This window comes from Salvelinus alpinus, chromosome 29 (genome assembly GCF_045679555.1).
Source record: "Salvelinus alpinus chromosome 29, SLU_Salpinus.1, whole genome shotgun sequence".
NCBI classification, from domain to species: Eukaryota; Metazoa; Chordata; class Actinopteri; order Salmoniformes; family Salmonidae; genus Salvelinus; species Salvelinus alpinus.
Genome location: NC_092114.1, coordinates 47,249,935 through 47,314,324, shown reverse-complemented (window position 1 = coordinate 47,314,324; position 64,390 = coordinate 47,249,935). Strand labels below are relative to the sequence as shown.

The 64,390-nt window shown below is 43.2% G+C and overlaps 1 protein-coding gene across 1 annotated transcript; it reads right to left on the bottom strand.

Moving 5' to 3' along the window:
* Positions 1-31,257: 31,257 nt before the first annotated feature.
* LOC139558920 (sal-like protein 3) lies at positions 31,258-63,747 on the bottom strand. The gene is given in 5 exon segments (XM_071374422.1): positions 31,258-31,289; positions 31,292-31,646; positions 31,836-32,179; positions 32,390-35,341; positions 63,666-63,747. Coding segments are annotated over 5 exon segments (3,765 nt in total).
* Between the last annotated feature and the right edge of the window lie 643 nt (positions 63,748-64,390).

Here is a 64,390-nt window from a genome sequence, read left to right as displayed (position 1 = left end):
AACGCAGAATGAAGTGAGTTGGGTTCTTAGGTCTGAGTTTAAGGTTCATCATGACATGTAATGTCAAAAATACATCAGTCTATAATGCACCTGCATCTGACAAGTTGTTCTATAGAGGTGCATAAAGAAAAGTAAAACACAAATCCTGTCTCACATCTCAAATACATTGCTAGGCGCTGACATTTTTACAAGGAGTACATAAGCACAATTAAAGTATTTGAGGAAGTGTTTTTTATTTTATTTAAGTCGGCAAGTCAGTTAAGAACAAATTCTTATTTACAATGACGGCCTAGGAACAGTGGGTTAACTGCCTTGTTCAAGGGCAGAATGACAGATTTTTTACCTCGTCAGCTCTGGGATTCGATCAGGCAACCTTTCGGTTACTGGCCCAACATTCTAACCACTAGGCTACCTGCCACCCCTATAATGAAAATAAATTAATAAAAGTTCAGGAATAAAAGGTTTTTGGAGTGTTCCATGCTTAATAACCTCTTGAAGCTAGGGGGCAGAATTTTTATGTTTGGAAAAAATAACGTTCCCAATGTAAGCTGCCTATTTCTCAGGCCCAGATGCTAGAATATGCATTTAATATGCATTTTGACAGATTAGGATAGAAAACACTCTAAAGTTTCCAAAACTGTCACAATATTGTCTGTGAGTATAACAGAACTGATTTTGCAGGCGAAAACCTTAGGAAATTAAACCCGGAAGTGTCTTATTTTGAAAAATCCCTGTTCCATTGCCTGCCTTTCCTCCATTTAAAGGGATATCAACCAGATTCCTTTTCTAATGGCCTCCCCAGGGTGTGAACAGTCTTTAGACATAGTTTCAAGCTTTTATTCTGAAAAATTTGCGAGATTTATCAAAACGCGTCAGTGGATAGACGGATGTCCTTCCATTAGTTCATGCGCGCGAAAGTTGTAGCTCAACATTTTCTTTATCTCTGTTATTGAATAGTTTACCGTCCGGTTGAAATATTATTGATTATTTTTGTTAAAAACTACCTGAGGATTGATTATAAAATCGTTTGACATGTTTCTACGAACTTTACAGATACTATTTGGAATTTTCGTCTGCCCTTCATGACTGCTCGAGCCTGTTGATTTCTGAACATAACGCACAAACCAAATGGATGTTTTTGGATATAAAAATAATATTTATCGAACAAAAGGAACATTTATTGTGTAACTGGGAGTCTCGTGAGTGCAAACATCCGAAGATCATCAAAGGAAAGCGATTAATTTTATTGCTTTTCTGTCTTTCATGACCAATCTACAGTGTTGCTAGCTGTTCGTAATGTTTTGTCTAGTGATTGATAAACTCACAAACGCTTGGATTGCTTTCGCTGTAAAAGCATATTTTCAAAATCTGACACGATAGGTGGATTAACAACAAGCTAAGCTGTGTTTTGGTATATTTCACTTGTGATTTCATGAAAATAAAATATTTTTATTTAATCTAAAAGAAATCAGCCAAGACCTCCCCCAAAAAATTGTAGACCTCCGCAAGTCTGGTTCATCCTTGGGAGCAATTTCCAAATGCCTGATGGTACCACGTTCGTCTGTACAAATAATAATACGCAAGTATAAACACCATGGGACCACGCAGCCGTCATACCGCTCAGGAAGGAGACGCGTTCTGTGTCCTAGAGATGAACATACTTTGGTGCGAAATGTGCAAATCAATCCCAGAACAACAGCAAAGGACCTTGTGAATATGATGGAGGAAACAAGTACAAAAATATCTATATTCACAGTAATACGAGTCCTATATCAACATAAGCTGAAAGGCCGCTCAGCAAGGCAGAAGCCACTGCTCCAAATCCGCCATAAAAAAGCCAGACTACGGTTTGCAACTGCACATGGGGACAAAGATCGTACTTTTTGGAGAAATGTCCTCTGGTCTGATGAAACAAAAATAGAGCTGTTTGGCCATAATGAACATTGTTATGTTTGGAGGAAAAAGGGGGAGGCTTGCTAGCCGAAGAACACCATCCCAACCGTGAAGCACGGGGGTGGCAGCATCATGTTGTGTGGGTGCTTTGCTGCAGGAGGGACTGGTGCACTTCACAAAATAGATTACATCATGAGGGAGGAAAATTATGTGGATATATTGAAGCAAGACATCAGTCAGGAAGTTAAAGCTTGGTCGCAAATGGGTCTTCCAAATGGACAATGACCCCAAGCATACTTCCAAAGTTGTGGCAAAATGGTTAAGGACAACAAAGTCAAGGTATTGGAGTGGCCATCAAAACCCTGACCTCAATCCTATATAAAAAATTGTGTGCAGAACTGAAAAAGCGTGTGCAAGCAAGGAGGCTTACAAACCTGACTCAGTTACACCAGCTCTGTCAGGAGGAATGGGCCAAAATTCACCCAACTTATTGTGGGAAGCCTGTGGGAGGCTACTCGAAACGTTTGACCCAAGTTAAACAATTTAAAGGCAATGCTACCAAATACTAATTGAGTGTATGTAAACTTCTGACCCACTGGGAATGTGATTAAAGAAATAAAAGCGGAAATAAAGCGTTCGCCCTACTATTATTTGGACATTTCACATTCTTAAAATAAATTGGTGATCCTAACTGACCTAAGACAGGGAATTTTTACAAGCATTAAAATGTCAGGAATTGTCAAACGGAGATTAAATGTATTTGGCTAAGGTGTATGTAAACTTCCGACTTCAACTGTACTTTGAATGAAATGTACTTAGGCAAGAAAAGTTAGGCGAGCGAGCCAAAAAAATGTAATACTTTAAGTGGATAAGGAAAAACAGTACTTTACCACATTGTCCTAGGCTATATGGACATGAACAATAGGAGAAATATTCAATTTCAGACTGATTTTCAGATTATAATAGTTATTAATAATACATAAATTAACATTAATGAACATTATTCACTAGGATGTATAATAGAATGCAATATTATATCATATAAAAAAAGGGGGAAAAGTTATGTATTATCAATTCATTAATCTACTTAATTGTATAGCCTAACAAATTCAAGAATGATTGACAATAAATAATTGTATTCAAATTAAAATGTGGATGCATAATAGTGAGTTCATTACCTGAATGCATCTCCATAGTATAAGGGATTTGCGTCAATTCAAATCTGGTATCAGGACAAAATGTGGCTCAGAGTCACCGAATATACGTTAAGTATTTTTATTAAACTCAAGCGATAAATGGTAAATGCAATTTTCGTATATACGGGTTCTCTGTATCACCTCGCAGGGCAGAACAGAGAACTGGCAGGATGTAAGTAAACAGCTGTTCTTATACGGTGACAGACGTAGTTCCAACCCGTCTGTTGGCCTGTCACAGTAGAGGCTGAGCGTGGTTTAAACTTTGCTCAGCCTATCGCCGGCGCTCAGGCTAGACCCAGCCTCTTGGCGCTTTTTGGTGTCCCGGCGCTGTTGCTGTGTAGATTACGCTCCCTCACCCCAGAACTGAGGTCAACATTGTCTGAGCTATTTGCACCTGCATACAAAGCACACTGTTCGCGCTCAAGGCTAACCACAGCTTCCCAGCACACTTATCTGGGGCTAACTGTTACTTCCAGCACACACACACAGACACCCAGGCGCCCAGGCTAACAGTTGCTAATATTATATCACATGTGATATAGCATTGGGTTATAGTGCAATAAACACAAATCCTAACAATTCCCCCTTTTTACACCCCAAAAGGGGTGTAAACCTTTAATGACCATTCAGAACACGTTTTCATCACCCTAGTAACATATTAGATAACATAGGGATTTTTCCTTTTGACACCCCTAAGGTGTCATTCATTATCCTTTACTTCAGCGGTCACAGTATAGTAATATGTTAATAGTATTTCATGAAAATAGTAAAAAGTTTATTATTAATTTAAAAAATATTAAAATCAACAAATGATATACGCTAAGTTGCATTTCGACTCCTCCTTTTGACACCCTTTTACGGTGTCACACTCAAGAATACAAAGATTAAAAGAAACACACCTTTATTGCATAAAAAATAAAAACCCTCTAGTCTACCCTGCTACACCTAACAGGTACTAGGTTGGCTACCTCCCACCCAGGAAACCTTGACATAAGGTAGGACAGCATACAGGGTAAATGATTACAAGGATATATTGTGAAACAAAAAGCAATGGATCATCCTCTGTCAAGACAGTCTCAACATCCCCCCCGTGAGCAAGCAGTGGCATCATAACTGCAGCGTGCGCAACATCTGTAAAAGATTTCCTCAAACAGGGGATAATACATGCAGCACAGCACATTAATATAAGAAATACAATTAGGGTCAGAAATCCAGTAACCATCAATGCAGTGTACTCACCAAACCAGCCACCCAGCCAGGAGAACAGTCCCCCCTCCTCCACACCGGCAAGACCCCTCATATCCTCCCCAACCCGCCCAGAGCTTTTTAAATGCTCCCATCAGGACTGGTATTGTTAGAGATAAATGTACAACATTGTTCTTCAAACATTTTACAAACACCACCCTGGTTGGCCAGAATCATGTCTAGTGCTAGCCTATTTTGTCTAGCGGTTCGAGAGGTGGCATCCAATTGTTCAGCCATCCCCGTAAGTGCGGTGTGGGTGTAGTTAACAAATCGTTGTTGATTATAGTAAATATAATTGATCCAGGCAGTTTGCTTAGCATCAACAATAGCTGGGCCAATAATGGGCAACAAATGCCACAGCCCATTATTCTTGTTTAATTCCTGGAATTCGTGGGGGACCCCTATTGGGACCCCCAACAGGTTGGTGTGGATGTTATCTGCACCCTCGGACCAAGGAGCGTCACGTTTCTGCCGTCTCCTGGGTTGGTCCCGAGCCTCTGTGTAGATCCCAGGAGTTGGTTAGCTGTAACCTCAATAATAGTCAATGGTGTTATCAGACTGGCCAAAGCACATGTGCCCTGCCAGTCTCCTTTCAAAATAGGGGTCAACCGCCTGGCAGGTCCACACATCCACCATACATCAGCAACACCTCTAGTTTGGTTCAGCCCTTCAACGGGCCAGGTGGCATTAATAGTGACATTAGTGATTCAGTCAGCAATAGGGAGCCTCCCATAGTCTATACCCCTACCTGTACCAGTGATACAGCTGTAATTTCCCCCATATACCTTAACCCCCCGCGGTGCCTTCTGGGGAGGGACTTCTGGGAACACAAGACTCAGAGTTTTACACAGGGTTGAATTTGGCTTATTATGGTAGAAACTTTCCAATATGCACATCCAACCTTCCCCATTGCTTAGGGCAAATGGGTGAGTGGCCAAAATAGGCCTGGCATGTCCACATACGACACAGTCCTTTCTGTTAAGTGTTTTGGCAGTGTATCTCATATAGGCCAACCACATATTCTCCCTTCCCTCATAACCAGTTTCGGTCCCCAATGGTCACTATCTGAGATGTCTTTTACATTTATTACCTGTACCGGATTGGAGAGCTTAGGTGATGGTGTGGGACTTGGTCTTGAAGTGGTGAAGGAGTTCGGCTGAACCTGGCCATGGCCTGTTGGAACTGGTGGTGGTTTTGGCAGTACTGTGATGGTAACCATCCCCATCGTATCCCAATCAGACAGCTCAGGACGACCACCAGTCCTGTAAAGCCCCACCCTCTCCCAGAGAACACATCATCAGCCAGAGACCAAGCAACACTTTCACTTCTATAAACGCTCACAGCGGGGAAAGGTCGGGTATAAGAGAATCTTCAGTAGGAGTTGGCCCCCAGTACCCTGTTGGTTCTGGTTCTGCTCCTACCCCTGTGATTGTTCGACAGTGTCAGTGTGTCTTACCCTCCTACAAGTGTGATATGCCCCCAGGTAGCTCTTTCAGCTATTCTCAACGCAAAGGCTGTCACCAGGAATAGTTGGTCTGGCCCCTCCCAACGTGGCTGCATTCCACCTATTCTCCTGTAATTCACCTGTAGTGCATAAAATCTTGGACATACAGGTTTGGTTAACAAACAATTTCTCATTTATTCTATCTGATTATCTAGAATGTCCTCCATTATTATCCTATTCCATCCCCCTTTTGATACATGGCCCCGCCCTTGTATCAATACTGGCGCAAATCTAACAATTCTCTGTTAAGTGTCTTATCTACTTTAAGAGTTATCTGTGCTGCCCCTTAGTTCCTGAAACCAACTAAGTTTTCATTCCCTCTGTCTCCCCTCAGTAACCGTGACCCAGTCTGTGTTACTCCTATCTCTCTGTTCCCAACCTTTAAGGTCTCAGCAGTGTGGGGAGGGCCCCTCTGCCTGCCCTTTCCCTTATCCGTCTGTAGCTTGGTCCCAAACATTAACTAAGTGTCTCACTGTTATCTGAACCCATGGAATTACAAAAAAAAAAAAAAAAAAACATGTCTATGGTGGCAATTTATAAAGTCCTTACATAGGTTAAATAAGGTTAAATAAGGTAATCTCGATCCTGTCAATAATCCTGAATCACCACAGATAGCTCGCCACTTTATACTATTCACACTATGATCAAATGAGGCCAAAACGAATGCTAACCATATCATATGCTTTCTGTACTAATGAAATATCTCCTTCAGGAGTTCACTGTGTTTTATCTAACAATAACATGAACCTCCATAAGTTGACCAATGGCGCCCTCAAGTGACTTTTCATCCTCCACCAATATCCACAATATTAATTTTGTATCACCTCAGAAGCCATCAGCCATACCACCACTTCAAAGTAGTGTTATTTATTATATTATACAAAATAAAGAACCCTTTATCTAAAAAATGTTTTACGTATTTATGAAAACTCAGAAAACAAAACGTTTAATATTCCATATGCGAGTGTGTCCCTTTAAGATATTTAAACATGGAAATCCCCTCTAACCCAAACGTTTACTTGTCACGATTGTCCATGGGAGAGAAAGCAGACCAAGGCGCAGCGTGTGAGAAAAACATCTTCCCTTTTATTTAGGAGATGAATGAACGAAGCAAACCAACAAATAGACAACCGTGAAGCTATAACCAAACAAAATGCCAACATGCAACCTAGACACAGACACAGACCTCGACCTAGACAATGAACAGAACTAGACAATGACCCAACAAAAACCTGATGCCTATGGCTGCCTAAAATATGGCTCCCAATCAGAGACAAATGAACGACATCTGTCTCTGATTGAGAACCACTCAGGCAACCATAGACATACCTAGAGACATTCACTCAACCATAGACATACCTAGAAACATTCACACGACCATAGACATACCTAGAAACATTCACACCACACAAACCCATACACTAAACCCAACACCCCCTTTTCCATAAAACCACCCGAAACGAGACAAAACACAAACATTCCCCATGTCACACCCTGAACTAACTAAAATAATAAAGAAAACAAAGATAACTAAGGCCAGGGCGTGACATAACCCCCCCCTTAAGGTGCGAACTCCGGGCGCACCAGCACAAAGTCTAGGGGAGGGTCTGGGTGGGCTTCCGTCCACGGCGGCGGCTCCGGCGCTGGTCGTGGTCCCCACCCCACCATAGTCACTACCCGCTTTCGTAGCCTCCTCCAAATGGCCACCCTCCAAATTAACCCCACCGGACTAAGGGGCAGCACCGGACTAAGGGGCAGCGCCGGACTAAGGGGCAGCGCCGGACTAAGGGGCAGCGCCGGACTAAGGGGCAGCACCGGACTAAGGGGCAGCACCAGGATAAGGGGCAGCACCAGGATAAGGGGCAGCACCAGGATAAGGGGCAGCTCCGGACTGGCTGGCGGATCCTGGCTGGCTGGCGGATCCTGGCTGGCTGGCGGATCCTGGCTGGCTGGCGGATCCTGGCTGGCTGACGGATCCTGGCTGGATGACGGATCCTGGCTGGATGACGGATCCTGGCTGGATGACGGATCCTGGCTGGATGACGGATCCTGGCTGGATGACGGCCCTGGCTGGTCATGGCTCGCTGACGGCTCTGGCTGGTCATGGCTCGCTGACGGCTCTGGCTGGTCATGGCTCGCTGACGGCTCTGGCTGATCCGGTCTGGCGGAAGGCTCTGGCTGATCCGGTCTGGCGGAAGGCTCTGGCTGATCCGGTCTGGCGGAAGGCTCTGGCTGATCCGGTCTGGCGGAAGGCTCTGGCTGATCCGGTCTGGCGGAAGGCTCTGGCTGATCCGGTCTGGCGGAAGGCTCTGGCTGATCCGGTCTGGCGGACGGCTCTGGCTGATCCGGTCTGGCGGACGGCTCTGGCGGCTCCTGTCTGGCGGACGGCTCTCTAGGCTCATGGCAGACGGGCAGCTCTGACGGTGCTTGGCAGACGGGCAGCTCTGACGGCTCGGGGCAGACTGGCAGCTCTGACGGCTCGGGGCAGACTGGCAGCTCTGACGGCTCGGGGCAGACTGGCAGCTCTGACGGCTCGGGGCAGACTGGCAGCTCTGACGGCTCGGGGCAGACTGGCAGCTCTGACGGCTCGGGGCAGACTGGCAGCTCTGACGGCTCGGGGCAGACTGACAGCTCTGACGGCTCGGGGCAGACTGGCAGCTCTGACGGCTCGGGGCAGACTGGCAGCTCTGACGGCTCGGGGCAGACTGGCAGCTCTGACGGCTCGGGGCAGACTGACAGCTCTGACGGCTCGGGGCAGACTGGCAGCTCTGACGGCTCGGGGCAGACTGGCAGCTCTGACGGCTCGGGGCAGACTGGCAGCTCTGGCCGGCTGAGACGCACTATAGGCCTGGTGCGTGGTGCCGGAACTGGAGGTACCGGGCTGGGAACACGCACCTGAAGGCTAGTGCGGGGAGATGAAACAGGGCATACTGGACCCTGGATAAGCACATTCGGCCTAGTGCGTGGTGCCGGCACTGGTGGTACCGGGCTGGAGACACGCATCTCAAGGCTAGTGCGGGGAGAAGGAACAGGGCATACTGGACCCTGGATAAGCACCTTAGGCCTAGTGCGTGGTGCCGGCACTGGTGGTACCGGGCTGGGGACACGCATCTCAAGGCTAGTGCGGGGAGAAGGAACAGGGCATACTGGACCCTGGAGACGCACCTTAGACCTAGTGCGTGGTGCTGGAACTGGTGGTACCGGGCTGGAGCGGAAAGGTACTACAGGAGGTGCAGGACTAGGGAGGCACACAGGAGACCTGGTTCGTGGAACTGTCATTCCCAGACGGTTAGCACGCAACTCAGGACGAGCATGGAGAACTGACTCAGGTAACATCACCTCCCGCACACGCTCTGTCGGGTGGATGTCGTGCCTCACGCACCAACACAGCAGCTTCCTCCTTTCACTCTCCTCCAAACTCCTCAATAAATCTTTAACAGTCTCTGTATCATTTCCATTGCTCACCTCCAGTATTAGCACACTTGGCTCTGGTTCCCTCCTTTCACGCTGCTTGGTCCTTCTGTGTTGGGTCATTCTGTCACGATTGTCCATGGGAGAGAAAGCAGACCAAGGCGCAGCGTGTGAGAAAAACATCTTCCCTTTTATTTAGGAGATGAATGAACGAAGCAAACCAACAAATAGACAACCGTGAAGCTATAACCAAACAAAATGCCAACATGCAACCTAGACACAGACACAGACCTCGACCTAGACAATGAACAGAACTAGACAATGACCCAACAAAAACCTGATGCCTATGGCTGCCTAAAATATGGCTCCCAATCAGAGACAAATGAACGACATCTGTCTCTGATTGAGAACCACTCAGGCAACCATAGACATACCTAGAGACATTCACTCAACCATAGACATACCTAGAAACATTCACACGACCATAGACATACCTAGAAACATTCACACCACACAAACCCATACACTAAACCCAACACCCCCTTTTCCATAAAACCACCCGAAACGAGACAAAACACAAACATTCCCCATGTCACACCCTGACCTAACTAAAATAATAAAGAAAACAAAGATAACTAAGGCCAGGGCGTGACATTACTACAAACAAAATTTTGTAATTATAATTGTCCCTTTAACATGAAATCAGCTCCACCGGCATGTTAATATACCTTAATTTTCTGTTAAATTTCACTGGTGTTACCTAGATATTTGAACTAAAAATCAATAAAGAGCTATCATAAACTTTTACGATTCAACTATTCTGACTTTCGTCTCTTATAGCCAAATATAGCTCAGTGAGCGCCAACAATCCGTGATGGCCACCTAGCAATTTCTGTTGTTTGTTTTAGCATCTTTTTAGACTACCCAGACGATATTAGTTTTAAATTTCCTTAATGGTTATATCTAAAACCCATTCATGGTGTATTCTACTTTATGAAACAGTTTTACGTTAGAACTCAATGATATCACAACGTTAGTTAGCAACAACCAAACCTTTAAGTCTATCGCAAGCTTTTAAAACACCATGTACCTCGCTAAATTTATATTGCATGTCAGTCAATCCATAACAATAATAACATTAGTCTTTAAATTTAACCTAAACAAGCTATTAAAACGTTCAGTTTATATCCTAAACAGACACTAACTAACCGTATCTTTCCCTCTTGTTTCCACTCGGAACTGGATTTATATTTTTTACTTTTTAGTGAGTCTAGTATTCTTCCGGGCTCCCCGTCAACTGGGAGCCCGCTATGTGAGGCAATGCTGCCCTCCTCAGTCCATTCCCTGTATAGCTTTTCACCCTCTTTACCTCCATTGACTTCTAGCGCTGATTTCAATGTTTTCAACACTTTTTCTACCTCTTGATGCTCCATGGTAGGGTTTTTATTTATCTCCTGGAGTATGACTATATCTTTAAGACTTAAAATTAGTCCCAACTAATTTTCTATTATTTCTATTACGGCCACACCCGGTGGGGAGAGTACAAATTGTATCCCGTTCCCCGTATCTGAATCCCACAATACCCAATGTTAAATTCAACGTTGTGGTTAAATATACGGATTTGGCAATTCTTGTCAAATGTTGAATATACCGGTTTAGTAATTTTATCAAATAGATTAGTACAGTTCAAATCAGGATATGGGTTTACATAGGGATATACATTCACACTGTTGCTCTCTTTAATTAAAAACTCCTCAACTATAGTACTTATCACTAAATAGAATTAACAATCCCTGATATAAGAGATGTTTATCAAATATGTATTCAAATTAATCACAGTCACACACAATAGGGAGTGTATAAATTGTATACATTCAGGGCCAATCTTAACGTACTGTACTGTATAACTCTTCTCGTTTTTCATGCACACCTCCTCAATATTCAATGATATAACTCTGTGAAGAAGTCTCATCTGCAAGTCCGCGACTTTTTCAAAACATTCTCACCGGTACCAGCTCCAACTGAAATACCTAATGTACTGCAATCGCTTGGCAGTTTCAGTTAACTTCTTGTCAATATGGGGGCGCTATTTTCACTTTGGAAAAAATCGTGCCCAAATTAAACGGCCTCGTACTCTATTCTAGCTCGTACAATATGCATATTATTATTACTATTGGATAGAAAACACTCTCAAGTTTCTAAAACTGTTTGAATTATATCTGTGAGTAAAACATAACTCATTTTGCAGCAAACTTCCTGACAGGAAGTGAAAAATCTGAAATCGAGGCTCTGTTCCAGGGCCTTCCTATTAATTTGCTTGAAATCTATGGATATACATGCACTTCATACGCATTCCACTAGATGTCAACAGGCAGTGGGAGGTGGAATGGGGTGTCTAGCTTGATCTGAGGTCGAACAAGAGCTCTTGGAATGACTTGACCCCAATTTCCTTTGTCTAGCAAGGCGCGGGAAGTACATCAGCGTTGTCTTCTGAAAAGCGTTCGGTATAGACGTCTAATAACTCCGGCTTTGATTTTATTTGATACATGTGATAATATCATCGTAAAGTATGTTTTTTCAATATAGTTTTTTCAGATTATTGAACGTTTATCGGGAGTTTTGGCGTTTTCCGTTCTCTGCATTTGGTGAAGATGGACATCTTTGCGCCACTTGGCTAGCTAAGGTTGCTAATTCGACAGGCGAAGAGGACATTCTAAAACCAAACAACGATTTATTCTGGACAAAGGACTCCTTGTACAAGATTCTGATGGAAGCTCAGCAAAAGTAGGAACCATTTATGATGTTATTTCGTATTTCTGTGGAAAATGTTTAGTTCTATTTTCCGCCCTCATTGCAGGCGCTGTCTCGCTATAACGTAAGCTGTATGTCGTACTAAAGTTATTTTAAAAAATCTAACACGGCGATTGCATTAACCTGTTTGGGCTGCAGGGGCAGTATTGAGTAGCTCTGATAAAAGGTGCCCATTTCAAACGGCCTCGTACTCAATTCTTGCTCGTACAATATGCATATTATTATTACTATTGGATAGAAAACACTCTCTAGTTTCTAAAACCGTTTGAATGATATCTGTGAGTAAAACAGAACTCATTTGGCAGCAAACTTCCTGACCAGGAAGTGGAAAGTCTGAAAACGATGCTCTGTTCTAGGGCCTGCCTATAAATGGGCATGATACGTATTAGTATACATGCACATCATACACCTTCCACTAGATGTCAAGAGGCAGTGAGAGAAGAAATGGAGTGTTTATCTTGGTCTGAGGTGGAATAAATCCTCTTGGAATGACGTGTCACCCATTTCCTGTCTTCTGGAAAGCTGTCGTTATAGGCGACTACTATCTCCGGCTTTGATTTTATTTGATACATGTGACAATATCATCGTAAAGTATGTTTTTTCAATATAGTTTTATTAGATTATTGAAATTTTTTCGGGACGTTAGGCGTGTTGCTTTGTCTGCGTATGTTCAGGAAGGAGAGCTTCGCGCCACTTTGCTAGCTTTCTGTGCTAATTGACTGGAGAAGAGGATGTTCTAAATCCAAACAACGATTGTTCTGGACAAAGGACCCCTTGTACAACATTCTGATGGAAGCTCATCAAAAGTAGGACCCATTTTATGATGCTATTTCATATATCTGTCGACCTGTGTACTATTAGTTTTGCGCCCAGGTTTTGGGCACTCTCTCGCCATAACGTAAGCCTTATGTCGTAATGAAGTTATTTTTAGAATTCTAACACTGCGATTGCATTAAGAACTAGTGTATCTATCATTTCCTATACAACATGTATTTTTTAGTCATGTTTATAAATAGTTATTTGGTCAGAATATGTGAGTGTCAGATAAATATCCGGACGTTGTGGGAAAAAGATGCTACGTTAGCACAATGTATAACCACTGATTTCAGCTCTAAATATGCACATTTTCGAACAAAACATAAGTGTATGTATAACCTGATGTTATAGGACTGTCATCTGATGAAGCTTATCAAGGTTAGTCAAAAATTATATATATTTTGCTGGTTTGTTAAGATCGCTAACTTTTGCTGCTGGGAAATGGCTTGTGTTTCTGGCTATTGTGGTAAGCTAATATAATGCTATATTGTGTTTTCACTTTGTAAAACACTTAATAAATCGGAAATATTGGCTGGAATCACAAGATGCCTGTCTTTCATTTGCTGTACATCATGTATTTTTCAGAAATGTTTTATGATGAGTATTTAGGTATTTGACGTTGGTGTCTGTAATTACTCTGGCTGCTTCGGTGCTATTTCTGACGGTAGCTGTGATGGTAGCAGCAATGTAAAACTGATTTATACCTCAAATATGCAAATTTTTCGAACAAAACATAGCTTTATTGTTTAACATGTTATAGGACTGTCATCTGATGAAGTTGTTTCTTGGTTAGTTTGGTTGGATCTTGGTTAGTTATGTTGGTTTTGTGCATGCTACCTGTGCTGTGAAAAATGTCTGTCCTTTTTTGTATTTGGTGGTGAGCTAACATAGATATAAGTGGTGTTTTCGCTGTAAAACATTTAAAAAATCTGACATGTTGGCTGGATTCACAAGATGTTTATCTTTCAAATGCTGTATTGGACTTGTTAATGTGTGAAAGTTAAATATTTCTAAAAAATATATTTTGAATTTCGCACCCTGCACTTGAGCTGGCTGTTGTCATAAGTGTACCGACGTCGGGCTTGCAGCCAGAAGAAGTTTTTAAGAACTAGTGTATCTTTCATTTGCTGTACAACATGTATTTTTTAGTAAAGTTTATGATGAGTTCTTTGATTAGATTAGGTGACTGTCCAAAATATCTCAGGATAATTTTGTGCAGTTTGGCTACGTATTCCCATTGTAAAACCACGATTTGTACCGCTAAATATGCACATTTTCGAACAAAACATATATGTATTGTGTAACATGATGTTATAGGACTGTCATCTGATGAAGTTTGTCAAGGTTAGTGAATAATTTTATATCTTTTGCTGTTTTTTTGCGATCGCTACCTTTGCGGTGAATGAATGCGGTTGTGTGGTTGGCTATTGTGGTAAGCTAATATAATGCTATATTGTGTTTTCGCTGTAAAACACTTAAAAAATCTGAAATATTGGCTGGATTCACAAGATGTTTATCTTTCATTTGCTGTACACCATGTATTTTTCATAAATGTTTTATGATGAGTATTTAGGTATTTCACGTTGCTCTCAGTAATTATTCCGGCTGCTTTGGTGATATTTTTTATGGTAGCTGCAATGTAAAACTATGATTTATACCTTAGATATGCAAATTTTCGAACAAAACATAGATTTATTGTATAACATATTATAAGAATGTCATCTGATGAAGTTGTTTCTTGGTTAGTGACTAATTATATCTCTATTTGGTCGGTTTTGTGATAGCTACCTATGCGGTAAAAAAATTGTGAAAATATGCGGTTGAGTCTTTTGCTATTGTGGTTAGCTAATAGAAATACATAGTGTTTTCGCTGTAAAACATTTTAAAAATCGGAAATGATGGCTGGATTCACAAGATGTGTATCTTTCAATTTGGTGTCTTGGACTTGTGATTTCATGATATTTATATGCTAGTATTTACTTGTGGCGCTATGCTAGGCTATGCTAGTCAGCTTTTTTACTGATGAGGATGCTCCCGGATCCGGGATGGTGACCAAGTAGTTAAGCAAAACAAAGTAGATGGTGATACTTGACCATTCTCCCATCTACTGTACATTGACATGATCAGCAGCTTCAAGTTCCTGGGCACCCCGATATCCTTTTCTGCCCTCAGTTACTTCACTCAAAAAGTCTCACTTATGCTTCTCCACTACCCTCAAACTTGCTGCACCACGACCTATGTACCAGCTACGGTGTCTGTTTTTATTGCCATAACACATGTAAATGAAATGTCCATATTTACTGTAAGATTTATTTATGGTAACATTGCACATATTGTAACATAGTCCCTTGACATACATGACTTAACTACTTTGCGTAATGCTCAGTTTACCCACTAAGTGTAACGGCAGCCTTCCTCCTCTTCGTCTGAAGAGGTCCTGACCAACACTAAAACAAGCACAACACACAAGAACTATGGTCAGAACGTGACAGTACCCCCCTCCTGAGGTGCGGACTCCGAACGCACCCCCTAAAACTCTAGGGGAGGGTCTGGGTGGGCATCTGTCCGCGGTGGCGGCTCCGGCGCTGGACGAGGACATCACTCCACCATTGTCTTTGTCCCCCTCCTTAGCGTCCTTTGAGTGGCGACCCTCTGACCTTGGCCTAGGAACCCTCACAAAGTGCCCCATCAGACTGAGGAGACAGCTTAGGACAGAGAGGTAGCTCAGTACAGAGAGGTAGCTCAGGACAGAGAGGTAGCTCCGGACTGAATGGCAGCTCCGGACTGAATGGCAGCTCCGGATTGAATGGCAGCTCCGGACTGAATGGCAGCTCATGACTGGAGGGCAGCTCATGACTGGAGGGCAGTTCATGACTGGAGGGCAGCTCATGACTGGAGGGCAGCTCATGACTGGCGGGCAGCTCTGGCAGCTCCTGACTGACTGGCGGCTCTGGCAGCTCCTGACTGGCTGGCGGCTCTGGCAGCTCCTGACTGGCTGGCGGCTCTGGCAGCTCCTGACTGGCTGGCGGCTCTGGCAGCTCCTGACTGGCTGGCGGCTCTGGCAGCTCCTGACTGGCTGGCGGCTCTGGCAGCTCCTGACTGGCTGGCGGCTCTGGAGGCTCCTGACTGGCTGGCGGCTCTGGCGGCTCCTGACTGACGGGCGGCTCTAACGGCTCGGGACAGACGGGCGGCTCTGACGGCTCGGGACAGACTGGCGGCTCTGACGGCGCTGGGCAGACGGACGGCTTAGATGGCCCTGGGCAGACGGACGGCTCAGATGGCGCTGGGCAGACGGACGGCTCAGATGGCGCTGGGCAGACGGAAGGCTGAGACGGCGCTGGGCAGGCAGGCAGCTCAGATGGCGCTGGGCAGGCAGGCAGCTCAGACGGCGCTGGGCAGGCAGGCAGCTCAGACCTGCTGAGGCACACAGTAGGCCTGGTTTGTGGTGCCGGAACTGGTGGTACCGGACTGGAGACACGCACCTCAAGGCTAGTGCGGGGAGCAGGAACAGGGCACACTGGACTCTCGAGGCGCACTATAGGCCTGGTGCGTGGTACCGGAACTGGTGGTACCGGACTGGAGACACGCACCTCAGGGCTAGTGCGGGGAGCAGGAACAGTGTGTACAGGGCTCTGGAGACGCACAGGAGGCTTGGTGCGTGGTGCCGGAACTGGAGGTACCGGGCTGGAGACACGCACCACAGGGAGAGTGCGTGGAGGAGGAACAGAGTTCTGGAGACGCACAGGAAGCCTGGTGCGTGGTGTAGGTACTGGTGTTACTGGGCTGGAGCGAGGAGGTGGCGCCGGATATACCGGACCGTAAGGGCGTACAGGAGCTCTTAAGCACCGAGCCTGCCCAACCTTACCTGGTTTAATGCTCCCCGTAGCCAGGCCAGTGCGGCGAGGTGGAATCGCCCGCACTGGGCTGTGCTGGCGAACCGGGGACACCATGCGTAAGGCTGGTGCCATGTACACCGGCCCGAGGAGACATACTGAAGACCAGATATGTTGAGCCGGCTTCATGACACCTGGCTCAATGCTCAATCTAGCCCGGCCGATACGTGGAGCTGGGATGTACCGCACCGGGCTATGCATACATACAGGAGACACCGTGCGCTCTTCCGCACAACACGGTGTCTGCCCGTACTCTCGCTTTCCACGGTAAGCCCGGGAAGTTGGCGCAGGTCTCCTACCTGACTTCGCCACACTCCCCTTTAGCCCCCACCCAATATATTTTGGGGGTTTCTTCTCGGGCTTCCAGCCACGCTTCCGTGCTGCCTCCTCATACCACTGCTCTTCGGCTTTAGCTGACTCCAGCTCTTCACGAGAGCGGCGATATTCTCCAACCTTAGCCCAGGGTCCCTTACCCTCCAGAATTTCCTCCCATGTCCAGGAGTCCTGTGTAATGGGCCGCTGCTGCTGCTGCTGCTGCCCGTTGCTACGCTGCTTGGTCCGAGATTGGTGGGTGGTTCTGTAACGGCAGCCTTCCTCCTCTTTATCTGAAGAGCAGGGATCGGACCAAGACGCAGCGTATTCCGTGTTCAACATGATTTAATCAACAAGACGAAAACTGTGAACACTTACAACGATACAAAATAACAAATGTGGCAAACCGATACAGCCCTATCTGGTGCAGAGCAAACACAGAGACAGGAAACAACCACCCACAAACCCCAACACAAAACAAGCCACCTATATATGATTCCCAATCAGAGACAACACAAAACATCTGCCTCTGATTGAGAACCATATTAGGCCAAACATAGAAACAGACAAACTAGACACACAACATAGAATGACCACCCAGCTCACGTCCTGACCAACACTAAAACAAGCACAACACACAAGAACTATGGTCAGAACGTGACACTAAGAAATCATACATTTATTTAAATATTAAAGCTGCATTATGTATTACTGTGTCCAATTGATTCTGGTTGGTTGTAAAGTTTTTGAAAACTTTCACTGCACAACTTTTTTGGGCTGATGGACAATCCTGTCAGAAACTTTCATAATATAAATTATTTTGGGACACATCACCAATTAACATTGGCTGCAGTATTCCGAACTTACTTATTAGTCGTGCAATAAACATTTTGGATAATTCCCCTTAAATTAATTATCTTTAAATCAAATCGTATTTGTTACATGCGCCGGTGTAGACCTTACAGTGAAATACCCAACCGGTGTAGACCTTACAGTGAAATGCTTACTTACAAGCCCTTTGTCAATAGGGGGGCGCCATTTCGACTTTGTAAAAATGTGTTCCCAAATTAAATTGCCTCGTACTCAATTCTTGCTCGTACAATATGCATATTATTATTACTATTGGATAGAAAACACTCTCTAGTTTCTAAAACCGTTTGAATTATATCTGTGAGTAAAACAGAACTCAAGTTGCAGCTAACTTCCTGTCAGGAAGTGAGAAATCTGAAATCGATGCTCTGTTCCAGGGTCAGTTTATTAAATTGCATGTAATCTATGAGTCGACATGCACTGCATACGATTTCCCCTAGATGTCAGTAAGCAGTGAGAATTGGAATGGTGTTGCTAGGCAGATCTGAGGCCATATAAAGGCTCTTGGAACCGGGGGTGCGCTCTTTCAACGTTCGTCATGGCGCAAGACAGACCTCAGGATGGCATTCTGAAAAGCTCTCGTTATAGGCCTTAGATATATCCGGCTCTGATTTTATTCGATATAGGTGTTAACTTCTTGGAACTATAGGGGGTGCTGTTCCGCATTAGCATATTTGGGTCTCCAAATTAAACTGCCTCGTGCTAAATTCTTGATCGTACAATATGCATATTATTGTTATTATTGGATAGAAAACACTTTCTAGTTTCTATAGCCGTTGGAATTTTGTCTCTGAGTGGTACAGAACTATATCTACAGCACTTTTCATGACAGGGGTCAGATTTCAGAAATTTTTACCCCTGATCTGGAGTCTGTTTTTAAGGCGACAGTGAATGCTATGAAGAAACCGACACTGCCTACGTCTTCCTCTGGGTGTCTGTACGTCATCACGTTTTGAATGGAGTCGATTGCACAATCACAGCCACTATAAAACAAGAAAACGTGGAAGTACCACTCTCTTTTCTTCGCGCGTCACAAGCAGGATGGACATCGGACTTGCCTCATTCCAAATCGTTGTTTAACCAGTAATATTTGTCTGGTCATGTTTTTACTCGTTATAGTTGTTAAAAACATCATAATGTAGTTAATTTGAACCGTTTTATAGCAATTTATATCCGTTTAGTGCGATTCTGAGGAATTTCTTTGTCGTGCACTTTTAAGCTTTGGGAACGTTTCGGGGTCTCGGTCGTTGTTAGTGGACATTTCGAAGGACAGAGGACATCTATCGACCAAAAGAAGTTTATAACATAGAAAGGATACATTGCCCAAGAATCTGATGGAAGAACAGCTCAAAGTAAGCAATATTTAATATGATAAATCGTTGTTCTGTCGAAATATTTTAAACGCATATTTCGCCATTTTGTTTGGTATAGCTTCACTTGGCGAACCCTGTATTGAAAAGTAAGGATAATTTTAAAAATGTAAGTCAGCGGTTGCATTAAGAACTAATTTGTCTTTCGATTCCTGTCAACCCTGTATTTTTTAGTCAAGTATATGATTAGCTTTCGATTAAACTAGATCACTCTGAAAGCTGACGTCCCTCATTTTGATGCTTGAGTTGTGACTATTTCCATTGTATAACCACGGTTTTGTATGGCTAAATATGCACATTTTCGAACAAACTGTATATGTATGTTGTAAAATGATGTTACAGGAGTGTCATCGGAAGAATTCTGAGAAGGTTAGTGAAAAAATTAATATATTTTGGCGGTGATTACGTTATAGCACTCTTTGGCTGGAATCGATGCTCTGGTAACGTTTTCACATGTGGTATGCTAACTTATCGATTTATTGTGTTTTCGCTGTAAAACGCTTAGAAAATCTGAAATATTGTCTGGAATCACAAGATCTGGGTCTTTCCATTGCTATGCTTTGTCTATTCTTATGAAATGTTTTATTAAGAGTAAATTGGTCATACACGTTGCTCTCTATAGTAATTCTAGTCGTCTTGTGATGGTCGGTGCAATTGTAAACTGTGATTTCTACCTGAAATATGCACTTTTTTCTAACAAAACCTATCCTATACCATAAATATGTTATCAGACTGTCATCTGAAGAGGTTTTTTCTTGGTTAGTGGCTATCAATATCTTAGTTTAGCCGAATTGGTGATAGCACCTGAAGTAGTAAGAAACTGATGGAGTTAGAAAAGTGGTGTATTTTGCTAACGTGTTTAGCTAATAGATTTACATATTTTGTCTTCCCTGTAAAACATTTTAAAAATCTGAAATGGTGGCTTTATTCACAAGATCTGTATCTTTCATCTGGTGTCTTGGACTTGTGATTTAATGATATTTAGATGCTACTATCTACTTGTGAAGCTATGCTAGCTATGCTAATCAGGGTGTGGGGGGGTGGGGGGTGATCCCGGACCCGGGGTAGAGGCTCGTTAGAGGTTAAAGACATCATAATGTAGTTATTTTAAACCGAGTTATATCAGTTTATATCAGTATATTGCGATTTTCGGATATTTCTTTGTGCTGCGTTATGAAGAGTTGGGCACGTCTGGGCCACATAGCTAATGTTTGCTGCTAATTCCTAAGTTGAAGACGACAATCTACAACCGAGCAACGATGATTCTGGACAAAGGACCACTTGCACAAGATTCTGATGGAAGCTCATCAAAAAGTAAGAACTATTTATGATGTTAATTCGTTGTTCTGTTGAAAAATGTAAAACTATTATTCCGCCATTAATTTCGGTGCGGTCTCGCTTTAGCGCACGCTGTATGTCGTAGTAACGTTAATTTAAAAAATCTAACACAGCGGTTGCATTAAGAACTAATGTATCTTTCATTTGCTGTCCAACCTGTATTTTTTAGTCAAGTTTATGATTAGTTATTGATTAGATTAGGTGCCTCTCCCAAGATTTCTCCCGACATTTTGTTGGCAGCTTGGCTACTATTCTCATTGTATAACCACGATTTGTGCCGCTAAATATGCACATTTTCGAACAAACAATATATGTATTGTGTAATATGATGTTATAGGACTGTCATCTGATGAAGTTTTGAGAAGGTTAGTGAAATAATTAATATCTTTTGCTGGTTTATTCGCTATCGCTAACGTACATGAATCAATGCTGCTGTGTGGTTGGCTATTGTAGTAAGCTAATATAATGCTAAATTGTGTTTGCTGTAAAACACTTAAAGAATCTGAAATATTGGCTGGATTCACAAGATCTTTGTCTTTCATTTGCTGTACGCTGTGTATTTTTCATAAATGTTTTATGATGAGTATTTAGGTAATTCACGTTGCTCTCTGTAGTTATTCTAGTTGCTTTGGTGAGAGTTGTGATGGTGGCTGCAATGTAAAACTATGATTTATACCTGAAATATGCACATTTTTCGAACAAAATATATGCTATACAATAAATATGTCATCTGATGAAGTTGTTTCTTGGTTAGTGACTATTTATATCTTTATTTGGTCGAATTTGTGATAGCTACCTATGCAGGAAAAAAATGGTGGGAAAAAAAAGTTGTCTTTTGCTATGGTGGTTAGCTAATAGAAATACATATTGTGTCTTCCCTGTAAAACATTTTAAAAATCTGAAATGATGGCTGGATTCACAAGATGTGTATCTTTCATTTGGTGTCTTGGACATGTGATTTCATGAACATTTTATTATATGATATCCCTGTGGCTTTAGGCTAGGCTATGCTAGTCAGCTTTTTTGATGGGGGGGATCCCGGATCCGGGTTTGTGACTCGTTAGAGGTTTTAACCAACAACAAAAAAAAACGACAAAAAAAGTTAATAATTAAAGAGCATCAGTAAAATAACAATAGTGAGGCTATATACAGGGGATACCGGTACAGAGATTGTGCGGGGGCACCAGTTAGTCGAGTTGATATATACATGTACTGTAGGTAGCGATATTAAAGTGACAATGCATAGATAGAGTCGCAGCAAATAGTCTGGGTAGACATTTGATTAGATGTTCAGTAGTCTTATGGCTTGGGGGTGGAATCTGTTTAGAAGCCTCTTGGACCTAGACTTGGTGCTCTGGTACCGCTTGCCGTGCGGTTGCAGAGAGAAGTGTAGCTGTGGCTCCCAACCTAGGAATGCTGAATCCCACGAAGTGAAAATGAAAACCTTCTCCATGGTTAAAGGGTATGTGTTCGCCCCTGAAAAAAGGGAAGGGGGGACATTAAAGTCCATAAGTAACACTAATTGCAGAACACAATACTCTAAGTGAAATTTAATGGGATTGAATTTATCTATTACATTCTTAGGGGGCCCATGGAAGAATAAGGCTATAAAATGCTGTCCCACAGTTGTGAGAGTGATTAGGTGATATTTTACTGATGTGGGCCATGTTACTTCAATGATCATGGTTTTGCATCTAACCTTCCACCTCCTGAAGCCAGTCCCTCCAGAAACAAATGACTCTTTTCTCTATTGCTCTTTGATTGGTACCAGGTGGGTAGCGCTCTGCTTTGAAGAGGGAAGCTATGTCTTTGGCCAAAGAGGATTCTCAGCGTAGATGAAAATCTCTCTGAAGAGGCTTGCGTGTCTATTCATGTAAGGCAGGAGACCTAGACACTCCAGACCCTCTTTGAATCGATAAAGTAAAAAAAGTCAATGATTTTGCCCTGCAGAATTTAACTAAACTTGAGATTCCTTAGATATATGGAAACTCACTGCTCAAGAGCATCCTGTATCCTGCTTTCTAAGTAGAACTTTGTTGCTGACTGGCATCCCTCTCAATGTATGAATGTATTGCACTGGACCCAACATGACCGCTTCCTGTGCCTCGTCAACAGTTTGTGCTAACTGGATCTTAGATTGTTTATTGAACTGTGTTTTGGGACAAATTAGCAAAACAATAAACTGATTATCACTACCCTTAAAAAAGATTGACTGCCAACAAAAGGAAACCAAATCCACGTGGAAAAGTATTCATGAACTAACTTACAACCCAATTTTTTTTCAAACTTAGGGCAAATTAACAGTAACATAACATCAATCACAGTATAAAGTTACTTACCATCTCCAACTTCACTCTGAAGTCATATTCCGCAATTTCTTTCAGTTCTGGCACAGGAGCTTGTAGGCCACACACTTGCCTGTATAGCCTCTCTGAAAAGATGTGGCTCTACACCCCCATGTACCAGACAAACAGCAATCATTCGGCCCACCTGCTTGTACAGTCGTGGTCAAAAGTTATGAGAATGACACAAATATTAATTTCCACAAAGTTTGCTGCTTCAGTGTCTTTAGATATTTTTGTCAGATGTTACTATGGAATACTGAAGTATAATTACAAGCATTTCATAAGTGTCAAAGGCTTTTATTGACAATTACATGAAGTTGATGCAAAGAGTCAATATTTGCTGTGTTGACCCTTCTTTTTCAAGGCCTCTGCAATTTGCGCTGGCATGCTGTCAATTAACTTCTGGGCCACATCCTGACTGATGGCAGCCCATTCTTGCATAATCAATGCTTGGAGTTTATCAGAATGTGTGGGGTTTTGTTTGTCCACCCGCCTCTTGAGGATTGACCACACGTTCTCAATGGGATTAAAGTCTGGGGAGTTTCCTGGCCATGGACCCAAAATATCGATGTTTTGTTCCCCGAGCCATTTAGTTATCATTTTTGCCTTATGGCAAGGTGCTCCATCATGCTGGAAAAGGCATTGTTCGTCACCAAACTGTGCCTGGATGGTTGGGAGAAGTTGCTCTCGGAGGATGTGTTGGTACCATTCTTTATTCATGGCTGTGTTCTTCGGCAAAATTGTGAGTGAGCCCACTCCCTTGGCTGAGAAGCAACCCCACACATGAATGGTCTCAGGATGCTTTACTGTTGGCATGACACAGAACTGATGGTAGCTCTCACCTTGTCTTCTCCAGACAAGCTTTTTGCCGGATGCCCCAAACAATCGGAAAGGGGATTCATCAGAGAAAATGACTTTAACCCAGTCCTCAGCAGTCCAATCCCTGTACCTTTTGCAGAATATCAGTCTGTCCCTGATGTTTTTCCTGGAGAGAAGTGGCTTCTTTGCTGCCCTTCTTGACACCAGGCCATCCTCCCTAAAGTCTTCGCATCACTGTGCATGCAGATGCACTCACACCTGCCTGCTGCCATTCCTGAGCAAGCTCTGTACTGGTGGTGCCCCAATCCCGCAGCTGAATCAACTTTAGGAGACGGTCCTGGCGCTTGCTGGACTTTCTTGTGCGCCCTGAAGCCTTCTTCACAACAATTGAACCGCTCTCCTTAGGTGCAGTCTTACTGGCAGCAATATCCTTGCCTGTGAAGCCCTTTTTGTGCAAAGCAATGATGATGGCACATGTTTCCCTGCAGGCAACCATGGTTGACAGAGGAATACCAATGATTCTAAGCACCACCCTCCTTTTGAAGCTTCCAGTCTGTTATTCGAACTCAATCAGCATGACAGAGTGATCTCCAGCACTGTTCTCGTCAACACTCACACCTGTGTTAACGAAAGAATTACTGACATGATGTCAGCTGGTCCTTTTGTGGCATGGCTGAAATGCAGTGGATATGTTTTTTGGGGATTCAGTTCATTTGCTTTGCAAAGAGGGACTTTGCAATTAATTGCAATTCATCTGATCACGCTTCATAATATTCTGGAGTATATGCAAATTGCCATCATACAAACTGAGGCAGCAGACTTTGTGAAAATTAATATTTGTGTCATTCTCAAAACTTTTGGCCAAGACTGTATACGCCATCATAGAGTGCTGTCACACAGAAGACAAACAGTAAATAAAGGACACATTACATACAAAAATCAAATGTCTTACTCAAGTCATATACTATATTGCCATAAACAAACGTGTCTTTGTTGGTGTAAAAGTGTAACTCACCTTGAGAGTTGCAAGAAAGGCATATTTTTCCAATCAGGTCCCTCAAATATTGCAGAGGAATGGATGGCACTCAACATTCTCTTGAGAGACCACCCTCATCAGCTGCCCCTTTTCCGTCAGCATCCCTAAAAACCATGTCTATTTTTGCCTTTCGGATTAAAGCGGGCTCTCTTAAAGCCTCTCATTGCACAATCATAAACGTTTTCCCTCATCACGTTAATTTGGTTGGCATCTCATTAACTTCAGCAGTGTTTGGAGGTCAAAACTAAAAAAAGAGACATTCAGAATAAAAAAGCTCAGATCCTTCCCACAATTCATCTGTAATAACAATACATTGAATTATTTACAGGAATGACTTACTCATTGTCATCACCAACATCAACAGAAGAGTGTGGTGGACGATAAGCCTCAGGGAATGGTGGAGGGGATGCCACAGGAAGTTGTATAGGTGGAGGGGGGGGCACAAGAAGTGGTGCAGAAGATGGGGGGCCACAGGAATAGGTGCTGCCACAAGTGTAGCCTCGTTTGTAAAAGTAGTCTGTAAAAGGTCATTTAAAGGGTTATACATTTCAAAAACATGGAGAAAGCAATGAAGCTGTCAAACATAATGTGATTGCGTTCTGAAAATGATTTACAGAAAAAAATGTAGCCGCATGCATCACTCACTATAGAATGTAATCAATGTGTAGGTCAAGTTGACATTTTAAGGACGCATGTAGCTCTTTTTTTATAATATTTTCAATATGTATTACATTCAACAAGCAGACAGTGTTGTTTTTTCCTCCATGGTCTGTCCTAACTGGAGGGAACACCATATCTGGAGACAGCATTCATGAAGCAAACCATTACAGTACTGCAGTGATTGTTGCTGGAAGCACGGAGAAACAACAAGACGGCTGTACCCATCAATGCCACCATGTATGACTATCCTCCACCTAAATCAGAATATACAGCACTGGTTGTTACAAAAGCTGAAGACACATTAAATATACAAACATCACCATCCTCCTTTACCACTTAAATGCTGCATCAGGTTCCTCGACTATATAACAAAGCAGTAGACCAAATATTAAATTAACATCCAAAATGTGGAACAATGTTGATGAACAGTCTACCGCGGATCACAACTATAAGTACTTCCGTTAGCCCTCTAAAGGCTACAACAAGGGTTTGTTCTAGACTGTTTCCTGCAGCGGAAGATGTGTGATCACAATATCTACTTCAATTGCAAAAATAACCACGTTTATCTTGATGAGTCAAGAGGACAGACTCTCCTGTTGTTCACACTTAGGCACAAATACTTTGCTCCGACTGTTTTTGCCTCTGTATGTCCTCAATATAAGTCTGTTTGTTAATTTCATGATGTAGATATTCTATCAATCACAGAAGTAGCAGAAACACAATAAAACAATTATTATCCACATGAGTGACATATGGTATCAAGGGCCATTGCTTACTGAACTGTTAGTTGTTGATGAAAAATGAGATGTGCAATGTACAACTTCTCACCAGTGATATAGACAATTGTGTCTATCACAAAGATACATCTACCTTATCAGTCTGTGGTTTCCATCAAGATGCCATAACGAGTTTGGTCCAGCAACATGGTATGACCTTCTATGCAGCCTCTGCGACATGTCTCTGAGGGCAGGCGCCCTCGGGTTAACACGAAGCATACTGTCCCTCACTCTGCGTCTCTGCACCCAGAGCCCTTAATTGTGATTGAACAGCCTCCAGTCCACGTTTGTCGTTCCCAGCCACCAAGTCCTTAATCTTTTCATCCAGAGCCAAGTCTGACATGTCAGAATATAACTGTGCATGTGACAGATTGAAGTGTCTGAGAAAAAAAGTAACAATGGACAGGGATGAGGTAATGCATATCATCATAATCATTTTAAAGTCTTGTCTAAATTGTTTGATTGGTAAGAAACTGGAAACCATGTGTCTAAAGTTTGTAGTTTATAGCATTACTCCCATGCACAACTGACCTTAAACAACATTTGACTGTCGATCGGGACACATGTAGAATATCTGCCAAACACTTTTAAATAATAGTAACTGTCACAAATTACGGCCAGGTAATGTTTTTATAATATTGGATTTTAATGCCAAGACATAAATAGAAATGTTGACCAAGAACGAATAGAATGGGCAGCAGGAGAAAAACAAACAACAGTAAACCCAACCACACCCAACATCTATCAGCCTCCCGCTAGCCCACTCAAGGCTCCTCTGCATGGTCTCCATTCTGCAAGACGACAGTTTTATAAAAATAGAGACCATGAATGGGACTGCGATTCCTGTTCAAACAGTGCCATAGTACTAACGTTAACGTTCCTGGTTTATGTCTGAAGTTGTTAATTTCTACATCATAGGCTTAGATGAAATATTCATAGTTCAAAAGTAGTATCTGTGCTGTTGGAAAGCTGATATGTTGTAGATATTAGCTACGTTTTTACAGAGTTGTCCTAGATCAAATGAGCTTTGTGAGCTTAGTCAATGTTTTCATGCTAATCACGAGCTAGCGCGGCTAAGGCTAGGTAGCACTGAAAAGTAAGTAATAACAGTATTTAAAAAGAATCAACCTTGTTAACTATAAGAGATTAGCGTCAATTCAATCTGGTATCAGGACAAAATGTGATTAAGAGTCACCGAATATACTTTAAGTATTTTTATTAAACTCAAGCGATAAATGGTAAATGTAATTTTCGTATATATGGGTTCACTGTACCACCACGCAGGGTATAACAGGGAACTGGCAGGATGCAAGTAAACAGCTGTTCTTATACTGTGACAGACGTAGTTCCAACCCGTCTGTTGGCCTATCACAGTAGAGGCTGAGCGTGGTTTAAACTTTGCTCAGCCTATCGCCGGCGCTCATACTGGTCCCAGCCTCTTGGCACTCCTTGGTGTCCGGCGCTGTTGCTGTGTAGATTACGCTCCCACACCCCAGAGACTGAGGTCAGATAGCTCTGTAACATTGTCTGAGCTATTTGCACCTGCATACAAAGCATACTGTTCTCGCTCAAGGTTAACCACAGCTTCTCAGCACACTATCTGGGGCACAATGTTACTTTCAGCACACACACACAGACACCCAGGCGCCCAGGCTAACAGTTGCTAATATTATATCACATGTGATATAGCATTGGGTTATAGTGCAATAAACACAAATCCTAACATAACGTGGACTGAAGGGCATCAAGTCCAGGATTATCGGAGAGCAGAAGCTGAGTGCAGCCATTTAGGGTCTGTTTGGAGCGGATATGGAAGTTCCTTCTCGCCATTTTCAATTGTGGTGTTGTTGCATCAAACTGACTGTACACCGATTTAACTTCTTATGGCTGCAGGGGCAGTATTGAGTAGCTTGGATGAAAGGTGCACAGAGGTGCCCAGAGTAAACGGCCTGCTCCTCAGTCATAGTTGCTAATATATGCATATTATTAATAGTATTGGAAAGAAAACACTCTGAAGTTTCTAAAACTGTTTGAAATATGTCTGTGAGTATAACATGACTCATATGGCAGGCAAAAACCTGAGAAGTTCCACTTCCTGTTTGGATTTTTTCTGAGGCTGCTAGATTTTCAACCAAGCTCCCATTGAAATTACAGCGAGATATGGGTGAGTTTTCACTTCCTACGGCTTCCACTCGATGTCAACAGTCAATAGAACTTTGTCTGATGACTCTAATGAGAAGGGGGGCCGAAGGAGACAGGAATGATTCACCACTGCCATGAGGTGACCACGCATTGAACACGCGCGTTCACGTGAGAGGCAGCTCCGTTCCATCGCTCAACTGAAGTCAATGTAATTCTCCGGTTGGAACGTTATTCAAGATGTATGTTAACAACATTCTAAAGATTGATTCAGTACATCGTTTGACATGTTTCTACTGACTGCTACGGAACTTTTGGAAATTTCGTCATATTATAGTGGACGTGCTTTGTGACTTTGGAATTGTTTACCAAACGCTCTAACCAAAGTAGCTAATTGGACATAAATAACGGACATTATCGAACAAATCAAGCATTTATTGTGGACCTGGGATTCCTAGGACTGCATTCTGATGAAGTTCATCAAAGGTAAAGAAACATTTATCATGTATTTTCTGGTTTCTGTTGACTCCAACATGGCGGCTAATTTTACTATTGTTCTGAGCTCCGTCTCAGATTATTGCATGGTTTGCTTTTTCCGTAAAGTTTTTTTGAAATGTGACACATTAAGGAGAGGTATATCTATAATTCCATGTGTATAACTTGTATTATCATCTACATTTATGATGAGTATTTCTGTTTAAACGATGTGGCTATGCAAAATCACTTGATGTTTTTGGAACTAGTGAATGTAACGCGCCAATGTAAACTCAGATTTTTTTATATAAATATGAACTTTATCAAACAAAACATACATGTATTGTGTAACATGAAGAGTGTCATCTGATGAAGATCATCAAAGGTTAGTGATTCATTTTATCTCTATTTCTGCTTTTTGTTACTGCTATCTTTCGCTGGAAAAATGGCTGTGCTTATTGTGGTTTGGTGGTGACCTAACATAATCGTTTGTAGTGCTTTCGCTGAAAAGCATATTTGAAATCGGACACTTTGGTGGGATTAACAACAGGATTACCTTTAAAATGATATAAGACACATGTATGTTTGAGGAATTTTAATTATGAGATTTCTGTTGTTTGAATTTGGCTCCCTGCAATTTCATCAAATTCATCAAATTTTTTTCATCAAAAAATCCATGTTTAATTTCTCCTTTAGTGTTCTGGGGTTTATCTCTCAAGGTCGTTTGTTGTGTTCACAGCTCTTACTTATACTCCTGCTGACCAATACCCCGGACATTACTGTTTCATATACAACAGCCAGGCCCTAAGTTCACTAGAACAGGGGCCATACTATGTCAAATGTTCAAACACATTCCACAGTTCAACGAGGTCACTACACATCAATCATCATGACAGCTTTAAGCTTTAACATAAACAGATGCACTATCAGGTTACATAAACACTCACTCGATAGCGTGAGAACGGAAGGACAGGATGTACATATATGGGCATAACCACGTGACCCATAAAATACCTCATCAACCACTTTTTGACGTGTGCCGTCTACTGTATTCTCTCTCTCAGGTTTCATAAATTCACAAATAGCGATTAATTATTCACTTACTTTTAGAAAATCTTCCTCTGATTTGTCATCCAAAGGGTCCCAGATATAACACTAAAACTGATATTTCTTATTCATTTTGGAAGTTACAAGCCTGAAACCCTGAACATAGACTGCTGACACCCTGTGGAAGCCATAGGAGTTGCATACTGTGAGCTAATTTCCAGTATGCCCTTATACTTTCCATTGTAAGACCATTGTCTCTCTCTCTTGGTTTATCTTTGGATTTTCTCCTACCATATCTACCGTGTCATATTCTCCTACATTATTTTAACATTTCTACTAACTTTAAAGTGTTTTCTTTCCAATGGTACCAATTATATTCATATCCTGGCTTCTGAGGGCCTGAGCAAAAGGCAGTTTACTTTGGGCATGTCATTCAGGAGGAAGAAGTTTAAATTTGACGTGTGCAGGACTGCTTGCAGCCGTTTATTCAGCACATGTTGGACCACCTGCAAGCACATTTGCACGCACTTATTTGACGTGTGTAGGCGTTAATTTAGCACCTGCACGTGTTAATTTAGCGCCTGCACCTGCTTACTTTACACATGTAGCATTAAAAAGATTGCGTTTTGACCATGTACTTAAAGACCCAAATGGCATTCCATAGCAACGAACACTGCTTTGTTTGTTGAGAGCAGCGCGAGAGGTAAGAAACGCTTGTTTAGCTTGCGTAACTAGCTCGAACCACCATTATTTCAACATCCCCAAACTATTGAAATGTCTAAAATATCTCAAATGATATCTCCACTTTTTAAACAAAAAAAGTAACTTTGTACATTACCTGGAATGTCTTGCAGTGTTGTAAGAAGCTATTTATTTCGAGTTCTTCTGCACTGGGTTTAGTGGTATACTGTCAGCCATCTTGGCTGGACTGTACACATCATGACGTCGCTGCGAGTCCCACAACGTTGACGCCCTAGAAAAAATTATCGTGCTTTCAATGCCACATTCAAAACAACTGGGATCTCCGGAATCTGAAATCTCCGACATCCGACTTCAGTGCGTTCAAGACAACAGTGAGCTCCGACTGGGAAAAATCGTTTTGAACGGTCATCCAACTCGGAATTCCAAGTCGGGAACTCTGCCAATTTTTTAAGCTTTGACTTTCCAACCAAAAGATCATGACGTCATGATTTTGTCTTAAATGCAACACTTTTGACTTTTACAAATAAATTAATTCATTATTCTCTACATTGTTTGTATAATATATTTATCTTATTAATCTACCATTAAAGTTATTTCAATTTATCCCTTTTTACTGTCATCAATTAACATAGAAAGTGTCGGTCAATTCTAAGGTCCATGGCTGTCTTTCCCAGACTGGTCATTGGTGGGCTACCTCCAGTGCTGACTCTGTCCATTCCTGCCGTCATGGCATGAAGCTGTGGGATCCACCCATTCTGGATCACTGAGATCTCATTGTTCTTCATGGCCAGGCCATTGGTTATAGCTGCTGCGTAGCGATTCCAGAACCCGGTGTCCATGTGCATGGCCTGTGCCGTCAGGTCCTTCTGAAACATCTCTCCTAACTTCATGGCAGCTTCCCCTCCCAACAAGGCCATGGGGTTCTCCGCCGACAGACGCCTGCCTCTTCTGGCTGGTGCATTGTTCCACATGTGAGTGCCCATGTGAACCTAAAGAGGAATGAGGGAGAGGGGATGGACAAGATGAAACAAAAATCCATTAAAATGACTCATAGCTGATAGAGCGTTTTCATCTATAAGCTGAACATATTCTGAAATTGTTTGAACAACAGGTACAGAGTCTTTAGAGTGTTTGGGTAATAAATACAGTAATTACAATCCAAAAGAAATGTGTAGTACCTTCAGGTTTCCTTTAGTTGTGAATGCCCTGCCACAGATGGAGCAGCCGAAAGGTTTCTCCCCTGTGTGGGTCCGCTCATGGATCTGTAGAGCGCTGGCTGAGGAGAAGTTCTTCCCACACGTGTGGCAGTTATGCTGCTTCGGGGTCCGTCGAGGTTGAGGTGGCCCAAGCAGAGAAGTGATTCCTTGGTTCAGCAGAGATGGAGGACTGGCAGGGACCGGGAGGCCAAATGGATGATGCAACCTTTTGTTGAAATTCATCGGTCGATGGTACCCATTCATTTCAGATTTGATCATCCTTGGCGCAATGCTGGTAACCAGGCCAGGAATGCTTTGGCTGGCACCTAAAACAGCTAGATAAAGGGATGTTTTAGAGTTTTTAATATGTTTTGGGAGTAACTGAGTGAGATCTACATTTGCTAGATAGTGAAGGGGGAAAACAACATTTTCAACCGTTGTATTGATACAGAGCATTTAAAAATGTAACACTGTTTAACATTGTTATTACACTTACTCTATACAGTTGATATTATCAGTTGATATTGTAATCTTACCACATTCTCTACTCAGGAACATCATACTGTAAGGATTCTCCTGTTTCACACACTGCCTGTTAGGTTGCATCCCTCTCAGATCCAGGGCCACTCCGTTTTCCAGTACCGGAGTTAAGGTGGGCGAATCAGATTGCTCACTCTTCACTGAGGTTGTGATCTCTTGGGACTCTCCACTGTGCTTCTCAGACAGGGATTTGCAGAGGTGGACCTCAGAGTTTTGTGCAGGTGACACTGGTACATGTATGGAGGTGGACGTTTCAGACACGTTTGGGTTGCCGGCTGTATTGTGATTCTGTCCTTCTCCCACTATAGAGGAGTGGATAGCAACGCAGCGTTCACTGTCCATAAACCCATTCATCATTGACTTTAGCCCAAAGGAGTGGTTTAGGGTGGAGTCTATGATTTTCAGTTGGTTCTCCAGTGCAGCTATGCTGGAGACAACAGCATCAGAGTTCGGAGGAGAACTAGAGACAGAGCTCAGGGGTTTGAGGGGATCTACACCCACTTCTTCTTCTTCCTCCATGGAGTTGTCATCCATGAGGGCATTGTCATAGTTACTCAGGCTGTCAAAGTTTTTCTCATGGAAGGAGAGATCAGTGTCCAGGTCCTGTAGGCCGTCCATTAAGGGTGAGTTTAAGATCTGACCCCCCATGTGAAGGTGCTGCTGTAGCACTACAGCTTTGGTGAACTTCTTCTGGCAGATGGGACATGAATGTTGAACCTGGAGAGGAGAGTTTGCTCTGTGGACACCAATGTGTGTCTTCAGGTTTCCTTTGGTGGTGAAAGCCCTGACACACACCTTACATTTAAAGGGCCTCTCCCCAGTGTGGATACAGTAGTGCATCTTCAGCATGCTCTGGCAGCTGAGCACGCGGTGACAGAGGACACACTGGTTGGGGTCTGTAATTTTCTTGTCTATGTTCTCCACCAGCTGCTGGAGCTTTGAGGTCTCTGACGTTTGCACAGAGTCCAGGAGGCCACCGAATGGAAACTTGGCTTTGAACAGGTCAGAGGCCAGGGAAAGTGGTGAGGAGTTAGAAACAGGGGAAGTTGGAGCACTGGGCTCAGGTGTGGATGTGGTCATAGTCATGGCTGTTCTTGTTGCCACAGTAACTGGACTCACCCTGGGTTTAGTCATGCAGTTTTGGGGAAGGTGCATTTCCTCTGCTTCCCCCTCCTCATTAGACTGTGGAGACTTTAAAGCCGTGGGAACACTGGTTTCATTGCCTGTAGTGTTCGGCAACAAAGACACACATTCATCTGAGTCTGGGGAGGGCCTAAAAGGAGATTTGATGGATAGTGTGACACTTAGAGAGTCACTTGAACTTCCCATAGTAGTCAGAGTGGAGGGAAGCTGAAGGCCCATAGAGGTGGGTACCATCGCTAAAACAGGTTTGCGATCCAGCCAAGTGGCTACTGGTTTTTCAGGAAGGAATGACATTCCATAGGGAATACCGGAGGTCGTTAGCACATTTTCTAAATAATCCGGAATTGGATAAGCGTTCATCTGAACATGGGGATACTTTTCTTTGTGTCTTTGGAAGTGGACTTTCAGGTTCCCTTTAGTGGAGAAGCGATTGCCACAGATGTTGCACTTGAAGGGCCTCTCCCCAGTGTGAGAGCGCAGGTGGATCTGCAGCGAGCTGTCGCTGCAAAACACTTTGGCGCAGAACCTGCACTTATGCTTGAAAAAGGGCTCAGGGCTGGGCTTGGTATTGAACATGGACACATTGGGCAGCTTGCCATTCCAGTGGTGCTTCAACAGGGCAGAAAGGGGGTCGAGGGCATTAGTCGTGGCTGCGATGCTGGCCAAGGGGTTGGGGAAGATGACACTACTGGGGGGGCTCTGAGGTTGAAACGGCAGGCTGGATGGTGAGCTGAGGAGACTGTTGCTCTGACCCTGCATGGAAGGTGGGCAGGACAAGGTCAGTGTCTGAGTACAGCTACCGCTTGTATGTGAACCTGTGTAGGGAGGCTGTAAGAAGGAAATAGTGTTGCATGTAGTAGGGGGAGGGAAAGAGTTGTCAGAGGGAGCTGGGGTACATCTAACATCTCTCGTGTGGGCCTGTCCGTATGAAGTTTGTGAGGAGAGTGTGTCGGACCTCTCAATCACAGACACAGACACTTGTCCATTGACGGCCGAGGGTATCGTCCCATACTGTGGTAGGACAGGGGTGGCGATGAGACTTTGGGAGGGGAAAGGGTTCGGTGCCATTGATAAGTCCCTGGAGACTGGGTTTAGTGCTGTTTGTGTGGGCTGTCTGTTCATGAACATCACCTGGCTACGGATCTGCTCAATAAGCTGTAACTGGTGGACCTGTTGCTGTTGCAGAGCCAGCAGGTGCTCCAGGATCACTAGGATGGCCTCTGTGGCCGCCTTCCCTCCTGCCCCACTGCTGTGGAGGCTCTGGGAGAACTGGGCTACAGCCACCTGGATACTGTGGAGGATCTCCAGCGTTACGTTCGTACTGGGCATGCTGCTGGTCATAGAGGAGGACTGAGATGAAGGGATGGCCAACTCGGTTCTATCTGGGCGATTCTGGGGACCAGATGACTTATGCTTGTTGTGGTGCTGCTGCTCCATCTCCATGGATTCATCTTCCATCTCTCCCATGTTCATCTCCTCTAACATATCTGTGCTGTCATTATCATTATCATTCACAGGCTCCACCAGCTCAAGGCCCCCATCCACTGACTCGATGTCTGCTGAGTCGCTGGGGGCCAGGCTAAGAAGGGCCAGACTGGGGGTTCGGGAGGATCCAGCTTGGGGTACCTCAGGTCCAGGCATCCCCTCATCTTCCTTCACAATGAGGACCTGAGCTGGGTCCTCTGTGGAGCTTCTTGGGTGCTCATACAGATCGGGCCAGGTGAAGAACTCATCACATTTTTCACACACGTGCGTTTCCCCACTGCCACTGCGACGCTCCTCCTCATCCATTCCCTCCAATTGCGCTGCATGGAAAACAGGGAGAGAAGAAAATAATTGTTTGTTAATATAATGAGGAAGACTATAACGCTTCAATTACATTAAGAGTAAACATTTTTAATGATAAACAAAATATATAGTTTTCATTCTAAATCTATTGATTAATTGGATCATAATAGACCCAGTTTCTACTAAATTCTATCTATTTTTATGCAATATCCTTTTATGCAAATGATGTGAGCTATCAATTGTGCATACTGCAACCTAATGACATTCATTGATTATTGATTTCCAACGCATTCATAGAACTCACGTGCCATGTCCGTTGAGTACAAATTGGGTCTTAGACACGCTCATTCCCTATTGTGATCAACCACTAATTTCCGCAGCAGGAATTTCAAATGCTATTCCAGAACACTTGACTCTGTCAAACAAACATGTTATCATAGTCTATCAGAGCATGTCTGGATTTTTTTAAAATTATCTTTGTGAAATTGTTTACAAAATTAACTTCTGTAAACAAGTTGAAAACAAGTCTATACAATTGCAATATTTCAAAATAATATTTTACAGTTAATTAAAATTTCTACATTCTGTGAATGAATGTGATATGATATTTATAGTGTAGTAATTTAAGAAACAAAACAAGGAAAACCCTATATTTGTTCTTCATTTACTCAATTCTATAGGAACCTTTTAAATTATTAATATAGAATTCTGCTTCTATTTTGAAAGTAATACTTAGTTTAACATGTTATCAATTCTTGTGGGCTGGCTAAGGAGTATTGGTGTTTCTGAGGGGCCTTTGGCCTGGTTTGCTAACTACCTCTCTCAAAGAGTCCAGTGTATAAAGTCAGAAAATCTGCTGTCTCAGCCACTGCCTGTCACCAAGGGTGTACCCCAAGGCACGATCCTAGGCCCCACGTTCTTCTCAATTTACATCAATAACATAGTTCAGGCAGTAGGAAGCTCTCTCATCCATTTATAGGCAGATGATAGTCTTATACTTAATTGGCCCCTCCCTGGATTTTGTGTTAACTTCTTTGGGGTAGGGGGCAGTATTTTCACGTCTGGATGAAAAGCATGCCCAGAGTAAACGGCCTGCTACAAAGCCATAAAAGCTAGAATATGCATATTATTAGTATATTTGGATAGAAAACACTCTGAAGTTTCTAAAACTTTTTGAATGATGTCTGTGAGTATAACAGAACTCATATGGCAGACAAAAACCAGAGACAAAATCCAACCAGGAAGTGGGAAATATGAGGTTGGTCGATTTTCAACTCAGCTCCAATTGAAGATACAGTGAGATATTGGTAATGTTGCACTTCCTAAGGCTTCCACTAGATGTCAACAGTCTTTAGAACCGTGTCTGATGCTTCTACTGTGAAGTGGGGCCGAAGGAGAGGGGAATGAGTAAGGTCTATCATGACCTGAACATGCGCTGACCATGCGCGTTCACGTGAGAGCGAGCTCTGTTCCATCGCACTTCTGAAGACAATGGAATTCTCCGGTTGGAACATTATTGAAGATTTATGTTAAAAACATCCTAAAGATTGATACAATACATCGTTTGACATGTTTCTACTGACTGTTACGGAACTTTTTGACAATTTGTCTGCTTTTAGTTCACGCGCTTCGTGACTTTGGATTTGTTTACCAAACGCGCTAACAAAAGTAGCTATTTGGACATAAATGATGGACATTACTGAACAAATCAAACATTTCTTGTGGGAGTCCTGGGACTGCATTACGACTATTCATGACTTTTGTTGACTGCATAATATGACGGATATATTTGTGTCTTGATTGGGCTCTGAGCGCCGACTCAGATTATTGCAGATGGTTTGCTTTTTCCGTAAAGCTTTATTGAAATCTGACACAGCGGTTGCATTAACTTCTTGCAACTATAGGGGGTGCTGTTCCGCATTAGCATTTTTTGGTCTCCAAATTAAACGGCCTATTGCTCAATTCTTGATCGTACAATATGCATATCCTTACTAATATTGGATAGAAAACACTGTCTAGTTTCTAAAACCGTTTGAATTATGTCTGTGGGTGACCCAGAACTCCCTCTACAGCAAAAATCCTGACATGACTTGCGAAGGTCTGAGAATTATCCTCTGATCTGGGTTCAGTTTTAAAGCCTGTGTATATCCTATGGCTGGAATTGAACTGCACCCGCCTTCCCCTGGATGTCAGTAACCAATGAGAAGTGGAATGGTCTGTCTACGTAGCTGTCCGAGGTTATAAAGCCGGATGGAACGAGAGTACCTTTCTTTGTCTCGTTCGTCATGGCGCCTGGCAAGAAGTCAGGATGAAATTTTGGAACGCTCAGTTATCGACCAGAGATGTATCCGTCTGTAATTTAATTAAATATAGGTGTTAGAAACATCATAACGATGTTATTTGAAACCGATTTATATCAGTTTATGCGAGTATAGTGCTATTTTTCTGAATTTCCTTTGTATCTAGTTTGAGGATTTGGACATGTGTGTGCGACATAGCTAATGGTAGCAGCTAGTTCCAAAGGTGAAGAGGACGTTTTACAACAAAGCAACTATTCTTTTGAAGAAAAGACACATTGCCCAAGATACTGATGGAAGCTCGTCCAAAAGTAGGAACTATTTATGATGTTATTACGTATTTATGTGGAAAAATGTCATAGTGTTTGCGCGCCACTTTTGCAGGCACTGGTCTGGCTGCAACGCACACTATATGTCTAGTAACGTTAATTTTAAAAATCTAACATAGCGATTGCATTAAGGAGAAGTGCATCTAAAATTCCATGCATAACAGTTGTATCTTTTAGCAATGTTTATTATGAGTATTCCTGTAAATTGGCTCTCTGCAAAATCAAAGGATGTTTTGGAACTTCTGAACGTAAGGCGCCAATGTAAACTCAGATTTTTGGATATAAATATTACCCGAACAAAACATACATGTATTGTGTAACATGAAGTCCTATGAGTGTCATCTAATGAAGATCATCAAAGGTTAGTGATTAATTTTATCTATATTTCTGCTTTTTGTGAATCCTCTCTTTGGCTGGAAAAATGGCTGTGTTATTCTGTGAATAGGCACTCACCTAACATAATCGTTTGGTTTGCTTTCATCGTAAAGCCTTTTTGAAATCGGACACTGTGGCTGGATTTACAACAAGTGTATCTTTAAAATGGTGTAAAATACATGAATGTTTGAGGAATTTTAATTATGGTATTTCTGTTGTTTTGAATTTGGCGCCCTGCAGTTTCACTGGCTGTTGAAGAGGTGGGACGCTACCGTCTCACGTACCCTAGAGAGGTTAAACGCTCTACATCAAAGCTTTGTTAGTGTCCTACAAGCTTTCTCAAACCTTAACCTTGTTCTGAACACCTCCAAAACATAGGTCATGTGGTTTGGTAAGAATAATTCCCCTCTCCCCACAGGTGTGATTACTACCTCTGAGGGTTTAGAGCTTGAGGTAGTCACCTCAGACAAGTACTTGGGAGTATGGCTGAACGGTACACTGTCCTTCTCTCAGCACATATCAAAGCTGTAGGCTGAAGTTAAATCTAGACTTGGTTTCCTCTATCGTAATCGCTACTCTTTCACCGCAGCTGCCAAACTAACCCTGATTCAGATGACCATCCTACCCATGCCAGATTATGGAGATGTAATTTATAGATCGGCAGGTAAGGGTGCTCTCGAGCGGCTAGATGTTCTTTACCATTCGTCCATCAGATTTGCCACCAATGCTCCTTACAGGTCACATCACTGTACTCTATATTTTTCTCTACAAACTGGTGATCTCTGTATACCCATCACAAGATCCACTGGTTGTTGCTTATTTATAAAACCCTCTTAGGCGTCACTCCCCCCTATCTGAGATATCTACTGCAGCCCTCATCCTCCACATACAACACCTGTTCTGCCAGTCACATTCTGCCAAAGGTCCCCAAAGCACACACATCCCTGGGTCGCTCATCTTTTCAGTTCGCTGCAGCGAGCTACTGGAACTGGAATTCAAACTGGACCGTTTTATCCCAATCTCTTCTTTCAAAGACTCAATCATGGACACTCTTACTGACAGTTGTGGCTGCTTTGCGTGAGGTATTGTTGTCTTTATAAGAATTTGTTCTTAACTGAGTTACCTAGTTAAATAAAAATACAAATAAAACAGCTATCATTCAAATATGTACTTGTTGGTCTGATGTTGATAATAAATAACTTCACTAATATTTACATAATCTAGCTATAAACATGTGGTGAACAAAATTGTAATTCCTGGCTGCAAATTCCTCCTTTGCACATACAAGAAAATTATATTTTTTCCTTTATATGATATTGATTTTGTACATGCAATAGGTACAGATATATTGATGTCTATTCTATAAGGAAGCATAATGCTGGGAAGTTCCAGCATAAATTAAACTTAATGTGCATCCAAAATGCCACCCTATATAGTGCACTACATTTGACCAGTGCCCATAGGGTGCCATTTTTAACCTTTATTTTATTACACTAACACCCAAGTTGCTTTTCCTTCTTTTTCCTAAACAGTCTATAAAGTCAGGAAAAAACGGCAAAAGGGATGACTGTGCATGTCTCCTCTTCTATAGAACAAGATAGAATGTAAATATGGCATAAACTTATCTTCGAAACATGAGTGCTGTGATCTGTCCAAGGTTTTGTCTATTCTGTACATCAAATAAATGAAATAAAACAAGTTTTGTTCAAACAAGTAAACATTGTAGCAAATTATTTTTTGGGTACTTAGAACTGTCAAATAAACAATGATAGGCATATTTTTTTTTATTTTTTTTGAGTGAATTCATGTAACTGATTGAAAAACAGTGTAACGTCCTGACCAGAGTTCTTATGTGTTTTGCTTGTTTAGTGTTGGTCAGGACGTGAGCTGGGTGGGAATTCTATGTTGTGTGTCTAGTTCGTCTGTTTCTGTGTCCAGCCTAATATGGTTCTCAATCAGAGGCAGCTGTCAATCGTTGTCCCTGATTGAGAATCATATATAGGTGTCTTGTTTTGTGTTGGGGATTGTGGGTGGTTGTTTCCTGTCTCTGTGTTTGTGTTCTGCACCAGATAGGACTGTCTCGGTTTTCACGTTTTGTTGTTTTGTATTGTTGTAAGTGTTCACAGTTCGTTATATTAAACATGTTGAACACTAACTGCGCTGCATTTTGGTCCTCTCCTTCATCCCAGGAAGAAAGCCGTTACAAACAGGGCCATTGTGACAGCACATATGCACAGCAGCGTTCACAATGATTGTGTGTGTGTGTGTGTGTGTGTGTGTGTGTGTGTGTGTGTGTGTGTGTGTGTGAATGTCTTATACAGTGGGGCAAAAAAGTATTTAGTCAGCCACCAATTGTGCAAGTTCTCCCACTTAAAAAGATGAGAGAGGCCTGTAATTTTCATCATAGGTACACTTCAACTATGACAGACAAAATGAGAAAAAAAAATCCAGAAAATCACATTGTAGGATCTTTTATGAATTTATTTGCAAATTATGGTGGAAAATAAGTATTTGGTCAATAACAAAAGTTTATCTCAATACTTTGTTATATACCCTTTGTTGGCAATGACAGAGGTCAAACGTTTTTCTGTAAGTCTTCACAAGGTTTTCACACACTGTTGCTGGTATTTTGGCCCATTCCTCCATGCAGATCTCTAGAGCAGTGATGTTTTGGGGCTGTTGCTGGGCAACACGGACTTTCAACTCCCTCCAAAGATTTTCTATGGGGTTGAGATCTGGAGACTGGCTAGGCCACTCCAGGACCTTGAAATGCTTCTTACGAAGCCACTCCTTCGTTGCCCGGGCGGTGTGTTTGGGATCATTGTCATGCTGAAAGACCCAGCCACGTTTCATCTTCAATGCCCTTGCTGATGGAAGGAGGTTTTCACTCAAAATCTCACGATACATGGGCCCATTCATTCTTTCCTTTACACGGATCAGTCGTCCTGGTCCCTTTGCAGAAAAACAGCCCCAAAGCATGATATTTCCACCCCCATGCTTCACAGTAGGTATGGTGTTCTTTGGATGCAACTCAGCATTCTTTGTCCTCCAAACACGACGAGTTGAGTTTTTACCAAAAAGTTCTATTTTGGTTTCATCTGACCATATGACATTCTCTCAATCTTCTTCTGGATCATCCAAATGCTCTCTAGCAAACTTCAGACGGGCCTGGACATGTACTGGCTTAAGCAGGGGGACACGTCTCGCACTGCAGGATTTGAGTCCCTGGCGGCGTAGTGTGTTACTGATAGTAGGCTTTGTTACTTTGGTCCCAGCTCTCTGCAGGTCATTCACTAGGTCCCCCCGTGTGGTTCTGGGATTTTTGCTCACCGTTCTTGTGATCATTTTGACCCCACGGGGTGAGATCTTGCGTGGAGCCCCAGATTGAGGGAGATTATCAGTGGTCTTGTATGTCTTCCATTTCCTAATAATTGCTCCCACAGTTGATTTCTTCAAACCAAGCTGCTTACCTATTGCAGATTCAGTCTTCCCAGCCTGGTGCAGGTCTACAATTTTGTTTCTGGTGTCCTTTGACAGCTCTTTGGTCTTGGCCATAGTGGAGTTTGGAGTGTGACTGTTTGAGGTTGTGGACAGGTGTCTTTTATACTGATAACAAGTTCAAACAGGTGCCATTAATACAGGTAACGAGTGGAGGACAGAGGAGCCTCTTAAATAAGAAGTTACAGGTCTGTGATAGCCAGAAATCTTGCTTGTTTGTAGGTGACCAAATACTTATTTTCCACCATAATTTGCAAATAAATTCATTAAAAATCCTACAATGTGATTTTCTGGATTTTTTTTTCTCATTTTGTCTGTCATAGTTGAAGTGTACCTATGATGAAAATTACAGGCCTCTCTCATCTTTTTAAGTGGGAGAACTTGCACAATTGGTGGCTGACTAAATACTTTTTTGCCCCACTGTATACTGTGTGGAATTGTCACAACAACTGCCCTAATAATAACCGGTCAACACACTGAGGGCTTTTTTTCCAAGCTTAAAGAGCATACAAAACATTTGAATAGTGTCACGCCCTGACCGTAGAGAGCTTTTTATGTCTCTATTTTGGTTTGGTCAGGGTGTAATTTGGGTGGGCATTCTATGTTCATTTTCTATGTTTTGTATTTCTTTGTGTTTGACCGGGTGTGGTTCTCAATCAGAGGCAGCTGTCTATCGTTGTCACTGATTGAGAACCATACTTAGGTAGCTTTTACATGGTTTTTGTGGGTAGTTATTTTCTGTTTAGTGTTTTGCACCTTACAGGACTGTTTCGGTTTCATTTATTCTCTTGTTATTTTGTTATAGTGTTCTGTTCTAATAAATAAGCATGAACACTTACCACGCTGCGCTTTGGTCCGACTACTCTTCTTTAGACGACGAAAACCGTTACAAGTAGAGAGTCAGTGCCTTCAGAAAGTATTCACACCCCCTGACTTTTTCCACATTTTGTTATGTTACAAAGTGGGATTAAAATGTAATTAATTGTCTTTTATTTTGTCAACAATCTACACACAATATTCTAATGTTAAAGTGGAAAAAAATATAACATTTGTAAAAAAAAATATATATGGAAAATAAAACATCTTGATTAGATAAGTATTTAACCCCCTTATCAAATAAAATGTTATGTCACATGCGCTGAATACAACAGTTGTAGACCTTACAGTGAAATGCTTACATATAAGCCCTTAACCAACAATGCTTTAAAAGAAAAATAAGTGAAGCAAAAAATAGATACTTAAATTTTTTTTAAATAAAAGTAACAAATATTTAAACAGCAGCAGTAAATTAACAATAGCGAGGATATATACAGGGGGTACCGGGGTAATTGACGTAATATGTACATGTAGGTAGAGTTAATCACCTTTGGCAGTGATTACAGATGTGAGTCTTTCTGGGTACGTTTCTAAGAGCTTTCCACACCTGGATTGTGCAACATTTACACATTATTATTTTCAAAATTCATCAAGCTTTGTCAAATTGGTTGTTGATCATTGCTAGACATTCACTGTATTCTTGTTATTAAACAACTCCAGTGTAGATTTGGACTTGTGTTTTAGGTTATTGTCCTGCTGAAAGTTGAATTAATCTCCCAGTGTCTGGTGGAAAGCAGACTGAACCAGGTTTTCCTCTAGGATTTTGACTATGCTTAGCTCCATTCGTTTATTTTTTATCATAAAAAATTCTGCAGTCCTTAACTAACTATACCCATAACATGATGCAGCCATGCTTGAAAATATGGACAGTGGTACTCAGTAATGTTAGTTAGTAATGTTAGTTTTCAGGACAAAAAGTTAGTTGCTTTGTCACTTTTCTTCATTATTACTTTAGTGCCTTGTTGCAAACAGGATGCATGTTTTGTAATATTTGTATTTTGTACAGGCTTCCTACTAATAAGGTTTGTATTGTGGAGTAAACACAATGTTGTTGATCCATCCTCAGGTTTCTCCTATCACAGCCGTTAAACTTTTTATCTGTTTTAAAGTCACCATTGGCCTCATAGGGAAATCCCTGAGCGGTTTCCTTCCTCTCCGGCAACTGAGTTCGGAAGGACATCTGTATCTTTGTAGTGACTGTGTGTATTGATTCACCATCCAAAGTGTAATGAATAGCTTCACCGTACTCAAAAATGTTTTACCCATCTACCAATAGGTGCCCTTATTTGTGAGGCATTGGAAAACCTCCCTGCTTTTTCTGGTTGAATCTTTGTTTGAAATTCACTAGTCGACTGAGGGACCTTACAGATAATTGTATGTGTGGGGTACAGAGATGAGGTAGTCATTAAAAAAGCAAATTTTTACTCCTGAAGATATTTAGACTTGCCATAACAAAGAGGTTGACTCAAGACATTTCAGCTTTTCATTTTGTATTAATTTGTAGAAATTTAGAAAAACAATTCCACTTTGACATTATGGGGTATTGTGTGTAGGCCAGTGACAAAAAATCTCAGCTGAATACATTTTAAATTCAGGCAGTAACACAACAAAATGTGGAAGAAGTTAATGGGTGTGAATACTTTCTGAAGGTACTGTAAGTGGTTGGTCTCAAGATCACCAAAGTTAAGTCACTTAGCAAACAGAAGTAAGGCCATGATGCCATGACTTGCTGCTAGAGTTAGGTTTTCTTAACAGATTAAAAATAATTTTCTAATTGATAATCCATACACTCATTCTTCATGGTTAAAATAGGGAAAGTTGCTATATCAGAAAGCTACCTCAGCAAGTAAAAAATTAAAATAATTAACAATCGAGGTGGATTTATTATGGGTCTTGTGAGAAATAAATTGTTTGTTTACTGTGGAGCGTAAAATCACTCACAGCAATTGAGATTTTAAAATTAAAACAAACAGTTAGATCAGTGAGGAATCAGTTTATACAGCATTGGTTCCCTCTTGACAATGTGGCGTATATGTTTCAGAGGTCAATGGCACAGATGTACTAATTGCATTAGGATCCTGACATGCAGCATTTGCCCCTTACAGGGTGGACAAAGGTCAAGTCAGCAGACTCAATCAAAGGAAATCTCAGAGCACAGCCCCTGCCTGGTGGGGGGAGGTTCACAGAAGAGCCTTGTTGACACTCATTGCAATCCCACATACAGGTCAAGCACGAAGACCATAGAAAACAATTGCCTGATGAGTAGTTTAAAATTAAATAACTGATAAATCCTATACATTTTTGTTAGACTTTAGTGCAGCTTTTGGCATTATCGATCATAGTCTGCTGCTGGAAAACGTATGTGTTATGGCTTTATACTCCCTGCTAGATTGTGGATAAAGAGTTACCTGTCTAACAGAACACAGAGGGTGTTCTTTAATGGTAGACTCTCCAACATAATCCAGGTAGAAACAGGAATTCCCCAGGGCAGCTGTCTACAGCTACTGAAATGACTGCAATACTTTAACAAAGAGCTCGGACTCCAGAGTGGCGCAGCGGTCTAAGGCACTGCATCTCAGTGCTAGAGGCGTCACTACAGACCCTGGTTTGATTCCAGGCTGTATGACAACCGGCCATGATTGGGAGTCCAAAAGGGCGGCGCACAATTGGCCCAGCGTCGTCAGGGTTTGGCCAGGGTAGGCCATCATTGGAAATAAGAATTTGTTCTTAACTAACTTGCCAAGTTAAATAAAGGTTAAATAAAATAAAAGTTCAATTCAGAATGGGTGGCAAGGAATAAGTTTGTCCTAAATATTTCAGAGACTAAAAGCATTGTATTTGGGAAAAGTCATTCACTAAACCCTAAACCTCAACTAAATCTTGTAATAAATAATGTTGGTTAATTGAGTAAATTGAGGTGACAAAATTGCTTGGAGTAACCCTGGATTGAAAAAGGTGGTCAAAACATATTGATGCAACATTAGCTAAGATGGGGAGAAGTCTGTCCATAATAAAGCGGTCTTCTACCTTCTTAACAGCACTATCAACAAGGTTGTCCAAGTGCTAGTTTTGTAGCACTTGGACAACCATTCAGTCGTGTGGTCAGGTGCCACAAAGAGGGACTTGCAATTGCAATTGGCTCAGAACAGGTCAGCACGGCTGGCCCTTGGATGTACACAGAGAGCAAACATTAATAATAAACATTTCAATCTCTCCTGGCTCAAAGTGGAGGAGAAATTTACTTCATTGCTACACAGCTCAGACACCCATGCATACCCCACAAGACATGCCACCAGAGGTCTCTTCACAGTCCCCAAGTTCAGAACAGACTATGGGAGGCGCACAGTACTACATAGAGCCATTATCACGGATCCCTCCAGAACTGTCATTACACACACCTGGCCCCTATTCCCATTGATTAGTAATTGTATAAGTGTGGCCTTTGTTCACCATTGTCCTGTCGATTATTGTTCCAATGTCCGTTGGTAATTTGTAAAATACATTTTAAAAACTATTACGCATTCCTGCGCCTGTCTCCCGACCCCATATTCCAGCGTGACAGCCATGACTACATGTGTAAGGGGTGCGTAACTGGTGGCAGGGAAGTCAGACGCATGAGAGCAGAACTAGGTAATAGCCGGAGCAGTTTAATTGAAAAAACCAACGGCATTAAGAAAAACAAACATGGGTACAAAACCCGTCGCGCACCAGAAAACATGTGCACAAGCACTTACAACAAACAATTTCACACATAGACATGGGGGGACCAGAGGGTTAAATACACAACACTTAATGAGGGAAATGAGAACCAGGTGTGTTGGAAAACAAGACAAAACAAATGGAAAATGAAAAGTGGCTCGACGATGGCTAGAAGACCGGTGATGCCGACCGCCGAACGCCGCCCGAACAAGGAGAGGAACCGACTTCGGTGCAAGTCGTGACAGAACCCTCCCCTTGACGCGCGGCTCCAGCTGCGCGCCGACACCGGCCTATAGGACGACGCGTAGGGCGAGGTGCAGGGCGATCCGGACGGAGACGGTGGAACTCCCGCAGCATTGAAGGGTCTAACACGTCCTTCACCAGAACCCAGCATCTCTCCTCCGGACCGTACCCCTCCAAGTCCACGAGGTACTGAAGGTACCTTGCCCGATGCCTCAATTCCAGTATGAATCAAACGGAGTACGCCGGAGCCCCTCGATGTCCAGAGGGGGCAGAGGAACCTCCCGGACCTCAGACTCCTGGAGCGGGCCAGCCACCACCGGCCTGAAAAGAGACACATGGAATGAGGGGTTAATACGGTAAGCTGTAACCTGTAACTCACCTCATGCAGTCTCCTCAGGACTTTAAATGGCCCCACTGACCCAGCTTCCGGCAGGGCAGGCGGAGGGGCAGGTTTCGGGTCGAGAGCCAGAGCCGGTCCGCCGGTGCAAACACCGGGGCCTCACTGCGGTGATGGTCTGCGCTGGCTTTCTGGCGCAGCACGGCGCGCTGAAGGTGAACATGAACGGCGTCCCATGTCTCCTCCGCGCGCCGGAACCAGTCGTCCACCACAGGAGCCTCGGTCTGACTCTGATGCCAAGGAGCCAGAACCGGCTGATACCCCAGTACGCACTGGAAGGGGGAGAGGTTAGTGGAGGAGTGGCGGAGCGCCCCCCACTCCCCCGGCCGGTCCTGGCAATAAGACCTCAGAAACCTACCCACATCCTGGTTAACTCTCTCCACCTGCCCATTACTCTCGGGGTGAAAACCCGAGGTAAGGCTGATCGAGCAAGAGGAAACATAAACCCTCACGTCCTTGGCCTAAGTGGGCCACCAGTACTTCCCACTCAGACAGCGCACCGTCCGACCGATGCCTGGATGACCAGAGGAAGGTGACGTGTGGGCCCAAAAGATCAGCCGATCACGGACAGCAGACGGAATGTACAGAAGCCCAGCGAGACACTGGAGGGGAGCGGGCTCTGCACGTAACGCCTGCTCAATGTCCACGTCCAGCTCCCACACTACTGGTGCCACCAGGCCGGGAGTATGGGGGTGGGATCCATGGGCTGCTCCTCTGTGTCATACAACCGGGACAGTGCGTCTGCCTTCACGTTCTGGGAACCTGGTCTTTAAGAAAGGGTGAAAACAAAACGGGTGAAAAACATGGCCCACCTTGCCTGGCGAGGGTTCAGTGTCCTCGCTGCCCAGATGTACTCCAGATTGCGGTGGTCAATCCAGATGAGAAAAGGGTGTTTAGCCCCCTCAAGCCAATGTCACTACGCCTTCAGAGCCTTGACGACAGCCAACAGCTCCTGGTCACCCACTTCATAGTTTCGCTCCGCCGGGCTGAGCTTCCTCGAGAAGAAGGCACAGGGGCGGAGCTTCGGTGGCGTACCCGAGCGCTGAGAGAGCACGGCTCCTATCCCAGCCTCGGACACGTCCACCTCCACTATGAACGCCGAAGAGGGATCCGGATGGGACAGCACGGGAGCCGAGGTAAACAGAGCCCTCAGGTGACCAACAGCCCTGTTGCTCAGCCGACCACTGCAAACGTACCGGTCCCCCCTTCAGCAGTGAGGTAATGGGAGCCGCTACCTGACCAAAACCCCGAATAAACCTCCGGTAGTAATTGGCGAACCCTAGAAACCGCTGCACCTCCTTTACCGTGGTGGGAGTTGGCCAATTACGCACGGCTGAAATGCGGTCACTCTCCATCTCCACCCCTGATGTGGATATTCGGTACCCTAGAAAGGAGACGGACTGTTGGAAGAACAGGCATTTCTCAGCCTTGACGTACAGTTCATGCTCCAACGGTCAACCAAGCACCCTGCGCACCAGGGACACATGCTCGGCGCATGTAGCGGAGCATATCAGAATGTCATTAATATACACCACTACACCCGGCCCGTGCAGGTCCCTGAAAATCTGGTCTACAAAGGCTTGGAAGACTGATGGAGCATTCATCAACCCCTACGGCATGACGAGGTACTCATAATGCCCTGAGGTCGTACTGAACACCGTCTTCCACTCGTCTCCCTCCCTGATATGCACCAGGTTGTAAGCGCTCCTGAGATCTAGTTTGGTAAGAGGTAGCGATAAGAGGTAGCGGGTAACTGCACCTCACAGTGATCTGATTTAGGCCTCGGTAGTCAATACACGGGCGCAGACCTCCCTTCTTCTTCTTCACAAAAAATAAACTCGAGGAAGCGGGTGAAGTGGAGGACCGAATGTACCCCTGACGCAGGGATTCGGAGACATATGTTTCCATAGCCGCCGTCTCCGCCTGTGACGGGATACACGTGACTCCTGGGAAGTGCAGAGTCTACCAGGAGATTTATTGCACAATCCCCCCATCGATGGGGTGGTAATTGAGTCGCCTTCTTTTTGGAGAAGGCGAGAGCCAAATCAGAATATTCGGGGGGAATGCGTACGGTGGAGACCTGGTACGGACTTTCCACCGTAGTAGCATCAACGGAAACCCCTAAACACCTCCCTCCCTGAGTACTCTCGCGACCACCCCGTGAGAGCCCTCTGTTGCCATGAAATGGTGGGGTCATGACAAGCTAACCAGGGAATGCCTAGTACCACGGGAAACGCAGGAGAGTCAATGAGGAAGAGACTGATTCTCTCCTCGTGACCCCCCTGCGTCACCATGCCCAGGGGGATGGTAGCTCCCCTAATTAACCCGGACCCTAATGGTCGACTGTCAAGAGCGTGAACTGGGAAAGGCATAACCACTAGAACAATAGGGATCCCTAACCTATGGGCGAATGCTCTGTCGATAAAATTCCCAGCCGCACCTGAATCAACGAGCGCCTTATGCTGGCAATGCGGGGAACACTCAGGAAAGTAAACATGCACAAACAGGTGAACAACAGAGGGCTCTGGATGAGAGTGGTGCATGCTCACCTGGAGCGACGCCAGAGTGCCCGGCCTGCTGCCTCGACCCCTATAGGAACCAACCCGGCACCACCAGCAGCGTGACCTCTGCGGCCACAGATGGTACACGTGAATGCCCCTCCTCCGGCCTCCCTGAGCATAGCACCTCCCAGCTCCATAGGCACCGGAGCGGGTGACCAGCAGGTTTTCCAACCGAATGGACAGATCCACCAGCTGGTCGAAGGTGAGGGTGGTATCCCTGCAGGCCAACTCCCGACGGACATCCTCGCGCAGGCTGCAACGGTAGTGGTCGATAAGGGCCCTATCGTTCCATCCCGCTCCTGCGGCCAGGGTCTGATATTCCAGGGCGAACTCCTGGGCGCTCCTTGTCCCCTGCTTCAGGTGGAAAAGACGTTCACCCGCCGCTCTACCCTCGGGCGGGTGGTCGAAAACTGCCCATAAGCAGCGGGTGAACTCCGTGAAGTCGTCCAACGCCGTATCTCCTTCTCCCCACACGGCGTTAGCCCACTCCAGAGCTCTCCTTGAGAGACACGAGACGAGGGCGGACACCCTCTCCCTTCCCGAGGGAGCCGGGTAAATGGTGCCCAGGTATAGGTCCAGCTGTAGCAGGAAACCCTGGCACCGTGCTGCCGTCCCATCATACTCCCCGGGAAGGGCGAGACGCATCCCACTGGGACCGGGTACAGGAGGTACGAGTAGTGGTAACCCCTGTTGTGTTGGTGGAGGCGCTGGAGGGACTCTCTGTCTCTCCCAGTGGTCCAATGTCTGAACGACGCGGTCCATCGCATCGCCGAGATGTTGTAGCATCGCCGCGTGATCTCTGATGCGCTCCTCGACTCCTATAACCGGGGTACCTGCTCCTGCTGACTCCATGGTGAGGTGTGGAATTCTGTAAGGGGTGCGTAACTGGTGGCAGGGAAGTCAGATGCAGGAGATCAGAACTAGGTAGCAGTTTAATTGAAAAAAACAATGGCATAAAGAATAACAAACATGGGTACTAAACCCGTCGCGCACCAGAAAAGCACTTACAACAAACAATTCCACACAAAGACATGGGGGGGAACAGAGGGTTAAATACACAACACTTAATAAGGGAAATGAGAACCAGGTGTGTAGTAAAACAAGACAAAACAAATGGAAAATGAAAAGTGGATCGACGATGGCTAGAAGACCGGTGAAGCCGTCCGCCGAACGCCGTCCGAACAAGGAGAGGAACCGACTTCGGTGGAAGTCGTGACAACATGGAACTCTATTCCAAATCAGGTAACTGATGCAAGCAGTAGAATCAGATTTAAAAAACAGATAAAAATACACCTTATGGAACAGTAGGGGACTGTGAAGTAACACAAACATAGACATATCAAATCAAATTGTATTTGTCACTTGCGCCGAATACAACCGTTGTAGACCTTTCAGTAAAATGCTTGCTTACAAGCCCTTAACCAACAATGCCGTTTTAAGAAAGTATTTACTAAAATAAACTGAAGTAAAAAAGAAAAAAGAGGAAAATAGAAAAATAACAAATAATTAAAGAGCAACAATAAAATAACAGATACGAGGCCATATACAAGGGATACCGGTACAGAGTTAATGTGCAATTAATGTAAAATGTACATGTAGGTAAAGTGACTATGCCATAGATAATAAACAGAGAATAGCTGCTTTTCCAAAAAATGGTGGGGGGGTAATGCAAACAGTACGGGTAGCCTTTTGATTAGCTGTTCAGGAGTCTTATGGCTTGGGGGTAGAAGCTGTTAACAAACACAAGTGAGATCTGGTCGACAGACTCCCTGGATTGTGGTGTTACGGGTATTCATGTGGGCGTATTACTATGCCTCCCGGAGTAGCTCCTACATTTGTGAGACAATACAATTTTCCGCTCGCAGCGTACGCAGCGGTACAAGAGATTATCGACTCCCTATTAGCTAAATGGATAATCAGGGAATGTAACAGTACGTACAGTTTTGAAACCAACGGGTAAATGGTGTCTTAACATTGACTAACTCAACAAGCTGGTTTCGTTGTCTCGTTGGCCAATGACACAGCTCAACCAAGAGTTGCCAAGGTGGCAAATACTTCTCCACCATCGACGTGGTGAATGGTTTCTGGACCATGACAGTCGAGCCTCGTGACCAACACAAGTTGGCTTTCCCTTTCTCGAACAAGCTCTTCACGTTCAATCGTTGCCCGTCCGGGTATGAAAATTCCCCTCAGAGTTCAACATCTTCCTGCACAAGGCGATGCCAGAGGGGTACGTTAATCTACGTGGATGATGTTCTCATGAGAAGTGAGACTAGGTCACATCACCTCCACGAGATGGAGGTGCGGCAGGGGCTAAGTTGGCCATCATGAAAGGACAATGGTGCAGGACCAAGGTAAACTACGTTGGGCTTCTGGTGGGTGGTGAGGGCATCCTGCCACAGTCTAACAGAATCCAAGCAGTCCACAACATCAAAACACCTACAAACCGTCATAAGGTGTGCAGTTTCTTGGGAGTATGTAATTACTCCCGTCAATTCATCAAAAACTACACTGACTTGTCAAAGCCTTTATCCGCCTTCTTCAGAAAGACATCCTGTTCGTTTGGGATGGCACCCACAACGAATCTGTGACTTCCTTTAAAAGCCTGCTTCGCGAGGCACCCTGCCTGGTATACCCCAACAAAGACAAGATGTTATTTTTGGAAATTGATTTTTCAGAGCACTGCCTTCGGGAATGTACCAAATATGACCAAGACAAGCGTGCTTACGCGAGCAAAACACTCAACCCTGCTGAACACAAGTACTCAGACTGCAAAAAAGCACTGTTGTCTGGGCGGTCAAACACTTCACCAATTATGTCAGCCGACAAAAAGGTGATCCTGGAAACATGTCACTAGCCGGTGACCTTTCTGAAAAGCCAATGAATCCGTGAGGGTGCTGTACACAACCGCAGAATAGCAGCTTGGCTTATGACGCTGCAGAGCCAAGATGTAGTAGTCAACTACGTAAAAAAAATTCAAACCTGCCTTTGAGCGGGGCTTTGGCGGTGTGTCAACGCTGTGGTGACGATGAAACCGACTTCACACCAGACTTCGCCTAGATGCAGAGAACGTGTACCGCCAACACATTCCACCTGCGGTGCATTTGAGTTGGGCCGGGGCTGACTGGACCATCCCAGGCAGTTAAGCACGCCCAGCTACACACTGCCCATATATTGGCCCAACTCCAAAAGTTCACAGTCACCCAGTCAGAACTAGCAGAGCCCATGTGAGAAAATATACACAAGCTAATAGTGTAATTATAGAATGCTAGTAGATGTATATTAAGAAGCAAAGTGACAACTGCATCGTTGTCATCAGCATTGTTGCATATGCTGCATTGACCATGCAGACTGAACGCAAGTGTCTCGTGGTCGAGGCAAAACAAATGCGTTCCTTGAGTGACGGGAGCCGGGGCTAGGTCTGTGTGGAAAGCGGCATTGAGAGAGAGAGTGGCGAGAGTGGAGAGAGATGATTCAAGTAGCGAAGTAAACTATAAAAATGGACGTTACACACTGCGTGTCACATTTAACAAACAAAACATACAAATACTGTTATAGAAGGTAAAGTAAAAACCCAAACCGGTCCGTGCATCAATACAGGTATACCGCCCAGCCCTAAGAATATCTATAGATTGAAAACGGTTCTAAATGTAGGATTTTGGCGCGACAGTACCCATGTGAAAATTGCCACACCACAGCAGGAAAACAATCCAGATTTCTATCTCAACCCTTAGCTGTTAATGTGTACTCTTTCCAAAGACGTTCACTACCTCTTGTTAGGCATGTATATGGGAGGCCAAGTCAAGTGCAGGAGAGCGGAGTATAATAAACAGGCACACTTTAATACCGGTCAATAAACGACAGCACATCAAACATACTAGTGCCATAAAAACACGGTCTAATACAAAAGTGCGGCGCCTGACAAAATGTCCACGTAACAATAAACAATTACACACAAAGACGTGATGGGAAACAGAGGACTAAATACATGTAGATTGATTGGGGAATGAAAACCAGGTATGTATGGAACAAGACAAAACAAATGGACATATGAGAAATGGAGCGGCGAATGCCGGTGACGTCAATCGCCGAACGCTGCCCGAACAAGGAGAGGAGCCGACTTCGGAGGAAGTCGTGACACGTCTGTCCTAGCAAATTGTTCGTCAGGGATAACACTGAGCGTATTTCTGGTCTTAAGCCTATCACCAGCGAAGAACGCTGTAGAGCTGAACTAACAATAAGGGATGGGGTCACCACCACACAAGTGGTTGTTGTAGGGAATCGATGGTTGGTTAACACCCCGTTTGCGTCCGCCACTATGACTTATGAACGCCATGGCGCGTTTGCTAAGCATTCCCTTGAGCTACCACGAGCCATTCAAAACCAAATCCAGTATGAGGGACCAATGACTGTTGATCTTGGTGTACTGGATGAGGCACTTTTAGTGTATCCGACTGACTACAACCCAAAAGATTGGTCTGTCACCCGCTCTTGGACGGTGCCGGACAGTATCCTGACTGTTACCATGATCCTTAGTCTAATTTCCCTTGGTGTGTGCACCTACTACGTACACATGCGCAATTGAAGACCTAATGAGGTCTTATACTAGGATGACCTGTGGGACGGAAGTGATCCCGATTTTTGGAAAGTTGGCAATAGATCTTGAAACCCGGGGGTCCATCCACAGGGGGTCCATCCACAGCAACCCCAGCCTCCTCTCCTGAATTCGCTAGGTCAGCACCGTAATGTCCCCTGTTTCCACGTGCCTTAACCTCTCTTGGGCACGTGAGACGGTAGCGTCCCACCACTTCAACAGCCAGTGAAACTGCTGGGCGCCAAATTCAAATACAGAAATACTCATTATAAAAATTCAGAAAACAAAACATATTTTACATAGGTTTAAAGATTAACTTCTTGTGAATCCAACCACGGTGTCAGATTTAAAAAATTCGCTTTCGCTTTACGGCGAAAGCATACATTACGATTATGAGAACATAGCCCACAAGACAAATCATTACATACAGTAGCCAGCCAGATAGAACAGTTACACAATTTAGAAATAGAGATAAAATTAATCCCTTACCTTTGATGGTATTCATATGTTTGCACTCAGCAGACATTCATTTACTCAATAAATGTTCCTCTTGTTCGATAAAGTCTCTTTATACCCAAAAACCTCCGTTTTGTTCGCGCGTTTCTTCAGTAATCCACAGGCTGAAACGCAGTCAAAACAGGAAGACAAAAAAATCCAAATTGTATCCGTAAAGTTCATAGAAACATGTCAAACGATGTTTATATTCAAACCTCAGTTTGTTCGATACTATTTCGATACTATTTCAACCGGACAATAACGTCGTCAATATAAAATGTAAACAAGAAACGCACTCTCTCGGTCTTGCGCAGGAAAAAGCTCCGTGAAACTTTAGGGTCCACTCATTCAGACTGCTCTTACTTCCTAATTTTTCGGAATACAAGACTGAAACACATTCTAAAGACTGTTGACATCTAGTGGAAGGCATAGAAACTGCAAGTTGAGTCCTAAGTCAAGGGATACTGTAATGGCATTGAATAGAAAACAACAAACCCCCCCAAAAAAATATTCTCAGGTTTTTGCCTGCCAAATCAGTTCTGTTAAACTCACAGACACTATTTTAACAGTTTTGGAAACTTTAGAGTGTTTTCTATCCAAATCTACCAGTTATATTCATATCATATCTTCTGGGCCCAAGAAACAGGCCGTTTAATTTAGGCATGCATTTCATCCAAAATTCCGAATGCTGCCCCCTACCCTAGAGAAGTTAACTACCCACCTTCAAGTAGGATCCCCCTAAATATGACATTAGAGACAATGCCACGATAGAGTAATTTAGCCAAGACCTTGGACGTATATAGAACATAGTCCAAGTTAGATGATTAAGGTGTCGTAGCTAAATTTTGTATATCTTTTGATTCATTTTTGTTTCATTTCCTTTGACACTTAGGAAGTGAGAGAGCCGTAAACAAGTTCCCCATACAACCACCAGTAAGTAACACAACAACGCTCATTTGGGGAAGAAACGTAATAATGTGTTGCCTGAGTGTTGTGTGTTATTAACCTCTCTGGTTCAAGTGGGACGCTAGCGTTCCACCTCGACAACAGCCAGTGAAATTGCAGGGAGCCAAATTCAAAACAACAGAAATCCCATAATTAAAATTCCTCAAACATACAAGTATTATCCACCATTTTAAAGATAAACTTCTTGTAAATCCAACCACAGTGTCCGATTTCAAAAAGGCTTTACTGCGAAAGCATACCATGCAATTATGTTAGGTCAGCACCTAGTCACAGAACCATACAGCCATTTTTCCAGCCAAAGAGAGGAGTCACAAAAAGCAGAAATAAAGATAAAATGAATCACTAACATTTGATGATCTTCATCAGATGGCACTCATAGGACTTCATGTTACACAATACATGTATGTTTTGTTCGATAAAGTTCATATTTATATCCAAAAATCTCAATTTACATTGGCGTGTTATGGTCAGAAATGCATTGTCTCAAACAAACATCCGGTGAAAGTGCAGAGAGCCACATCAAATTACAGAAATACTCATCATAAACATTGATAAACGATACAAGTGTTATTCATGGAAATAAAGATGAACTTCTCCTTAATGCAACCGCTGTGTCAGATTTCAAAAAGGCTTTACGGTGAAAGAACACTTTGCGATTATGTTAGGTCTGCACCTAGCCACAGAAACCCATACAGCCATTTTCCAGCCAGGGAGAGTGTCACAAAAGTACGAAATAGCATTAAAATTAATCACTTACCTTTGATGATCTTCATCTGGTGGCACTCCCAGGTCTCCATGTTAGACAATAATTGTTCGTTTTGTTCGATAATGTCCCTCTTTATGACCAAATACCTCCTTTTTGTTCGCGCGTTTTGTCCAGTAATCCAGTAATAAAAGGCGCGTGCACTAATTCCAGAGGAAAGTTTTTAAAAAGTACAATAAAAGTTAGTAGAAACATGCCAAACGATGTTTAAAATCAATCCTCCGGTTGTTTTTGTCATAATTTATCAATAATATTTAAACCGGGCAAAAGCTTCGTCAATAGGAAAGGAGAAACAAGAAAAGCGCGTTCCCGATCAGGGCGCATGGCTGATGAATGGAAATTTCCACTGGCCACTGATTGAAAGTTCTGTATCTCCCTCATTTTTCAGAGTAAAAGCCTGAAACAATGCCTAAAGACTGGCCACATGTACAGGAAGACACAGATCTCGTGAACTAAGTCTTTGTATGGTGGATAGGCTTACAATGGAAAAACAGCCTTTCAAAATAATAGTACTTCCTGGTTGGATTTTCCTCGGGTTTTCGCCTGCCATATCAGTTCTGTTATACTCACAGACATTATTTTAACAGTTTTGGAAACTTTGGAGTGTTTTCTATCCAAATGTACTAATTATATGCATTTCCTATCTTCTGGGCCTGAGTAGTAGGCAGTTTAATTTGGGCACGCTTTTCATCCAAAATTCCGATTGCTGACCCTACCCTAGTGAAGTTAACGTCTGCCTAAGTTACTGCCTAGATCCACTAGCCAGGACAACCGGACGCGGGCCAGAACGCAGAGCCACAGCCGGACCTCCTCTGTCCATTGTGGTAGTGGTCTGCAGCTTGCAGACATCCTACCAGGTTAAACCACCAAGGGGGGACTGCTACGATGATCCACAGGGTACCCTTGTGACCCGAGGGTATAAAACATGTGAGTGAAGAATTTACATATCAGACTAAGTTTACTACACGCTGCAGCAAAGGTTTATGACTAGTTGTGACCCCGAAACGCAACACAAGGTTGAAGACAAAGTAAAATCTCTGAACATTCAAGTTTATGGTGGAGTACCTATTCTAAGTACTGTATCTAGGAAGGTGAACTTAGGACCCTCTGGCTATTATTTTCAAGTCACCGGGTGTCTACACGGCCCTCCTACCCATGCTGGTCGACACGGCTGATTAGCCGTCCTGTGAAGACCACTCACAGAACGAGTGCAAGGAAACAGACGACTAAGAGAAAGGACATTGTGACATCGTGTGGACAATCAGAGACTTACACCTGAAGACGAAAGAACAAGGCGTCGGCCAAACCTTTCCCACTAAGCAGAACCCTCGGCCCACGAATAGATATCCAATGGAGACCTTCAACACGTAAATACATGCATTACACTTCTTACCCATAGGAGCGGCAGTTCGGGGGCAAGGTCTTAGGGCTATAACTAAACATAGTTTACAAATGTATCCAAGTGTTGAATCTCTTTAAATCTCCATCTTGTGTAACACGTGTCATATTGTGTTGGGTCACTTGGTATCTGTTGTCATTGTATTAAATTCTAATCAATAGCCTAGACTGTTTGTGTATGTGTATCTTATGTTATTATTTAGCTTGTTAGTAAATAAATCATCAACTCAATTTGTGTGGTATGGAATGATTAGTGAGACCCGGGTTTGTGCAGATTTACGAATTGCGCGACGTTCAGAATGAGACTAATGAGGAAATTCATAAATTAGTGAGTGCTATGAAATCAATATTCTGATATACTTTGAGTTAAATCGGGAAACGGTAACTCATTCAACAAACTTTTCCCATGGTGCCTCAGGTTACCGAGTTAATGGTTACCTGATAAATTTAATCACGTAATTATAAACATAGTTAATTATTCGATAAATAGCATGTCATCACATTAATGATAATACTTCACGACACTTGGCACACCTGTATTTGGGGAGGTTCTCCCATTTTTCTCTGCAGATCCTCTCAAGCGCTGTCAGGTTGGATGGGGAGCATCGCTGCACAGCTATTTTCAGGTCTCTCCAGAGATGTTCGATCAGGTTCAAGTCTGGGCTCTGGCTGGACCACTCAAGGACATTCAGAGACTTGTCCCAAAGCCACTCCTGCGTTGTCTTGGCTGTGTGCTTAGGGTCATTGTCCTGTTGAAAGGTGAACTTGCCCCAGTCTAAGGTCCTGAGTGCTCTGGAGCAGGTTTTCATCAAGGATCTCTTTGTACTTTGCTCCGTTCATCTTTCCCTCGATCCTGAGTAGTCTCCCAGTCCCTGCCGCTGCAAAACATCCCCACAGCATGATGCTGCCACCACCATGCTTCACCATGGGGATGGTGCCAGGTTTCCTCCAGGCCAGAGAATCTCGTTTCTCATAGTCTGAGAGTCCTTTAGGTGGCTCCAAGCGGGCTGTCCAAGCGGTCTGTCATGTGCCTTTTACTGAGGAGTGGCTTCCGTCTGGCCATTCTATCATAAAGGCCTGATTGGTTGAGTGCTGCAGAGATGGTTGTCCTACTGAAAGGTTCTCCCATCTCCAGAGAGGAATTCTGGAGCTCTGTCAGAGTGACCGTCGGGTCTTGGTCACCTCCCTGACCAAGATCCTTATCCCTCGATTGCTCAGTTTGCATAAATGCTACCCTTCCCCAGATCTGTGCGTCTACACAATCCTGTCTCGGGAGCTCTACAGACAATTCCTTCGACCTCCTGGCTTGGTTCTTGCATTGTCAACTGTGGGACCTCATATAGATAGGTATGTGCCTTCCATGTCCAATCAATTGAATTTACCACAGGTGGACTTCATTCAAGTTGTAGAAACATCTCAAGGATGATCAATGGAAATGATGCACCTGAGCTCAATTTCAAATCTCATAGCAAAGGGTCTGAATACTTATATACACTGCTCAAAAAAATAAAGGGAACAGTTAAACAACACAATGTAACTCCAAGTCAATCACACTTCTGTGAAATCAAACTGTCCACTTAGGAAGCAACACTGATTGACAATAAATTTCACATGCTGTTGTGCAAATGGAATAGACAACAGGTGGAAATTATAGGCAATTAGCAAGACACCCCCAATAAAGGAGTGGTTCTGCAGGTGGTGACCACAGACCACTTCTCAGTTCCTATGCTTCCTGGCTGATCTTTTGGTCACTTTTGAATGCTGGCGGTGCTTTCACTCTAGTGGTAGCATGAGACAGAGTCTACAACCCACACAAGTGGCTCAGGTAGTGCAGCTCATCCAGGATGGCACATCAATGCGAGCTGTGGCAAGAAGGTTTGCTGTGTCTGTCAGCGTAGTGTCCAGAGCATGGAGGCGCTACCAGGAGACAGGCCAGTACATCAGGAGACGTGGAGGAGGCCGTAGGAGGGCAACAACCCAGCAGCAGGACCGCTACCTCCGCCTTTGTGCAAGGAGGAGCAGGAGGAGCACTGCCAGAGCCCTGCAAAATGACCTCCAGCAGGCCACAAATGTGCATGTGTCTGCTCAAACAGTCAGAAACAGACTCCATGAGGGTGGTATGAGGGCCCGACGTCCACAGGTGGGGGTTGTGCTTACAGCCCAACACCGTGCAGGACGTTTGGCATTTGCCAGAGAACACCAAGATTGGCAAATTCGCCACTGGCGCCCTGTGCTCTTCACAGATGAAAGCAGGTTCACACTGAGCACATGTGACAGAGTCTGGAGACGCCGTGGAGAACGTTCTGCTGCCTGCAACATCCTCCAGCATGACCGGTTTGGCGGTGGGTCAGTCATGGTGTGGGGTGGCATTTCTTTGGGGGGGCCGCACAGCCCTCCATGTGCTCGCCAGAGGTAGCCTGACTGCCATTAGGTACCGAGATGAGATCCTCAGACCCCTTGTGAGACCATATGCTGGTGCGGTTGACCCTGGGTTCCTCCTAATGCAAGACAATGCTAGACCTCATGTGGCTGGAGTGTGTCAGCAGTTCCTGCAAGAGGAAGGCATTGATGCTATGGACTGGCCCGCCCGTTCCCCAGACCTGAATCCAATTGAGCACATCTAGACATCATGTCTCGCTCCATCCACCAACGCCACGTTGCACCACAGACTGTCCAGGAGTTGGCGGATGCTTTAGTCCAGGTCTGGGAGGAGATCCCTCAGGAGACAATCCGCCACCTCATCAGGAGCATGCCCAGGCGTTGTAGGGAGGTCATACAGGCACGTGGAGGCCACACACACTACTGAGCCTCATTTTGACTTGTTTTAAGGACATTACATCAAAGTTGGATCAGCCTGTAGTGTGGTTTTCCACTTAAATTTTGAGTGTGACTCCAAATCCAGACCTCCATGGGTTGATAAATTTGATTTCCATTGATAATTTTTGTGTGATTTTGTTGTCAGCACATTCAACTATGTAAAGAAAAAAGTATTTAATAAGAATATTTCATTCATTCAGATCTAGGATGTGTTATTTTAGTGTTCCCTTTATTTTTTTGAGCAGTGTATATATAAGGTATTTCTGTTTTTGTGTTTTGATACATTTGCAAACATTTCTAAAAACCTGTTTTCACTTTGTCATTTTGGGGTATTGTGTGTAGATTGATGAGGAAAACAATTTACTTAATCCATTATAGAATAAGACTGGAACATAACAAAATGTGGAAAAAGGGGTCTGAATATTTTCCACATGCACTGTATCTAATCAGATAAACTCTTTCAGACAAGTAGCCTCCCACTGGACACACCAAGTCCTTTCAATTTGGGTAATTTTGAAATATTTGGTTGAGAATTTGATCAATGATATTACAACCTATATACCCCCACTCAAAAAGACAGCCAAAAGTTTGTTGAATTTCCAATGTGCTATCACTATGCTTTCATCCATCTGAAAGCACAACCCAATTTTTGGTTTAGTTGTCTATCACTGCGCTTGCAACTATTTAAAATCACAACAAAGTTCAAATGGGACTACAATGTCCGATATTTTGCTTATTTATACAATAGATTAATGTGGTATTACTGTGCTTCATCTAATAGCAGAACCAAATGGCCTGGATTGCAGTTCAGATTACATTAAAATTAGGCAACATGGTGGAAGTGATCAATGCCGTTGGAGATTCTGCACAGATTATTACAACAATTGTGAAGATCTCCACAGACCTGTAATTACCTATGCATGATATGTTGAACACGCAAGCTTTATTAAGATTATACAAGAAGACATTTATACACAACCAAATATCAACATTTGAAGGACATTTATATTTAGTTTGGATAGTTCCATCTGTGTCACTGACCCAGTCTGGCTTTAATTCCAGTTTGTCTACAAATTAGTAATTGATCTGTTGGATTCACGTCTATATCTCAACCCCAAATCTACATTAAATTATAGGAGTAAATCAAATCAAACTTTAAAAATTCACTTTAAATAAAGTTTGATTTGATTTAGTCACATTGTTTAACTTACATTTTTGGTTGAAATGGAGATGTGAATCTAACATATCAATTATTAATTTGTAAAAAAACTGGAATTAGGTCAGTGGCACAGATGGAACTATTCAAGTAGAAGATGCATCGCCTTCAAATGTTGATATTTGGTTGGGTTACATTTGAATTCAATCAGAGCTTGAAACCCTAGGCCTATGTATTATCTATTTTTAGTTGAGTCCAGGGATGAATTGAAACAATAGCTGTTGACTATGAAAAAGATATATAGGCCTAAATAGTATCATTGACGCTATGAGTGATAAAGTATGGTCACATTTCATTTGCTCTGTTAAACCAACCCTTTGGAATTACATTGATGATAGCACATTGGTAATAGCAGTGAGAAATATCATACGCAGGGCTGGGCTTGTTTAAAACCCTGGATGGGAGACCAAAGGGTAGCTGTAGTTAAATTAATTTTCCAGTAGGAGGTGCTGCCCTGCCTATATTTTTGTTTTCTGATAGTGGAAATAAAGTTGAAGATCTGATATTGTTTTAAAGGTACAAATTCAACATATTTTATACAAGGTTTGTCTATGTTAATATTTGGTTACCATGATGACATAATCCTGTGGTTGAAATTTCACCCTCAAAACAACAGTTTATTTTGATTTACTTTTTTCAAATTGAATGCATTTTCCATGTAGATTCAATATGTCAATACTTTGCTTTGACAAATTATGTTGGAACAATGTTGATTTAACCAGTTTGTGACCAGTGGGCTAAGCATTTCAATAGCAGTAGAATATGAACTAACAAAAAAATTTCAATGACCATACATGTTTCTTTTCAAAAACCTGAGGAACAATATACTCTAATAAAAAAGTAAAATCTTTCCCATTAGGCATCCTCTTTTACCCCCAGACCTACATAGCCTACCTCTTGTAAAAAACGAATTAGTAGGGGTATCCTTATTATCATGAACACTTCCTTAATCCAAAACTGAACATTCTAGACCTATAGGCCATTATGTAAATCATATTTCAATAGTAACCATAGATGCCTACCATATAGTTTTTCATTAACATTATACAGTTACACTAGAAGTAGGAAATATTAGAGAGGAGTTGATATGGGTCCTATGTGAAACTATTACATTTTTTATATATTTGTCAAAATGATGTCAGGAAATTATTTGATGACAAATGTAATAACAAAAATAATAATAATTATGTAGCCAGTGATGTAGTGGTAAAAAAAACATGTAGGTAAACTGATCGCAGGTTGAGGTGAAAAAAGTAAAGCTTCCTACACTTTCAATGCATTTTACGCTAAATGTGGGTAAACTGCATTTACCCTCCACTACACAGCTGCATGTAACTGTTTTCAATATTAATTCACACTGAAAGGATATAGCCTACTGAGCTACACATTTCTCAATACTAATTTATACCATTAGGCCTGCCAATGGACAAAATTGCATGCATAACTCATGAAAGTGTGCTTGGAAATCGATCAGACAATAGCCTATCCAGAATGATCTTATCATATCCGAGGGGAATTGAATTTATTTGTGCCAATTTATATTATTTACCTAGGCTATAGGCTACCATTTATTTATTCTACTTTCTAGGATTGTATAAGAAGTATCACACTGGTGTACAGGATAAAGAACGTTGAAAATATGCTCCCATTCACCATAATACAATATGAAAGGTTATGAAGAACTAAAATACGTTATGAATTAATAACTATTAAAGCAAAATAGGCCTGTAGCCTACTATAGTCTGGCAATCAAATGTCTATGATAAAAATGTATGTATATGCTTGTTTGCATAAAAGTGTGTGTGAATCTCACGTACCATGTTGTGATGGGATGTCAGTTTGCAACTCTTCTTCGTCCGACTTGAGATGTTGTGGTTTCGCTTGCTTGCGGCGGGACATGTTGTCAGTTATCATCTAGTTGCGTTGCTGCATTTGCCGATACATTGCAGCAAACAAATAGAACCCGTCAGAGAAAGTTGGGCCAGTGAAATAAGGTATAGCATATTAGCTGACTTGACCCATGTGCAGATTGCGCATGTCGGTGTAATTATGATGGAGGATAATGCTTAACCACTCTTGGTAGCTTTCGATTGGCTAAGGTCCAACAGACCCACACTAGATATGGAAATGAGGGATGTGTCTCATAATTACACTATACTCTGCTTCTTATTCATCTGTCTTTCCACACGGTCCACCCTACAACAGTGATGGACATTAGGCTAGGTGTGAACAGTTCTCCAACAGTTGGTTTTGTGTTTACTTTTGTAAATACATTTTTTCCATCAGTTTTTACTGTAGCCTACATTTTCCCCCAACGCTTATTTGAGTTTAAGTATGTCACATCGTTATCACGAGCCCTTTCTTTTGATTTTCTCCACTTCCATTCCTGTTTTTGTCACATTTGACAAATTATTGTGGAAATCTACACATGGACAAGAAAGTCCTAGCCGGAAACGTCTTGCCCAGTGCCTTTATCCTCCTGGTCTTCTACTTATCATGAAGCTGAGCAAAAGAGGAGGACAGTTTTTTTTTAAATATGAAG